Below are 71,882 nucleotides of genomic sequence, written 5' to 3'. Positions count from 1 at the left end.
AGAACTGCAACTATGAAAGCCCAGCGGTGGGAATTTTTCCTCGGTTAGATCGATCGAGAGAAACTGAAATGACAGAGATTCAAATGGAAGTGAAAGAGAGAGAGAGAGAGAGAAGAGTGGCGAAGTGGGGAGATGATGATGATTATATAGATTAGATTTATGGTCTGCAATATGACCGTTGGGTAATAACTGCGTCGAAAGTAAACAAAACTTATCTCTATTAATTAGCTGTATTAATTAAGTTTTTGGGCTCGTCCTATTTATTTCCTGTTTTTATTTATTCATTTATATCCTATTGACTTCGTTTAAATTTAACCCCACTTCCCTCAAAGAGGGGCAAAACCCAAAGCCACCGCCACACGCGCCAAGCGGGTCAAGGCCTCTCAGCAGCAGCCGGAACCCAAATCCCGCCGTCGAGGGAGCTTTGGAATCTTATAGCTGCTACAAAAGATTGCAATAGAGCTAAGTAGTGTCTTCAAAGGTGGAAGCTGGAACTCGATAGCTGGCATTCAGGCCATAATATGGGCAATATAAGTAGGCAAACAAGCATATCAGCATTTCCGACATAAAAACAAAACACAGCGTTCTTCACAACAAGGTTCCGGTGAACACTTTTCATCAAATAAGTCGCTGGCAGTCCCAAGAGAAAAATATTCCATACATGTTAATGAGAGAAAGAAGACCCCATCAAGAGAGAGAGCCCACGAGATCTTGCTTATGGTGAAAAAAAATGCAAGGGGAAATGCTTGGAGATTTGATATGTTCCAAAAAAGAAAACAAAAAGTTAAACTTACCGTGCCAAAGAGGCAAACACCGTAGTGGTTTTTAACAGTCAGTTGATCATCTTTTAAACTTTTGTTCATGTAAACCCATTGTTTTCAATAAAATAAAAAAACCATTCATCAAATTTTCCATTTTATGTACTTTTTTGCATAAATTTATGATTGACTCGACAAAAATTGGTCCTTATAGCCAAGCTACCTACATAAATAGTTTAACTGCAGATTTGCAATGGGCACATCTCAGCAACTACAGCAAGGGCAGTCTGTTGAATAAATCATGGCACTTTGAAATGATTCAAAGAAAATGTCAAGAATATCATCAGGAAGACTTTTTAGTGTCCATACTCAATATTCTCTCTGCAAGTAATAAATCATCTGGGGTTGTAACCTGCAAATTTGTAGTGCAATGAAATGAGACTTTTTTTGTTACAGATGGAACTTTGAAATACAACTCTAATTCAATGGGGTGCTGAGCATTGGTTCGCATTTGTGTTAGTTGCAAAAAGATAGAGAGGGTATGATATTTAACTACCTTGATGTTGGTGTAAGATCCTTCAGTGATGTAGACAGGATGTGGAAGGTGCTCAACAATAGACACGTCATCAGTCACCTCAAGGCCCTCTCTGTGAACATTACAATTATTAAGACATGAGAAAGATGGAATCACTTATTGGTGTCCAACATTGTTTTAATCGAAAATTACATTACAAAACTCAGACTTTTGTCTCACTAGATATATATCTAACAGCATTATGAGTCAACTCTCAAGATTAGTTTCTTGCTTTTATTTTTTTTGTAACATCCAAAACAAGGATCAGACTCGCAAGAGATAACTAGCTGATGAAAGGATTCTGATTTGGGCAGGTTCTGAATTACTCACATCCGTTATCATCATCAACTCATTACCTTTTTCTTTTCCTTTTTTAGTTTTACAGCAGTTTGCATTTAACATGGTACAAGTGTACGACAAATCAATATGAAATTCTATGTACCTGTTAACAAGCTCAAAGCCCTTTTTAAGCAACTCAGGTTTGATGACCTGTAAAAATTGATAGACTGATACTATTAGAATATTCGAAATTCATGAATTAAGAGATGTAAACTCTATAGTCAGTCAACCTGTGGTGTTTGCATTTCCCAAAGTGTTTTCCTGTCCAAAGTTTGGACTACAAAAGACTCATTGTTTGCCTGCATATAAATACAGGAATTTTTGTTACAAGGTCTATATGCAGAATTCAAGATCTGAAGATAGGTTTAAAGCCCCCTGATATGTGTTCAAGACAAAAACAGCAGACAGACGGACTTTACTGAGAACTACTCAAGTTTTTCTGGGAAGGGTACATAAATGTTAACACAACTAAGAGGAAACAGGAAAATGAGCAGCTACATGATATCCTAATAAACACACATAAAGGGAAAACAAGGAGAAACCAAACCAATTGCATCATTTAAATTGGCTGTATTTTAAGTATTCATCAAACGCAAGTAGTATAAATATGAAAGCAAGTCATTATGATTAATACATACCTCTTTGATGGTCGCTTTTACTGGAACCCCTAGTACAGCTGCTCCATTTAACCAACCATCTTGAATGACCTAAAAGCATTAAATTCTTGCTTGGATTATTCTCTTGAATAGTCATAGAACAAATCAGACATTCAAAAAAAAATTTCACAAAACCTCCACAGAGAAACCTATATAACTGGAACAACACCAGCCCATCCATTTTGCATTTGTTGTAACTTGGAAGTGTGTGTGCTTTGACTTACCCCTACTCAAGGAAAAACATATGTGCGCAAATACCTTTGATTTCTATGTTTATGTATTCCATATACATTCTTTTGACATATTGACTGACAGCAAAAATGTTAAACGAAACAACTTATTAGCAGAGGTAACGTATGATCTTTAAATGCTAACAAATAGTTACACAAACTTCGAGGTCATTTGGCAGCAATTCAATGATCAAGAGTGGATATTGGTACTATACCTAAATTGCTCTATCCTATACTATTCTTCTTTATTTTTGCCAACAATTAGCCTACTTAAACAGAAGAGCAGCAGATAAATCTTGACGGTGAAACTTTGATTATATTTTTATCATTTGTTGGATATACAGATATACACCACCTGACATCAAGGGATGACCAAGTTGATTTGGATAATTTTTACGGCTAAAGACTTCCAAATTCTCATCGTCTATGTCATGGCTAGAAATTACTTATATTACAACATTATCGAAAACTTTCATCCTCTTCTCCCTTTCTGGGAAGTCATTTTTCTCAAGCAATTTTAAACATGTCTGGTTCCATGCAAACACCTATAATTTGGTCTCTGCACCTAAAAATGTTCACTTCAACACTCAGGATGTGTAGAGAGAACAACATTTATGTAATAGCTTCATATTGTGATGGCTTCACTTAAAAGAAAAATGTATTGCTCTATACCTAAGACACAGTGCATGACTCTAATACGAAACATGGTGATCTATTTATATAATGTGAAAACTCAAAACAGAAAAACGTGAATATATTAGATCTAAAAGTCTGACCTTCTCAACATCTGCTGTTGATACCAGAGGTCTTGCAGAATCATGGATGCAAACAAGCTCAGAGGCCAAATCAATAGCCTGTACATGGAAGTTGAATATGATGATAAGTTATGCAATCATACTTACAGTAATACAGTTTGGAAAAATAAAATCAACAATTGAAGATACTATTTCTATTCCATACAAAAATTTAAGAACTTCAGTCGACTTGTGCCACTACTAGGTGAGCAGGGGCATGTGAAGATGCTTAGACATTATAGCAAGAAAGAAAAACTGTGATTTTCACACTAAATTTCAGTAATTTTCACACCCCCCCCCCCCCCCCACTCCCCTTTAATGTTTTAGAAAAGGAGTAAGCGTGTGTCATACAATGTGCTCATACATACGGAATTAAACTATTTTCGTTGTTTTTTCAACTGCTCAATAAGACAGGACAGATACCACCATCATACGGATGAGTAATTTTTAACAATAAAAAAAATAGTATAATCCAAGAAACAAAACCAGACAGCCATCTCATTTTCAAATATTGTGAAATTTTGAAACAAGACTTTGAGATAAAGCAGATGAAGGACTTCAGGCTAATACTAGGCTAAAACTGAAAGACCTTTCCTTGGAAGAATAACAAGTAGAATTCTTCCGGATCAAGGTGACTATTGTTTCTTAAATTATGGGAAAAAACAAGGATGTGCACACACCTGCAGTCCACTGTAAACAGAATCTTGTCTTTCCTTCCCAGGCAACGTGAATTTAAGTTCCTTCTGGATCTTATCCCTGGCATCTGAGAACACGACCAAAACCAAATCAGAATAAATGTAGTCCAACAGCGCTACACCCACCAGACAAACATCTCCAAAGAGACAAACTCACACTACAACAATAGCCATAAAAAAAGAAAAGACGGTAACAGAACCTTCAAACACATCCCTGTAGGAAGGATCACAAACTACAATGATTTCCTTCACTTCAGGCATCCGCGAGAAAGTATAGAAGCTGCACAGTAAAAAAAAAGGTTCCCTGTGATTAGGTCCTAAAACTAGACACGAAAAACTACCTAAATCAGCATTTCATTGAACTAAACAGCAGGATCCATGAGTTCAATCGACGCGATGTAAAATCAAACAAAAAGCATTTGTTGAATAAGTTAACCTGTACAATGCAATCGGCTGGCTCAACAGCGGTAGATATTGTTTCGGCATACTGGCCTAGTTGCACAAACACAGCATAAAGACATCATCACACAACAAATTGATCATCAATCGAAACACGAAAAATGGTGACAAATATGGAGGAACTTACGCCCATCCTTTTACCCTTGCCACCAGCCAAAAGAATCACCGAAACGCTCTTCTCCTTCACTATCACCGTCTCCGGTTTCTGCATCGTATAGCCACACACAAAACAAACTCAGATGATCAAATTGTACACAATTGAAATTTGAAACAAGAACAAGCGCCCTGTCCCTGATACATACATTTTGCCGTGCGGAGAAGCAAGTGAAGCGGGAGGTTGCGATTCCGGCGTCATGGTGCTTTTTCTCCCTGGAATTGAATCGATGACCTGAAAGACGATGAAGTATGAGATAACAGTAAGGGAGTAGAAGAAGAGAATTGAGAAAAGGAGGAGGAGTTTGCCTGTGAAGCTTAGGTTGGAGGACGGTGAGATTCTGCGGAGGTGAGTTTCGTTTGAGAAGAAGAGAGAAGAAGAAGAGGAGGAGGAGAGGGTGAAGTGAAGTCTGTGAACCAAGAGCGCCATGGCAGTGAAGAATAGTTGCCGGCCACTATCAATGTATTGGTCAACTTCAGACAGATAATAACATGGAATAATTACCTAACGTTGACGGTTGGAAAATTTACTCCAACAGTCAAAATGAGTTACTTCTCAATCCTAACATGTCACGTCATCAAGTCCCCTTACTTCTGCTTTTCTCTTAAAAAAGCCTGGGCTTTTATTAGTTTAATTTTTTGTTTCGAATATGTGGATTAGTTCTGATCCTCTTTTTTGATTATTTTTGTTTGTGTTTTCCCGGATTCAGATATCTCTAACTTTTATTGAGATACATCATTGGCCCTTGATGATGTAAGTTTCTATGGCGATGCACTTTGCAACTATACATGAGAGTGCTTTGATGCAATCTTCACACATGAAGCATAATTCCCCGTCTGTGGAAGAAAACAGAATTTTGCCCCAGCGTTCAAAGCGACAATCGACTTCCGAGTTCTCAAGGTCGTGCCCTCAGAAATGATCGTACCAAAGTTGTGGCCGAAATATCAAACAAAGAAAGCGAAGGAGCCGATGAGAAGCAATCATCCTTGAAAGTTGAATATACCAAGTGTAAAGAGAGTGTCGATTGGCTTTATGATGGGAACTGGGGCTTCTTTGGCTATCTCACAGTCTCACTCTGAGGAGTTGAGAAATCTGTAGAATGGGGTGGTGGAACTCTTTTCCTTTCAGAACATCAACAGAAGGTTTTAACATAGCCACTACTTGCCCCTCGATTTGTTAGTTTTCCAGTTCAGAGTTCTGATGAAAGTTTTTCCCCGACAATGAAGCAAGCCAAAAAGAATAACATAACTTGTCAACATTCAAAACTCTTTGGGGAAAACAGAAGATAACACATGCTTCAACTTATGCAACTTTCAAATGTAGCCATTCAGGGGAGAGTAGAAACATGACAAACCACTACATAATAAAATTCCCAGCCTTCAAGTTCTTTTAGGCTAAAGTTAACTGATTACTTTTTATTGAATTTCAAAACCAGAAAGAAGCACTGAAGGATGAAACTCCAGACTCGATTCCTCTTGCCGAGCAGCCGATCTGCACGAGAAGCCAACATCAAAAAGAGAACTTGCTAAACCAAAGATTTCAATAGAAAATTGACAAACCAAAGGAAACAACTATGTCACACTGGTAAAGTTGGAACCGAACTATGTCACATGCTTAAATTACATAAATGACTACAGTGAGACTATTGAACATTGCCACACTGGTAAAGTGAAAGAGGACTAAATAAAAATGAATAGATAAAAAGAAACAAACTGGAGCTAAACTGCAGTGGTAAAAATCATAAGATCAATACTACAATTAAGTCGCATGCAGTGATAAGTGTACCGTGCAGCTTTCTAGCAGACTTCTTGGCAGGACATACATTCCCAGATTTTTGAATTCAATGAAAAATACTAGTCTACAACCTATTAATTCAACTAATATTAATATTTATATTAATTCAACTAATATTAATTCTCTCTTTTTTCTTCGGCTTCGGACAGAAAATTTGCTATAACAAGTCCACACTCTTCTTTTACCATGTCAGTAATCATTCAAAGACTGCTATTTCAATTATTTTGCAAATCTAATTCCGTTCTATTATAGGCAAGTATTTAGGGTCAAACAACATCATTAGCGAACTTTGTACACAGGTGGCAGACTTGCTCTTCTTAAAGCCGACTGATCAGGTATAATAAAATCACATTTTCTCTTTCTTCAAGTGTCCAAATGAACTTGCTTCTGAATTCTTTTTGGGGCTCTGATTGTTCTAATCCCATTTCCTGGTCTGCTAGTTGCACTCTAAACATAAATGAAGACTCAGAGTTAGAGCTGCTGTTAATTTCAATAAGGCTGCTCTTGCAAAGTTTGGTTCAGAACTTATGAAACAACCTGATAACCTTCTGGTTTAATTCATCAGTTCAAATATAGGATAAGAAGTTAAATTTTTAATGTGTTGAACCTCTTAGTTCTCAACTGCTTGGTAATGGATCTTACAAACTACAATTTTCTACAGGGCGGGATGTGTTGGATTGTCAGAAAAGGTTCTGAAATTAACTTCTGGCTTTTCAATTGGAGCCATCCCAAACTGTAGACATTGAAAATAGTTCGTGGCATTTAGATTTTATGAATGGTTTACAACACCTTGATACAATTTCACAGATCTATGCCTTACCTTTGCCCCACTACCATTGTAATGGACTAACGATCAGCTTATTTGGGAATCCTACTGGTTATGGAATGCTTACAGTTGAGTCTGCCTGCGATTTGATTACTATAAAACTGCGGCACCCGATCCGTGTTACATATGAAAATGCAGACATTAAAAAATCAAACTTAAGTCAAGCTTTGTGCTTGGCAACTAATTTGAGGAAATCTTATACTCGTGACTATTTTTTGAAACTACTGTACATCTTCACGAATCAGCTACACAACCAGAAGTTGGTCTTTTGCTTAATTCTAAACTCTAAACTATATAAGTTATAGATTTCAGGTATGCTAACGATACAATTACTATTGTAGTGATTCAAACAAAAAATGTACCTCTTAATTCAAACATGAGTATATTAAGATAAAAATAAAACGCAAAGAACAAATCAAGGAATGAATTGAAACCGGGAAAGGGAGAGGAGGTTGGGGGATCTGAGTTACCTCAGTGAGAAGAGGAGGGAGGAGGAGAGATGACGCGGTTGTAGAACTGCTCGCCGACCAAGTAGACGCCGAAGGCGACGAGAGCGATGCCGAGGCCGGGAGTGGCGTGGCGGAGCTGATTCGAGAGCATCGGGTGCTTCCTCCACTCGTCCCTCCTCCTGAAAAACTCTCCGGTCGTTCCCAGCGGCTTGCTGCTTCCCATTTCTTTCTTTCTGTCTTTCTTCCTTCTCTTGATTTTGCACAAATACCTCACACTGTTTTTCAAACAGTAGGCATTTTTTCTATATAATTGAATGTATTAGCCTTTTTTGCACTGAAGTCCCCCCTAGTGGTTAAGTTTGTTTAATCTTCCCCTTCTTTTTATTTTTGTTGCACATTATCTCTTTTATTTTGGAAATCTTCAACAACAAAAAATGATATAACACCCTCATTCCCCCACAACTTAATACATAAGTAAATGCATTGTTAAATTGATTTTCTCTTATAAATGATCGGATTAAATAAATTTATTTTACAACGGTGACATACTAAAAAAAAAACTAAGACACGCATTGTCATATGATTAGTTTTCTCACAAATTCACCAATGTTAGGTTTCATTTCAAACCTAGAAGGTTGCATCCATTAAAGAATGACTTGCCGGCACGCTAGATTGGGCAAGGTACATTAAGGGTATAGATTGAAACAAAGTCACACTCACACGTAGTGTACCCTAACCAATTAGATAAAAACTCATTAACAATAGGAGCCATACCACATAATGTTGTTGACCCATCACGGACAAACCATCATCACATTATCGTACCACCTTCGTCAAAACACCAACGTCTGGTTAGACAGCCGCCATTGTACTATCCCACCATTGTTGTCAGGATAGCATTGTTGCGTAATTGCTCAACCTCCATCTCACTACCGTAAAATAGAGCAACAACTTTAGTGTCGCACTACCATGTACATAGATCTAATTAACTAACCAGCCAATGTGTAACTCAAAAATTAGGATACAAAACTAGAATACCTTGATCTCATTCTAATTTGATCTTTGAAATCACCTAATAGGCATTGGGTCACTTTTTATTCAAATTTATATGTCGACCACATCATAGAATTATGAAGAAACTATTGAAAAGGGCTACTTCAAGGTCAAAATGTTTAAAAAAGACTCTTGTTTATCATTGGATAAAAAGGTTCCTTACTAAAGGGTGTCAATAATAAAAGGTCCATATCTTTTTTACAAAATGATCAAATAGGGTTGTTTGTAATTTTTAGTTTGACTTTTATACCATTTCTTCTTATTTTACCTGCTTCACTCCTATCTAACAAGTTTTCTAAATCATCTCTCTCTCTCTCTCTCTTCCAAAACTAGATTCTGGTTCTGGTCTCTCGCCGCGGTCTTGATGTCGCGGTCAATGAGGCACACACCGAAAAGTAACATAGGACGCTGATGTTGGGTCGACGAGGACGACACCGACGTCAAATCTACAAGGATGATGCCAACGATGCCCTCTCTCCCTTTAACGCGGCGATCTCAAATCCTTTTATGTTGTTGTGTCTCTTCCGGTGTCGTCATTGACTATTACATCCACATCGACAAGCATGGTGGTGGTGAAGTGAGTGAACAATGTTCAGGTGGGAAGGTAGAATCGGTGGATGAGGTTATTGATAGTGAGAAAGTTGAATGTGAAAGGAAATCGATTTAAGGAAGTTTGGAGGAAGTGTTTGGGCGTGGGGTTATGGACAACGAGAAAAAAGAGAGAAGGGAGTTGTTAGTGAGGTTGATTTGAAGGTGCATAAAGTTAGTATTTCAAATGATAATGCAATAAAAAAAGTCAACTTTTAGTTACCTAATGAGTTACTTGAGTAGTTACATGTTACTTCAACAGCTACATTGCCAGTAACTTGAATAGTTTTTAGCTTTATGATCAGTTATTTTAGTAGTTACATCACGAGTTACTTGATTAGTCACATTGCGAGTTATTTTAGTAGTTACCATACTTGAAATAGTTACATGGTTGATTACATGATTGTTTAATTACGTAGTAACCGCATTAGTTTGAGTACTTGTATGACCAATTACTTTAGTAGTTATATAATAGTACTTCGGTAATTGTTCCAGTCTTCCAGACGTTATGAGTTGTAAGTTACTTGATTAGTCACATGGTCGATTATATAATTAGTTACTAACATAGTTATATGACCAGTTACTTGAGTAGTAACATAGTAGTTATTTTAGTAACTGTTCCGGTAACTATATTGGCATTAAGTAACTATCTTAGTAAATATATTGACATTAAGTAATTGTTCTGATAACTGTATGGGGATTGAGAAACTGTCTCAAACTAGTCATGATCAGTTATCTGAGTAGTTATGTGATTATTACTCTTGTATCTATATTGGCATTAAGTAACGGTCTCAGTACTTGTATTGACATTCAATCATTTGGTAACTTTCTATGTAACTATATAAGTAACTGTTTGGTAACTGTGTTACTAACTTTGCTGGTATTGAGTAATTGGCATGGTCTATTTGTGGCCTATGTAAATGGTCCATAGTATTATTGCGATGCTTAAATAAGCGTACTAAGGAGATCAGAAAAGGTGTCCGAGTTAAGGTTTTGAGATATTTTCCTATAATTCCAAGATTGAGATGGATGTTTAGGTCTTCAAAAATGGAAGAAGATTTAAGGTGGCATTTTAGTAACAAAAGCACTGATGGGAAGATGCGTCACCCAGTGGATTCTTTAGCTTGGGACATGGTAAATGATAAATGGCCATCATTTTCATCTGATCCACGCAATCTCAGACTTGGACTTGCTACTGATGGTTTTAACCCTTTTTCCATCTTAAGCACCAAGTATAGTTGTTGGCCGGTTATGCTTGTCAATTATAATTTGCCCCCAATGTTGTGCATGAAGAAGGAGAACTTAATGTTAACATTGTTGATTCCTGGCCCAAAGCAACCAGGAAACGACATAGATGTCTATCTGGAACCACTTGTAGAAGATTTGCAATTGTTGTGGGAGAATGGAGTGGAGGTTTATGATGCATTCATCAAATCAACTTTCAATGAAAGCAATGCTGATGTGGACCATAAATGACTTTCCAACTTATGGGAATCTAGCTAGATGTAGTAAGAAAGGAAAAAAGGTGTGTCCTATATGTGGAAAAAATACACATCACAGATGGTTACGGTTCAGCAAGAAGTTTTCGTACATGGGTCATAGAAGATTTCTCCACCCTCACATCCATATCGAAGAAAGAAGTCTTGGTTTGATAATAGTGTGGAGCATGGCAGCCAGCCTAGAGTCTTAACTGGACGCAATATTTCTCTTGTTCTAAAAGATTTTCCAAATGACTTTGGAAAAGGCGGAGACAAAAAGAGGAGAAGGAACAACAATGAGAATGGTAGTGATGATGAGGATGGCACAAGTGACATTGATAATCAGGATGAGCTTTCCAGCTGGAGGAAAAGATCGATTTTTTTTCTTTACCGTATTGGGAGGTTAGTGTTTTTTTTTTCATTTTCTTGATATATTTTCCTTTTAAATTTTTTGTTTTAACATTTTAATTACTTTCTATTATTCTGTATTTTTATGTGTGTAGGAGCTTTTATTACGTCATAATTTGGACGTAATGCACATAGAGAAAAACATTTGTGAAAGCATAATAAGCACGATGTTGCATTGTGGGAAATCAAAAGATGGGATCAATGCTCGTAAAGACATGGAAGATATTGGAATTAGGAAAGATTTGCATCCAGAACAGCGTGGAAACAGAATGTACCTTCGACCAGCACCCATACATTTTCAAGGTCTGAAAAAAAAATGATTTTGCAAGAGATTAAATGATTTCAAAGGGCCTGATGGTTATTGCTAAAATATTGAGAACTGCATATCAGTATGATTTCAAGGTTACAGGGCTCAAATCTCATGATTATCATGTTTTAATGCAACAGTTATTGGTTGTTGCTATCAGATGGTTGCTACCGAAAGGGCCTAGAAAAGCAATACTTCGGTTATGTAGATTTTTCAATATATTATGTCAGCGTGCTATTGATAGAGACAAGTCGCTGGTCCTTGAAAATTAGATCATCGAAACATTGTGTCAACTTGAACGGTTCTTTCCACCTTCATTCTTTGATATCATGGTACATTTACCGGTTCATCTAGCAAGAGAGGCACGCTTATGTAGTCCAGTTCATTTTCGTTGGATGTATCCGTTTGAGAGGTAAGAATAATGTTATTTTTTTGTTTCATACCGAATTTCGTTATGCAATTAGAGTTAGTTAATGTACTATTTTTTATTCTTTTATTCAGGTACATGAAGACATTAAAACAATGTGTGCGAAATCCTGCAAGACCTGAGGGGTGTATTGCAGAGGCATGCCTAGCTCAAGAGTGCATTGCTTTCTTCAGTGAGTTTATGAAACAGTCCATACATGTGAAGGAAAAAGACATTCGAAATGAAGATTTTGAAAGTGATATCAAAATTCTTGAAGGTCGTCCTATATCTAAGACTACATCGATCACACTGATTGATAAAGAGAGAGATATTGCACATCGTTCGGTGCTACTGAACATAGCAATAATGGATCCATTTTTATAGTAAGTACATTGATATTTGCTAACTTATGTAGTATACTTATATTTACTAGATGAATTTTATATTCATATGGTTATGTGTTACGTCAGTATGCATTTGGAGGAGTTGTAAGCAATGGACAAACGGCTTGGAAAAAATCAGACCTTACTTTGGAAACGGCATACTGAGAAAATTGCAGAATGGACAAAAATAAGGTTTCTTAAAATTGATCATCTCATACAGTCATATTTCCTTTCCTTCTATTTATTATTTAGCTGAGCAACACAGTATCATTTAACTATTAAATGTTTGACAGATTCCTATTGACTCGAAGAATCATTCAAAGACATTAAGATGGTTGGCATATGGTCCTAAAAAGAGTGCATTATCATGTAACAGATACATTATCAATGGGCAGCGGTTTCACACAAAGGATGTTGACAGGGAAACTCAAAATAGTGGGGTGACTTATGATGCAGTAACCATGTGCAGAGCAAGTGCAAAAGATACTTCACAAGTGGCTGATCTAGTTTCCTATTATGGGATACTGACAGATATTATTTTATTAGATTACCATCTATTTTATGTTCCAGTTTTTAAGTGTCATTGGGCCAATAAAGGAAATGGTGTCAAGGAAGAAGATGGATTTACACTTGTGAACTTACATCAGAGTCAAGTATCATTTGCTAGAGATCCATATATTCTAGCATCTCAAGCAAAACAAGTTTTTTATTCAAGAGAAGATGATTCGTCTAATTGGTATGTGACTGTTATGTGATTTTTGTCTTGTCAGTAAGGAGTTTTATTGTTTGTCACACTTTAAAGGTGTTTTATGTGTCTTGTCTTATTGTTCATGCTTTAGTCGTGTCTTATAGTACTTATATGTTATTTGGATACATGCATCTTTAGTTTCATATATTAAACCATGTTAAACTGTATATATGCTGATAAGGTTATTTTTTTCTAGGACAGATAAACAATAATGGTGGGTGATACTACAAAAGTATGTCGCCGTAAGAGGAAGAATGCAAATGCAAATGGTGGAATGTCACAAGACTTTGAGGATGCCAGGGTGCATGACATGGAAGGTCTTACACAAGTTGATCAAGAAGATCTTCAAGATAGTCCTGTTCCAAATATTTCTAGTCTTGATAAAGATTTGATCCAAGAAGATGCACCAACAGAAGACACAACTGGACATGCAAGAGGAATGAAAAAAGAAAAGAGGTCCAACAAAAATGAAGAAAGTTGCAAAGGACCCTGCAAACCAGATTCAGATTCAATTTACTGATTTTGGTGATCCATATGGACCGGGGTCAGTATGCTTTTCATCGTTTTTGGGCTCTCTTGTACGAGAGCATGTACCTGTAACTCTCGATGATTGGAGAAACCTTGGTGATGATTTGAAAGTTGCATTATGGGAAGAAGTTCAAGTAATTAATAACTTACTGTCAGTTTAAATATATCGTTCTTCAGTTATTAATACTTCCATATAAAAAGCAGGAAAGGTTCATACTGGAGGAAGAATGGCAAAAGGATGTCATCTTCAAACAAATGGGATGTCTTTGGCGGGCCTCAAAATCAAGATTAGTTGTTCAAATACGAGCAGCAAGGCAGAAAGAACAAAGGCTTCAACTGAAACCAGACAACATCCCATCTCTAGCAATTTGGAAGAAGTTTATCAAGGAAAAAACAAGTCCAGAGTTCAAGGTATGTATTTATGAAATAGTTGATTACAAGCTTCTATTAAGAGATATTATTGTGATAAATTAACAATGAATCCAGGCTAAAAGTGAAAAGTATCGGGTATTGAGGCGTAGACAATTGCCACACACATGCAGTCGTAAGGGTTTGGTTCGATTAACAGCTGAAATGGTAACGCGTTAGTTTTTAATTCTTTTATTTACATAAAGTAGTTAAATATAGGATTATTTCATCAATTTTTATTTTTATTTTTGTGTATATGATGATTATAGAAAGGAAGTAGTGCCAACCCATCTTCTGTGTCAAGGGTTAAAATTTGGGTTAAAGCTCACATAAAAAAAGATGGTACACCTGTGAATACAGTAGTTGGTGAAACAATTGTAAGGACACTAATTTTGTATATGATTGCATATTTATTAATGAACCTTTTTATAATAGACTGTATAAAATTTTTATACATGTATGTTGCTTCTTTCAGGATCAGATAAACAAAATTGAAAGTGTTACACCTTCATCCTCATCAACTAATGTGAGAGAAGATACTCTTTCTCGAGTCTTAGGAAAAAATAGACCTGGACGATTAAGAGGAATGGGAAGAGGAGTTACTATAAGCAAAGTTTCCTTCTTACAGTCTAGGGACAAGCATGTGCTTCAGCTGAAAGAAGAAAACTCTGAATTTCAAAATAGAATACTGGATTTGGAAACCGTAGTCCATAAATTAATTGCAAATAATCAGGTAAATAAGAATGTAGATTTATGTTTTAAAGTTAAAATGTGATACAACATTAAATAACTTTGCTGTAATTAACTTAGTTTTGTTTTTTTTGTTTTTGTCTATTGTCCTTAGACAATGCAGAGTGAGGAAGCTGAAAATGAGTAGAATAGGCCTCAAGCTAATAAGACCAGTCCTTTGGTAACCAAGTCAATTATATTGCATGTCATTATTATTATTATTATTTGGTTTGTTGTTATGTTTAGCACCTTTAAATTAAATGTGTTATGATCAAGATAGAGTTGTATCAGTAATTATGTTCTGATCCGTTGTAGAGTATGAGCCCTAAACCTCATGACAAGTGCAAGCTTTTAAATTGGTGTGGAAAAGATGAGATTGTAGCCGAAGGATGTTGGTGTTCCAGTGACCCAAATGAGCTTGTAAATGATATTCCTGTTGGACCTAATGCAGTGAAAGTGAGGGTAGACATTCCAAAGAAACCATAAGCTTTTCTTTGGAGGCCTGCAACTAATATGTTCTCCATGCAACAAGCTGAGGGTAAGACTATAGCGTGGCCAGCTGATAAGGTGGTCTTGCAAATCAATCAACAATCTAAGAATGAAGACAATATATCTATGCATTTGGTAATGAATTTTTCACAACTGATTTTTTACTTGTTGTGAGAGTTTTTACATGTCCTGAAGTCATTTTCTCTTGTTTTCATTAATTAGTAGATTAAGTGCAAAGTGTTCGATTGGACTGGAAAGAATGAAATAGTTGCTAAAGGTCGTTGGGTTTCTAATGATCCAAAAATACTTGTTAATGATATTTCTCTTGGACCTAATGCCATGATGATTTGGGTTGATATCCCAACAAGTCCTAAAACATTTTTATGGAGGCCTGCGCCTCACATGATATATATTGGAGATGTTGTTGGCTCTAAAGTAGCATGGCCTACTGACAAGGTTGTTTTGGAAAATATCTCAATTAATACTGAGGAAGCTGCAACCATATCATCTCCTTCGGTAATCCTTTTTGCTGATATTACTATCATTGTTTTGATATTTGATTGTATTTGGTTATTTTATGTAACTGATATCATTATGTTTATATTGTTGCTAGAGTGTGAACAACACAACGAAAAAGTGCAACTTGTTAGATTTGAGTGGCTCGGGAAAGGTAGTTGCTGAAGGTCGTTGGTCTTCAAGTGATCTGAACCAGCTTGTTCATTTCGTTCCTTTAGTTCCTAATGCTATACGAGTTTGGGTTGATATCGCTAAGATCCCTGATGCATCACTTTGGAGGCAAACATCTGAGTTAGAATATATCGAAGATGCTGTTGGTACTATAATTGCTTGGTCATTGGACAAAGTTGTTATGCTTTGAAAATATATTAACTGGTATGTTTTACATATTTGATCACAATTAGTGATAACTTTAAATGTTGTTGTTGTTGTGGTCAAGAAAGTGCCAAAACTCTCTTATGCATGACTTTATATTATCAAACTCTTTATTTCACATATTGCACTTGCACTTGATGTAGGATTACATGTAATGATTTTGTGTTGTTCATCTAACAAAAGTTAAGATGGTTGGGACTATTGTTTACATTATGATTGTTCAGTTTTGTTTTCAGTCCATATATTCATGTCTATAAATAGGATTTCCCATTATTGGTGTTGTTGTTTTCTGTATTATGTCATATATTCATGGTTCTAGGATTTGCTCTGATTATTGGTGCTGTTGTTTTCTGTTTTTGCAGCATACTGCACTAGTCTATAGTTGAAGATGATCAGCTCCTTCAAGTCATGTAATGCAGCAAAGTTGGGTTTTGTTGTTGTTGTTGTTGTTGTTGTTGTTGTTGTTGTTGTTGTTGTTGTTGTTGTGTACTATGTTTAATTTCTAGTTGTCCATGTTGGAATATATTAAAACTCTATTCTCAGGTGGAACATTTGTGTTGAATTGGTTATGTATCATTTTGAACCTTTAAATGAAGTATGTGCTTGTATGGGTGAAGCTGATTTTGGTTCAATCTTGAAGGTTTATATGACATAACTGAAAAGAGCTATAAGAAGTGAAGAATATATTGCTTAAAATTGACAGTTGAATGACGACATTTGTTGAAATGCTATTATAGGAATCAAAACGCTATCGAATGTAAGACAATATCACTGGTTAAACTCTATGAATAGAAACAAACTTACAGCGTTTTACGAATTGCTATGGAAGATATTTTTCATAGCTGTACACAAACGCTATTGTAGACTTTTTTATAGCAACATGAAAACGCTATTATTGGATGTCTTTTAATAGCGATTCCCGAAACGCTATGTAAAGCCGCAAACCTATTATAACGGGCGCTGACATAGCGCTTCTTAAAACGCTATGAGACTGTCTCATAGCGATTTTCAGCCGCTATGAATGATGTCTTATGGTGTAGTGAATTCTCTATTACTAGTTGATGTTATTGAAGGTGTATAAGGTGATTTTATTCACCCTTTGGATACAAGTTTACAAATTATATAGCAGCATTTGTGCTACCTCTATGCTACTGTGACAAAGAGAGATAAAGGGTATTTACAGCATATCAAAACTGATATGTACGTACACCAAATAAACATCGAATATTCAAATTCTTAACTCATGCTGCATCGAGACTTTTATTATGTACGTACACCAAATAACTGATGAATTATTGGCTTTAACAGAAAGGGGCTGCACTAGGTGGTGGACTTGAAATGGCTTTATCGTGTGATATTCAGATAGTTAAAATTATTCTACAAGTTGAAGCTTTAGTGAAAACGTACTTTCCATGTGTAGTTTTATATATCAGCTCAATCTATTAGCAATATATACGATGATGTTCATTTCTATGTCTTATAATTACTATCTTTCCCTTCATGTCATAGCAATTTTCTATTACCATCACGTTTACGTTCCAGCATCTTCAACTTAAAAAGATGATTAATTGACTGTACCAATAGACCTCATGTGATAATTCAAGCCTCAAATTACACTGTCCCTTTTGTGCTAGCTTGCAAGTTAAACATTTCCAAAAAAAAAAAAACTTGCAAGTTAAAGTTACTAAGCTGCATCCGCTTAGGCTATATATATGATTCTTTTGGAGTCAGGATAACAGGCCAGTTCTGTATCTTTGCTACTCGAAAATATTTCATTCATGTTCTTTGCTTTTACAAGGTTGACAGATGTTTAAGAGATCTGTAACATTCTGTCTCCGACTCCCATGGCATTTCGCTGCTCTTCATTAGTCAGACCTTCCATCAAAGCCCTAAACTAGTCTTCACCAACCATAGCGTCACTGAAGCCCCCTCCACTCACATCGACTTCCCATGACGCTTCAGCTTCTAATGGAGGTCCAGCTGGCTACAAGAAGTACTCTTCGTCGTTGAACAACTGTTCTAGTTCAGCCTCATCCAACATCGGTGGTATTGGCAATCCCACATTCTCATCCATCGCCAAAAGTGGTTCACCATCTTCTTGATCGCTTACCGCGAGTTGTTCTTGTTCGGCTTCCAATGACGATGTTGGCACATCAGGACATTGTCTCTTCTTTTGGGGCTCCTCAATAACCGATTCAGCAAGATCGATTTTACCTGCATCTTCGTCGATCTCGACAGTCTTCAAGAATCTCATCTTCTTATTGCCTTCTCCTCTCTTTTTTTCAGAAGCATGCACGTCATTCTTCCTAAGCATACAAAGAACGTAATCATTGTTTACTTGTTTTTTGCGCAGGATTTGAGACTCATCAGGTTCAAATTCGTACGATCCAGCGGCCATGATGGTTAGATCCTTTGTTCTTGTAGGTATAGATCTTGAAACCAAGAAGTAGATATTTTCTGCTGATTTTGATCAACAAGATACACCTCCTTTATAATGATTCTAGTGTCCTAGGCACATGACCAACCTATAGGGCCTTTATATAATATGATGTACTTGTTTTTTGCGCTGGATTTGAGACTCATCAAGTTCAAATTCTACGTGATCCAGTGGCCATGATGTTTAGATCCTTTGTTCTTATAGGTATAGATCTTCTTGAAACCAAGAAGAGTAGATGTTGGCTGTTCTAGTCAATAAGATACACCTCCTTTGTTATGATTCTAGTGTCATTTAGTCACGTGCTCGTCACATGACCAACTTATAATGCCTTTATATAATATGATGTATTCTTATTTCAATCTATCAAAGAAAATATTGAAGTTTTAGTTCATTTCCTTTCTCTTTTAACTATAGTCTTTAGCTTAGGGACAAAACTCTAACAACTGGTATCCAAAGCCATGAATCTGGTTGGGCAATCAACGTCTCTGTCAGCCGTATGGCGTTCATCTTTGGTACCCAGCGCTATAATCGGTTCGATTACTCGAGATCAATATTAACCCTGTAAGCATCGTTAGTAGTATAAAGTAAGAGGGTATCGTTTACAAATCGGGGATCCATCCAGGGTAAGAATCACAAATATTTAACAACGAATTCATAAGAGTTTGAGGATTTCGGGATGTATTTCGGATCAAACATAAAATAAACCTAAACTAACATATACATGTGATCAACCAACCAACACATAAGCAATTACCAAACAAATAACATAAGAACAAAGATAACGAAATCTACTGTCAATCATATTCATGCCGTAAGTATCATAGTTCATCTTAAATTCGATCATGCATCAAGTTCCTACTTGGTTCCTAATACATGGATATTAATTATCGAGCTCAACTACTTGTCTTGCTACGAAATCTAACATACCAATTAATCGTGCAATTATGTATCACAAAGAGAAATCAACATGTTTAAAGCACATATCCAATGTCGAACTTAAGATCATAATCGGTGGAGGAACAAAGGGGACAAACGATTAATCAACTACTTGTATCAAAATTGTTTTTAACTTCGAATGATTAACATATGCGACATCAACTACTTGTCTTAATCACACATGCAATATAAGAACACACGGAAAATTAATTAAGAACATAAATTGAAACTCATGGCATAAAACCTAAAATCATTGAATAAAAATCGAAAACCTTAATTCATCATGTCATTCGAAAATTACAAATATCTCATAAATAAGAATAAAAATAACTTTAACAAAACCTAAACATAAATCATCCAAGAATAAGAACATAAAAACCCGAAAACTAAACATGAAGATCATAGAGTTACACTTTATAATTTCCTCCAAGGTTCCTTATAGAGATAGCACGAGATCTTCAAGAGTATGGTATCCTAGGCTCCCAAGCTTTGGACAGAAAATATGGTGAAGGGTGGTGAATTCGGATTCTATGGTGCTTGGTAAATGAAAGTGTTTGAGCAGAGCTTTGACAAGTCTTGTGAGCAAGGTTGATGATGTTTTTTCTGTGAAACCCAAGGGAAGCTGACCACAAAGTCCACAAAGTTGAAACTAAATTGGTTGAAGTTTCCTAGATTCGGCAGATCTGACCTTTGTCCCTTGTTGTGGCCATAACTTTCTCTAGAAAATAGATATTGAGATGATTTAAACTGGAAATTTCAACTAGACTTCCGTGGCTTTGCATCCATAAATCATGCATTTTCTCAATCATTTTGAGCTGTCCAGGGGAGCCCGTCAAAGTTGGATGATCTACACTGCCAGAATTCTGATTTCTATAAGCATTGCATATCTTTTGCATTAATTGCATATCTTCTTCGTGCTTCAATGCTTATTTATTTTGCACAAATTTCTTCCTTTGAATGAGGGAGGCAGTAAAAGTCTTAATTGTTGCAGCCATGTTTGCTTTTTCTTACATTTCCTCATTTAATTTGCTGCATGTCTTCTTTGACTTTCTTACCTCTTCTCATTAATTTACTGCATGCCTTCTTTGACATTCTTTGGTGCAGGGATTTATGGAGATTATGATACATATTTTTGCTCTATATGCAGGAGAAACAAGGTCTCAAGTTTCTCTCATAGCCCTTGGATCAAAAGCAAATCAATGGCTGAGATAATTCCGCCGAGCTCACTGGACCTCCGAGTAATGATTCAGTCATATCTCCCTGTAGGAATAAGATATTGATTTGATTCCAAATCCTACAGAAACTAGACTCACTCAAATTTCTATCCATATAAGGTACATCTTGTAACTCGATCGGAGCTATCCAGGGGACCCCTTCGAAGTTGGACTATGAATCTTGACAGCATTTTAATTCTAGCATGGATTGGGCTTTTAAGTGTATCTTCTTCTCTTTCCTTGTGGAACTAGGATTTCTTTCCTTCTCCAACATGGATTTGTATTTCCTAATAATAATAAGTACGTTAGAAATAAAGAAATACGAAAGGATGAATCATACTCGAACAAGGAATCATATTTCAACAAGGATTTTTAACACTTAGCACGATTTCATCATCAATTCATTCATAATTGATATAAGCTCTACCTAGACACTTATTCATACAAAAGAAATTAAAATATAATACATAAGAGGCAACAAAGAGTAAGTATAGGGCATAAACACATTAAGAACGTCACACTTTGTGCTCCTATCACGCTACCGCAAAGTGGTTTCCATCTCTGTCGTATGGCATTGATATGGGGCACCCACAGCAGTTGCAACATTAGTATCAACCAATTTCCCCGATGAATTCTTATCCTCTGCCATTGCCAAATCATATTCCTCTGTCACATTCATCACCACTGTTGTGTCCACTAGATCCAAGTGATTTAAGGAGGAGACTCTTAATGGAGGAAAAAGAGGCTACACATTGCAAGAGAACAAGAAGCAGCGTTTCAACTTGCTTTGAACCATGCACTGGAGAATCCCTAGCATCCTTGTCATCGTTTGAGTTGAAAATGCAAAATGCAATGCAAAAATTTGAGCAATCCTGATTGAAGCGGACCTCTCAATTGACATCACCACCACCACAACCAGTAATTTCACAAAACCCTTCACATGAACCACAAATTCACTCTCATCTCTGGAAGGCTCATTGAAACAAATTTCTCTCAAGTTCACTGCAACTACGGGAGGAGTGAAAAAGTCACAACAAGTTCCTCATCTGCAGGAGAGCAGCAATTCAGGTCAGTCGAACCACACCTTTGCACCCTTTTGTTTAGTAACTAATGTTGCCACCAATGTCTCTAATCTTAGTTTCATAGACAATGTGTGTGTTGAAATTGATTTTGTGCTTGGTAGTGATGAAAATTTTGAGAGTGGAAATGGTAGAGAGATGATTAGGCTTGGGTGTCTTGGTGTTAAGCATGATATTCAAAGACCAAATTTTTGTCAAAAAGGGAGAGAAACTGATGCACTCTACCTGCTTGATGAAATGTCTAACTCAAATGGGTTGTGTAGGAAATACAGTTGCTACTGTAGGTGGGGGGCTCGCCCATAGCTTTTTAGAATTTGCAGGGGAAATTAATACATAAGAAGTGGATGAAGGTTTTGATGAATCTATTGGGTATGTGTATTATCATGAAATCGATGATGCTACTCATGTGAAGATAAAATTGGACTACAAGCCTTCTCGGTTTCTGAAGACTTGAGTTCCGAAGAAGAAATAGTTGAAGATGTTCTGGTGTTGAGTGAAGTTTTCACAAATACATTTGGAATTTTGAATTTCAGAGATAACACATTGGATGACTATATTGGGAAGACTGATACAGTTCTTACAAATATTCGAGACAAAGGTGGGGGAGTTGCTCACCAACCCTTGGATATTGTGTTTGGAATTAAACATGTGCAAGTTGAGGAAGTTGATCTGTCCAAAAAGGAGCATAGTGATAGATTTTATGATTCAAAGATAGATGTCAATGTCAACTCTATGAGTGAAGGACAAGAGTTTGTCTCTGAAAAATTGAAACAAGAGTGGAGTTTCATTCAAGCCAAACCATGGTCTGCATACAAGGTCGAAGTCAATGATTCAATTACACGTTACTTTGGGTCTTCCATGAATTCTGATAATGGATTCTTGAATGATGCTATTGGTGAAGTGAGTTGGGTTGTTGGAGAACAGTATAAAAAATATAGGTGGTTTCTAAGAGGTTGTTGGAGATAATACGAGAGAAGTAAAAATCTAAAGCCACTACTGAAACACAATATCAATCAAACTTAGTGCCATGGTTAATTGGTTGTTTGCAGCTTTATCAGTGTGTTACAAAGGAAAGAGAGATGAGACTTTTTCTCAAGAATGCATTCGACATAGTTGGTCTAATGGCTCAACCCTCATTGTCTCAGGTTTTCATTACTCTAAATTTAAATATCTAAGATGTTAGAGAAGCCTCTAGTAGTTTCTTGTCTGATGTGCATAAACTTTGAGATCATAGTCCATTGAACTGTAATGTTAGAGCAGAAAATTTGCTTCATGATGAGAAAAGTCAGAAAAGGAATGGTGATATCATTGTTTCATTTGACACAAGGTCAGCTAAAGAGATTGAGCTTGCTAATTTCCTAGAAACTGCTTGTTTGACAATCAGTATCATATCAATTCACAAACAGCTTCTTGATACTTTTGAAATGGTTAGGAGGTTCATGTCTTCATTGTCCTTGTTGGAAATAGTACTTTTCAAGATGTTGGGAATGAAAGATGATGAGAGAAATCAAGCACCTAGATGTCATAGGCTTGTCTTTTTTTGTTACTGAGTCATGGCAATAAATTGTAAAGTAAATAAATAGAGTAGCCGATGATGCACTCTTTGATATTCGGTGCTTGTGAGAATACATTGAGACATCCTGAACCAAATCACCTACTTATCAATTAATTTTTACCGAAGTGATAAATTTTATAGTTGTTGGAACTCGTTTTACAGTTTAGAAGAGCTTTTAATGTGCTCAAAAAAGGATGTTAAACCGACTTCGTGGACACGTGACACGCTTAAATCAGAGTTCGTATGAACAAGTTATAAGAGTTTGAAGTGAAGGGACATTTTAGCAACTTGATTCAAAACCCTACACCTATAAATAGAAACTTTCTATTTCGGGAAATATCTGAAAATGGTAACCTGCCATTTTTGGAAATTGTCCTAAAATTTCTCAAAATTGCTACCGGAACTTCTTGGCTTTGTGAGGCTCCTATGTTGTATGGTGATCGACTTGTATCTTCCCTATGTTATGTAGTCGCAAATCCCCATGTTATTTATTCGCAAACTAGCAAACTAAATGTTTTCCATGAGATTTTAAATTTCAGTTTCATGTTATACAATGTGCATGCATCAGGTTTTAAAAATATTAACTTGTGGGAAAGTATAATAATACTTTTTATTTAAAGTATGTTATTTGATTATTTTTGTCCACTCAGAGTCTCACACTAACGTATTAATTAAACTGTTTTTTCATATACCTTTCGTTTTCATATACCCAATGTGCATACTAGATAGTTGGAGGTTAAGGGTGTACATAGAGTTGAGGCATAATCGCTAACTCACTATTACTTCCACATGGTTGGATCTATCGATCCTTTACCTTTCTATTTCATATTCTTTTTCAAATCATTGTATTAGATTGCTTTGATTGCCTATGAGCCATTTAGTTCAGTTGAGAATTATGATGTGACGTGTTGAGGTGGTTGTCACCTTGGGGGAGCATATGGCTCCAAGAGTTGAGGTTAGTATTTGATATTAGGAGTGTATTAATTTTTGCAAAGTAGGAGTGTATTTATGACTCCTCAGGTTTAGGGTAGTCCACCTTAGGGTTAATTACTTAACCGATTTTTTGGTAGAGTCATTCTTAAGATGGTCCCCGCAAGGCTTCCTCAAAATTCATGATGAAATCCAAAATGGGTCTCGTCATACATTATATCCGTGGAGGGTCTCGTTGTATCTCGAGATGTTTTTTGTATGTGTTATTCTGTGATCTCATTAATGAAAAAGGCTTGAGGAGGCCTCGATTAACCCCTTTCAAAAAAAATTAAAGGTTTATCGAAAAAGGAAAGTGAGAATGATTGTAAAATTGGGAGTGCAATTTCAACTTTTAAAATAAATTTCACCTCTCTTCATATTTGAAAGATAATATGGTTTTTTTATTTAACATTTAGTTAAATACATACGATTAGGATTCCCAGCTTACTCAAACAAGTCAATGATAATCTATCTTGGTTTTCTTGTATTATAATCTAGGTAAAATTGCTAAAATACACCATGAATTTGGCTCAAATTATCAATTTACACCTAAAACTTGTAAATGCGAAAATTTGCCTCCTCAGCTTCGCAAAAACTGTTGGTTTGCACCCTCACCGTTAAAATTAACATTGTTTATCTAATTTGTGATCACATGTCATGCACATAATTACATTTTTGCTATTTGATATTATTTAATTTTAATAACAAAAAACACAAGGAATCTAATATTTGTACAATTATATTTGTTCACTCATTTACTTCATAATATTCATTCTTTCTTAATATATTTTTTTCCCTCTAATACACTAAATATTCATCATCAGGTAATTAAGTGACGACACAAGACAAAATTCAAATCTCTTAAACGACAAAACCTTGGAAGTAGACTTGACGATTGCTAGAGAGTATAGACATAATTAGTTTTAGTTCTTCACTTAGGGTCGTAATTTTGTATCGTTATTTTGGAAAAAAAATATTATCAAGAAAGAAAAAAGTTCGTGAAGTGAATGACTGAGTAAATATAATTCTCAAAAACTTAGATTCCTTGTACAATTTTATTATTAAAAAATAAAATAAATATTAAATGACAAAAATGTCCATCATGTGAATGGCATGTGACCACAAATTGAATGAAAAATGTGAAATTTAACGGTGAGGGGGAAAATCGACAATTTTTGCTATATTGAGGAGGCAAATTTTCGCATTTACAAGTATATGGTCTAAATTGAGAATTTGAGCCAAGTTCAGAGTGTATTTTGGCAATTTTGTCTATAATCTATGATATATGTTCAAAGATCTTTGATTATGCTAAAATTGGCTTAATTCGTATTCTAGGCCTTGAGATTGCCATGATTGAACGCAAAATAGTGTCGATTGCAATAAAAGGCATTAAGAACGATGTTGAAGGAAAACAATGACAAAGTTTCTAGAGTTGTCAAATCCACTTAGGCTGGTTGGTACTTTTAGCTAAAAACTTCTTCATCAAGGAAAGGAAAGTAGAGTCTTCGTGGTAGTAGCTTAGCTTCCGAGACGTAAATTCAAGAAGAAATGACAACTATCAAAGCAATTTCAGACATCAAAAAAGAAACTTCACACTCTCTAAATGGTATACGACTATGTACTACAAGAATTTGTGGGACAGTAAAATATTTTGGTTTTAAGGTCTTCATCTAGGTATACGCAGACAATTGTCTTTACTTGTATATCATTTTTTCTTCAAATTATTTAGTAATTACCTGGTTATTTAATTTATTTATAAATATAGTACACAACTTATAAATATAGTATAAATATAGTCTAAGGTCCTTGATGAATTTCAACTTCCATACAATGAATTATACTTGTTCATTCCCAATGAGTGTAATTTATGTATCAACAACATTCTGGAGACCTAGACGCTCTCAATAGTGAAACTATGAGAAACTCTTAGTAAAGAAGCTGGTTAAGCAAGCCCATCCGATAGTTATTTGGAGAGATGTCAAGATCAACAAATTTATCTCCAGACATGTCAAGGTTGAAGAAAGAAATGTGAACATGGGTGATGAGAATCAAGTTTGTGACATTTAAATTATTGGGTATAAAATAACAGATTATAGAAGAAAACATGCAGTTCTAGAATGGTATATGACAAGGGGAAAGCAAAGAGTTGTTTTAAAGCAACTTGTGAAGTCAACTATCTATTTTAACGCGTCTAGTTAAGGGATACAATAAACATAATAGTAGAATATTCATATTCTACGAGAGATATGAGTGTTTTTTAGCTGATTGGGAAAAATGAAATAACACCTAGCGGCAGTAAGCCATACAACAACAAATTGGGGCCAACAAATATTTGCATGTCAAAGATTTCATCCACACATGGCTTAGTAATCCAAGTAACAATGCAATTAAAGATAAAAAAATTAAAGATGATAGACACTACATTAACTCTGAAAGAATACCTAAATGCGCATCTAGACACTAATGGAGAGATAATCAAGAGGAACAATTTCAAAAGTCTTAGGGACTTAATGAGGATTAAATTTATGGAGAGAAAGGTTCAGACCTTACTTGTGATGAAGATGCATTTTTCAAGTTGTTAGACTGATAATATGGAATATGAGGTCTACGTCCACAAGTTAATCACTCATCCATATGACAAAAACTTTTAGGAAATGCATGAGTGAGTTTCATGACACATATATGTTGGATGAATAAGACGTTTTGGTTTCTTTCTCCTCTCAATGTGGTTATAAAGTGTCATTTATTAAAACAATATTGAGGTTGGATGAGAAGACTTAGGGACAACGATGCAAAGAATTTGAAGAAGTATTTACCTGGTGAGATAAGCTAAAGACAATGTCCAAATTTAGAGATTATGATGTAGAAACATATATTAAGTACTTGAGAAATTTTAATGAGCATAGAAGGCATGATATGGTGGTGGATTAATATTTCCAAGATGTATATAAGGAAGTTAAGAGAGAGCTCTAGAGTTGTTGAGTACAATAAATCAGAGTTGTTGTGGATTAATATTTCTAAGATATATGTCTATTACAACCTAATACATATAAGATGATTCGTAAAGGGTCGAATCTTATACAATAGAAGATGAACACATTCCACTAACCATGTAAATGTAGTGATGAACACCTGTTTAAATGGGTTAGATTCTTATGATATCAAAGAGCCAATAACTAGTATAAATGCATGATTTATTGATGATTGTACCAATAATGGTGACATGTACATATATTTCTAGGGTGTGTATGAAATTGATTAGTCCTAAGAATATACAATTTCACATAACATGTCGATGTAATGTCTTATACAATCTTGAAAAAAAAACTTTGATCAAAAATTGAGAAAAAAAAAAAGACATTTCCTCAAGAGCTTATGAAATTACCCTAATAAAATCAGCTTATTTATCCAATGGAGTGTTCATGTTCTTTTACAACTCTCAAGAACTAGATTTGATTTTGATAGGGTAATTCCATAAAGTACCTTTTTTCCAACATGTGTGTAATTATGACCGATTAATTGCATTGTATGAACTTCCAAAATACTCTATACCTAATGGTAGTATTTTCTGTTTGAATTCCTAAAACGTTGACAATGTTTATTTATGTTTCTATTACAAATAATAAAAGATTTTTAGTTGTGCCCATATGTAACATTTGTAGGATGTATGTGGCCGGTAAAATTTACATTCAATGCCTGCTAGGTAGTAGTTAGCAGATAAAAATGGAAGTTAAAATTATTTACAACAAAGACTATAAAAAGGGCATAGATACGGAACTTGCTAGTGCTATATTAGATTAGCTTGCTGCTATATTTTAACCAATATGAACACTAAGTTTAAACAATTAGAGGTATGTGTTTCCCCAATGAAGTTTATTAATTTTATAATTAACCTAACTAGCTCATTTCTCTTGGTTAATCAACATTATCCTAATTAATTACTAGGTTTTTCTACATTTTTATGTTAATTTGTTTGTTGTGTTCATAATTTTCAACTTAATAACTATTTATCTCACTATGTTTCTTTGATTGTATTATAGTGCAAACATGTCTACTGAGTTGAAATCCTTGTCTGTAGAGGGAGTAGCTTTATGCCCATAGGAGACAAGGTCTTCATCAGCAATCGGTTTCAGACTTACAGCCCTAAAGCACTGATCAACTTGCAAAACATATGACCGAAGATGACAAGATCTGTCCAATAATTGGTAGAGTACTTTGAAAAGGAAATTAAAACTATGTAAAGCACAATGTCGCACTAAGGTCTCGTTTGCTTCACGGAATTGAAAGGAAAGGAAATTAATTCCTTCCTCTTTCCATTGCCATGGGAAATTTGAATTCCCATCAACTTTCTTTACTTGTGTTTGTAAAGATTAAGGAATGTAAACAAAAATTCTATATTTTTTTCCATAATACCTTCATATTAATACAAAACGTAGGGTTAGTTTGGTTTAATAAGTTTTATGTTTGGATGGGAAAGTGATTCCATGGGGTGTGTGTGGAGGGAACCATTTTCCCACCAATTTTCCAATGCTATGAAAATTACTTTCCTTTCCCTCTTCTTTTCATTTGGTTTGCAAATAAGTGAAATGAATCCTTTCCCAATGTAATGATTCCATGAAACAAATATGGCCTAAAAGTGAGCACCTCTCTGACTGGTGTAAACCCCAAAACAAGTACACGCTGATCCCAATAAAACTAGAGTTGTCATGTCACAGCCCAAAAATTTCGAATGATAAAAATCAAAATCAAAGCCATGAAAACTCTAAAACGATCTCAAATACATTAAAATCATTTTATAGTAACAGTGTATCGAAACTGAGTTCATAGTACGACTTAGTCGTCTTGATTAATACATAACCAGTTTGCAATTCAAATATTATAACAAATGGAAATGTAAAATTCTCTCAATTCTCACCACAAATAAAAAAAATAAACTTCGACAATCTTCAGAGTAAGCCCTCCAATTCCGTTAATCCACACCTGCGAAATTATTCCCTACACCATCGAATATGTGCACCGGCCAAGGCTAGGTTCTGACATGCCAACACGTCCGAAGACAGAAAAACACGTCCGAAGACAGAAAACGTTTTAACAAAACTCAATATTAAAACCACGTACAATAACAATCCACTCATGTTATTGTACTACAACAAGCAACTCTTACTCAAATAAAATAAATATAGTTGCCACAATATAATTCATTTTAAAATAAGAACATAACAGTATATAATATAGCAACTCATATATATGTATCGTATTTACCATTTTATACACATACACAACTCACTATATTATATACATATCATAGTTCGATCTTTTAAAAAAAATGTTATTATGAATCTCTGATAGAGCGTTTTGTTAAGACGTCTATAAAATACCCTGAAAAACATCATCGTTAGTATAGAATAAGCAGGGATCGTTCAGTCCGGGGAATCAAAAGGGCCTCAACACTTATCATGTTATTGGGGGATTTGATTTGGATTCTAAATCTACAACTTAAAATAAATCCTAAATTACTTATATACAATTGATCAACCATTCATCACATAACCAAAACACGAATTTCACTCAAGAACCATATATGACACGTATAGAACAACATATAGGCAGCAAATTATTTCGATTCTTTCTAAGTCCATTTCAATTCCAATTCTAATTAGAGTCCGAAGCGGTTCATCTAATCGTTAAGACTTCTTATTTATCTAGAATCAACGAAGCGTTCAATCCTAAACATATGCTAAAAAGAGTTCAACATAACGAAGCGTACTAGTTAAACACAAAGTAGCACATAAGCACATTAAGTCGAATTGGAGACATGTAAGCAAGCATGGCGTCACTCATCTTGATTAAGCATGCAAATTCCTAGAACTATCACAGCCCTATATAAGTATCCATAATTGAAACACGAAGCGCATATTCAATCGAAGAACACTTTGGTGAATTAAATCGCAACCCTAGGAGAACCATGGCCTTGGCTTCCTCAAGCATTGATTTAGATGTACAAGTTCAAGGAACTAATTGAAATAAAACCTAAAATTATTTCGAAACCTACTGCCCCTATGTCATTATACACAGCAAACATACAAATCTCATGAATTCATACAATCAAAACATAAAACCAAAGAAGTCTGGATTTATGTTCTTCATATATAAAACCGAAAATCACATCCAAGAATTCATACAATGAAATCGAAAATTGCAGAAAACCAAAAGAAAAATTACAAGCCATGGATGAATCACACTTTAGAAACCTTCTAGGATTCGGCAAGAATGGATTCGATTTGGGAGAGGAGGAAGATGAGCACGGTTTGGTGATGATGGATGAAGGTTTTTGGCTTGAATTTTCTGGATGGATTTTGGCAGAATTTCGGCTGTGTTTATGAGAGAATGGAGATCAAAAATATGAAGGGAGGCCGAGCTATATATAGAGGAAGGAGGAGAGGAGGCTGCTAGGGTTTAGGATGGGCTGATCCATGTATGCACGGCTGGGATTTCTTCTCCTTAATTGGATCGAATGGCTCTCCTTGTTTTCCTTGTAGAACAAGCTCTTATCTCCTTGATTCTCTCATGGGCTGCACGGCATGGGCTCCTTTTTAGTTGCTGAATTGATAAGGCACGGCTGAACACCTCTTCCCCTTGTATAACTCGGATTTGAACTCCTTATTTATCTCTTTGAATTATCTCTTCAATTCTGAAATTAAGAAAAGAAAATCAATAGTAAGAGATAATGTATTTCGAAAATCATGTCCTAATCTAGACATTAGTTGTCTTAAAAAGACACATGTAATAGATGAGCTCAACTAGATTAGGAAAGTTTCTAATTTGCAAAAAGGAAACTTACTAGAATAAGTAAGTTACTAGAACAAGGAAGTTCATTTAGGAAAGTTTCGTAATAAGAGTTTGAGTTCAAGTAGGACTTTCCAAAATGGTACGTTTCCTAGTCTAACAAGGATTCCTAATGCAAACATGACTCTCAAGATATCGCCAATGCGACCAAAACGTAGAAAGATGAAGACTCCTAATTCAACTAGGTTTCCTAGTCCTATAAGGATTCCTACTCAAACTAGGACTCTAGACCAATTCTTCGTTTTAAACTCGTTTAAGCACAAAAACACATCCATAACCATCCAAGACTCCTATTGTGACTCGATGACTCGATATTACAACAATAAGGGTTAAGCAAAGTACAAATGGAGGTAAAAACATATTAAGAACGTAGCACAAAGTGCTCCTATCAATCTCCGCTAAGGGTAGACTCGTCACTGTGAGATTTTACTCACCTTATAATCCTGAGCGTAATTTCCACGATTCCGAAAGTGAATCATTTACTTGATGTATCGATCATCTAGAATAGATAAGAAGTGAATTTAGAATCGTTACGTAAAACCTTAAATGCCGAAACAGTAATAATTTTTTACAGTTCAGCAATTCCTGATTTTTACGAAATTATTGTTCATGTAGTTACTATTCACGTATTACTGTACAAATACATATCAATTACGTATTCATGTACGAGTACATACTATTTACGTATTTCTGTAGGAGTACATAGTATTTACGTATATATGTACATCCATGTACTATTCAATCGTATATATTGACTCAGTAAATAATAATTATTAATTTACCCTTCAGAAATTACTTATACAATTATTGTACGTAATTTATATTTACCGTACGTAAAATAAATTCACATTTACTATACGTAAATTACTTTTTACATTCACCGTACGTAAAAATAATTTTTACAAAAATTACTGTTTAAAATCAATGTTCACGCGCCACCTCCGGCGACAGCGCGTGGGCCCCACACGCCTCTCTTAAAATAGGCGCGTAGCTCGCCCACAGTCGCCCAAAACCTTCCTTTCCTCCTCCTCCTTCCTTCCACAGCCTCCTGCCGCCTCTCAGCTCCACCACAACCTCCCACACGCCGCCACATACGGCGACACGGGCCGTCCACCTCCTCCTCCAAAACCAACTCCGATTACAATAATTCCAACATCAAAATCGTAGCACGCAAGGAGAGGAATGTTTTCGTACCTAAATCGAGCCCTAGGGCTGCCGGGAAGTCGTCGAAGAAGCTCGAGAAGTCGCCGGCGTTCGATTTCGTGGTGGATTCGAATCGCGATGTGATTTGGCCCCAATTCGATTGCAGATGGTACCAAGGGTGAGGATCGGCGTCGAGATGCTCTCCTCTGAGCATTTGGGTCGCCGGAGACGGAGGGTTGGGCGGCGACGAGTTGCAGGAGCTTGGAATTGTCGGAGGAGCTTCGGTGCGGCGAACGGCGGCGTGTCACGTTCAAGGATGGAAGCTGGAGGTCGCGTTGCGCCTTTGGGATAGGCAGTGAGACCCACGGTGGCCGGTGAGGTGAGATCGCCGGCGTAGAGAGGGAAGGAGAGAGAACAGAGAGAGAGAGAGAGAGAGAGAGAGAGAGAGAGAGAGAAGAGAGAGGCGGGGTGAGGGTTTCCGAAAATGGAAACCCTAGCTCCAATTAATTCCCTTTTATACTCATTTCCAAAATCGGAAACTGACTTCCGTCGTTAATAACTTTCACGTACGACATCCGATTAGAACGCGTGACGTGTCCACGAACTTTCGTGAAGGAAGTTTTCGCAAACGAGCGACGGAGTAAAAGTCGATTCTCGCGTCACGGAAACGTAACATTTTTCTAATTAAGATTTCCGATAACAGTTCCGTTTCCGTTTTCCAATGTTGGAAAGCGAAACAAACGCGTTTAATAAATTTTACAGACTTAATAAATTCTAAAAACAATCCAATAATTGGTTTCCGAAAAAATCGGGTTATTACAAGAGTGTTCAAGTGTTTTGATATTTAAATACTGAGCTCATAATGTGAGCCTCTAAATCGTTGGAGAAGTACTACCGAAAGATATCGATTTTATTCAACCCCAAAGACTCAAATTTTCAATTTATAGCAACTGACCGAAGGGACGGTGAAAGTTTTAATTACCATGTCGAATCACCAGAAATTACTGATAAACTACCACCTGATCGATAGCTAGGATAGATTGAACTGGAGAACCTTGCAGATAAAAAAAACCTGTGAAGCAAGCACCAAGATAAAAAAATTTTAACCATGTAGTACGTACTCAAAGAACAAATCACAATGGAGATGTGATAGTAAGACGAAACTAAAGGACCATTAGTTCATTACAAGAGGTATGAACACGTATAGGAAAGAAACTAAACATCCATGACGGAATGGGAAAGAAGAGGAAGAGGAGGAGAATGAGAAGAGACTCACCGGGACTACGAGAATCGGAGAATGTGAAGCTGGTGCGTCGCTCGCATATATATAGATAATTAGAAATTCATGAGAGAAGAATATGATTGGTCGAATGGCATACTTGGTTTTGTCTTTTTATAAGCCAAAATCCGTTGATGAACGGCTAAGATTAAATTATTATTAGAGTCGTATAAAAAAAGATTATTATTAGAGATTAAAAAAGGCATATATACATGAATTGAGTTTAAAAAAAACAATTATTGGTAGGTCAGTACGGTGGCATAACCTCTCATTTGTATTTGCAAGTGAGAGTTAGGGTTTTATGTACCCGTATGAATAGCATATACCTTTCAATCTATTTGATCATATGGTACGTCATTATGTCCACGCTCGTATTTCTCTTCTTTTTGAGACAAGTAGGAGTATATGTGTAGTACACATTACACAAGGAACGTACACACTCATTTTCACATTTTCACATTCTAATATATATTCTCATCTTCCTTGAGTAGTCCCGGTGAGGAAATGGTGGACACAAAAATGGTGGTCGGCAAAAATTTGTTTCCTCCTCTCTTATATGCTCATCTTCCTTCCCATTCCATCATATATGGACATTTAGTTTCTTTGCTACGATCATCTTTACTTCTCTAACTAGTGTATGTGAAAATGCCAAAATGAAAGCCTGGTCAAATTATTAATGGATCCACACTTGACTCACTTGAGACAGATATTCAACCACAACAGTTTATCGGAATGAATTATATCTACTCCGATCTATCCACACTTGGTGATGCTTCTCGTATTATGCAGTAAACCGTATTTGCTTGAAAGGTTGAAGCAGGATTTCCGTTTGATTTTTGCTAGGAAATAAACTCAACTCTCATCACGAATTTCTAGTATCCTTTTTCTACTTGGACACAGATTATAAATTCTGAACAAGAATTTCACTCGTACGACTCTATATTCATAATTATAAAACAAAAAGTAGTCAATTAAACATGAGAAAAAAAAACTGAGTACAAGGGGTTGATGGATGACATAAATAAAACCTGAGTACAAGGGTTAGACCCAGAATTTCCCTGAAAAATAGTTTCCGGATTATCGGGGATCATTAAGATCATTGAGTTCACGAAAAGGGGCCGAGTTCATGTTTGCATTTACTAAGTGATGATGATCAAGTCCACCAGTTTTGCTGCTTTTCATCGATAGTGAATCAATCCTCTTTGTTGAAGCTTCTAGCTTTGCATCCAAAGAAGCCACCAGTTAAATCAGTTCTTCCTCAGAATAGCCGTCTAATCGATCCTCCCATGTCGGGTGCAACATCTCCTTCTGCAAATCAACAACATTCTCACAACTACCATCCGACTTTCGAGCCTTCGTTTTTCCAGAAGTGAGGGATGATGGACTGCTAGCATCTCTTGCTCGGCCTGCCTTGTACCCAGTGAGAATGTGATTGACTCGTTCAGGATCTTCCGGCCAAGTTTCTGCTATAGTGCTTTGACGTTGGTAGAGGATCAAACATACATCAATATCACAAAGTTTTGAAAGCTCCTCAGCTTTCTTCATGATATTCTTTTTTCGATCCCTCACCTTTTTACGATCACTCTTACTAGACGACAATGGTTGTATCTTTCGTTGAGGGTCCATATATACTTCCAAATTTGGTTGATTGAAACGCTAAATATATAACAAAAAAAAAAACAACGAAAGACACAGATTACTGCTTTGAAGAGGCTTGAACTACGAGAAAAATTGTTTTTCCGCACAAAAGCCGGCCCTAAACCAAAATCACTTCAGCCACAACCAATCTAGAACATAAACTGAATACATGTAATTATATTCTAAAAAAAGTATAGGGTTTAGCCCGCGGAGACCCGCAAGCTCGATGGACTTTTACCTGATCCGACTCGCGAGAAAGCGTGCTTCCGTGGGTAGAGGACCGGGCTTAGATTAGAGTTGTGAAACCCGGCCCGGCCGGTAAAAGCCCGTCAAATAATAAAATATTATACATACATATTTTATTAAGTTTAAAATAAAACTTCTCGCATTATGAAGCAATTATATGAAAGAAACTTCTCGGGATCGATCGACACCAGTCGATATGATCGGTATATATATTTAGTAACCCTGTAAAAAATTTATCCAATTCGAACCTCATTTCACTGTCGGAATTTCCGGTAAACCGAAAACAACACTAGTATGTCATAAGAGAAGACCCATTACTAAAATGCGAACACAGAAAGTTGTTTGCATATCTGAAATCACCTATTTTTTGTCAACGATTGTGTGCAGTCGCACCAAGGAAACCCATTTGGCAAAGCCCCGTTCAATGAGGATTTTAATATGTCAAAACGCCTCTTTTTTTGTTGACCGTAGGTACGAACGGTCAAACCATGTCCAAAACGAACAAAACGTTTACGGGGTCCCTAAATATATATACGGATCACATCTACTAGTGTCGATCGACCATATTTTGAACTAGAGTTGGCGATCGCCTAAGTGTCAACTAATGTATCATAACCTTTATATTAGATTTATAATAAAACTATCACATTATGAAGCGACTATATGAAGGGAACTTCTCGGAATCGATCGATACCATCCGATGTGATAAGTATATATATTTAGTGATCATTTTTAAATTTTATCCAATTTGGACCTCGTTTAACCGTCAGAGTTTCCGCTAAACCAAAAACAACACTAATATGCCCTAAAAGGGGACCTATTACCAAGATGCGAATGAGGTTTTTGTCACTAATCGTGCGTGGTCGCAACGAGAAAACTCATTTGGCAAAGCCTCGGTCAATGAGATTTTATTATGTGAAAACGTCTATTTTTTTGTTGACCGTAGGTATACGGATGGTCAAACCATGTTCTCAACATATGAAATTTTTACAGGGTCTCTAAATATATATATCGATCACATCTATTGGTGTCGATCGACAATATTTCGGAACTAGAATTCATATGTGACATTTTTTAAGAATGTTTTCTAATAATTATTTTATTATTTCAAACCCTTAAATTAGAGTATTATATATTTTTTCTAATACAAGCCCGCAAGGCCCGGCCCATAAAATCCCGCAAGGCCCGGTTCGGCCCGGCCCGCAAAATTTAGGTGGACGGCTCAACCCGACCCGTCACTTATTTAAATTTGCTAAGGCCCGGCCCGAGCCCTACAATAGTACAATACAACGAAAAAAAGGATCAGAATTCATATGGAAACATTTAGGTGTGTACCTTAGAGTTGGCGATCGCCTAAGTGTCAACTAATGTATCATAACCTTTATATTAGATTTAGAATAAAACTATCACATTATGAAGTGACTATATGAAGGGAAATTCTCGGAATCGATCGATACCATCCGATGTGATTAGTATATATATTTAGTGATCATTTTTTAATTTCATCCAATTTGGACCTCGTTTAACCGTCAGAATTTCCGGTAAACCAAAAACAACACTAATATGCCCTAAAGGGGGATCCATTACCAAGATGCGAATGAGGTTTTTGTCACCAATCGTGCGTGGTCGCAACGAGAAAACTCATTTAGCAAAACCCCGGTCAAAGAGGTTTTATTATATAAAAACGTCTCTTTTTTAGTTGACCGTAGGTATACGGATGGTCAAACCATGTTCTAAACAGATGAAATTTTTACAGGGTCTCTAAATATATATATATATATATATATATATATATATATATATATCGATCACATCTATTGGTGTCAATCGACAATATTTCGAAACTAAAATTTATTTGTGATTTTTTTTAAGAATTTTTTCTAATAATTATTTTATTATTTCAAACCCTTGAATTAGAGTATTATATATTTTTTTCTAATGCAAGCCCGCAAGGCCCGATTCGGCCCGGCCCGCAAAATTTAGGTGAACGGCTCAACCCGACCCGTCACTTATTTAAATTTACTAAGGTCGGTCACTCAGCCCGGCCCGTGCCCTACAATAGTACAATACAACGAAAAAAAGGATTAGAATTCAGATGGAAACATTAAGGTGTGTACCTTAGTCGACTTAGTCTGTAACCCCCCCCCCCCCCCCCATGTGGTGACGATTGGCTTTATAGAATAGAGATGGACTACTACTAGGAAAGTTATTATTAAGACGTTTTTTTTTTAATTCTCGTCCATGAAAAATTATTATATTAATCATTAATTTTCTTATATAAGAGTAGCCTTCGATTCCCAAATCACGATCTGAATTCCTAATTTCGTTCACCTGATATTGACATTTTATATCTACGGGCATAAAAAAAATTCACATATCCACGGTCGAAATTGAACATGCCTTACCATAGGCCTAAATTGTGCAAAAATATAATAACGTCAGTCGTCAGGGTTGCAAGTTGGAACAGAATGAGGCTGAGGTTTATTGTCCAAATGGATCAATGACTGGCAGTGAGCTTATACTAAATGTTAGCCAGTCGTTGAGTGATAGGCTATCGTCCATTACCTCATCGTCTACCAAAGACAAATATTTGGAGTAATAGTCCCCGCCCTACTCTCTTGCGCGTCTCTTAGATCGTCTAATCTGAGTCACTCCCAGCACCAGAGTTGCTCAGACCTTGCCAACTGTTGTTGTGAAACGAAGCAAGCAAGCATGGCTTCGGCTAATATTCTTTCCATGGCCAAACCATCTGCTCAGGTTCATGCAACCTCTTAATCATTTATGTACTAATAATAGTATGAATGCTAGCTCTTTCTCTAAATATAACCGACAAAGGTATTTACTTCCCAGGAAAACGGGAAGGGGTTTGCAGAATTCTCAGGTACTCTACGCTACACATCAGCTAATTGCCTTCAGTTTGGAAGGAAAAACTCGGATGATTGTATCTCGGTTGTTGCCTTCCAATCCTTCCATAGTTCCTCTGCTGTGAGTAGTACAAGTAACTCAAGTCATCCTTTTTTCTTTAAATCAGCTGCCAATACTCGATCCTGAAATGCCTTCTGAACTTCTTATTCTCACTAAACTCTTACATTCTACACCTTCCAATTTTATGAAGCTTAGCTATTGTTTTCTCTTATTCGGTTTTCATCTACATTAGCAGAATATGGTAAGTAAACCGGTAGCACCTAAGAGAACTATTGCCTGCTCTGCCCTTCAAGAATCATCCACTTCATCTACTTCTACTGGTAAGTTGCTCCGTTTTCACAATGCATCGCAGGGATTCATTGTCTTCTGGTTTATCTAACATTACGTAGCAGCAATGTTAAAACGTGAACTCTTCTGCCTCCTTCTGCATAATAGTTGCCGCTGAAACAAAAGAGGTAAAAGCAGCTCCAGCAAAACCTAAAGCTCCGGCGAAAGCTCCTGTCAAGCCGCTACCACAAATGATGGAAGAGGATATCATCCCATCACTGAAAGAAATACTCGGAACTCCTCAAAATGAGCTCTCGGATCTTGAACTCTTTTTTGAAGACGATAAGGTTGGTCTGCTCATCTTCATTTTTTCTTGATGCACACCTAATGCCGTTCAGTTCACTTACTACAAAACTATCTGATACTCCGGTCGATAGCTTGAAGGTTCGTTTCTGAAGGAAGGCAGTTCGTATACATTTTGGGCATTCTTTCCCAATGGAGTCCTAACAGGTACATGTGATATTCAGAATTAAAGTTCAGATCACAATCGGACAACCCAAAAATATGCCGTTGATGATTCCATGTCTGAATCGTTCAGGTCCAAAAGGATTTTCTCTATCCGTCTGCGGCTTAGGAGCAAGCACCGTTGAACCTTTTCTCGTTGACGAGAAGAAGATCACGGCAAGACACATTATCTTTTGGGTTGAAAAGCGTTTGGCAGCTCAAGGAATCATTCCTGTGTGGAAAGACTAAACTAAAGCTAATGCCATACAAGTTTTCCAAACTCAGTCCCAATGTTGTAAATCTACGGACGTTCATTTTTGTCTGTTGATTGAGGAAAACTTCTCCCGAGTCTGCTGCTCCATTACTAAACAGCAACACTTATTCTAACACAATTTTTATATGTACTTCATCTTGGACCCTGCATAACGTACTAATTGCTATATTTTTTTAAAATGGATCTAATAATATACATCCTTTCACCAAAAAGAATAAGGTGAAGAGACTGGAGATCATCTTCTGAATTGAGGAGAAGAAGAAACAAATATCATTGGAGAGTAGAAGAGAAATGCAAATTGGAACTTTTATTGAAGAAATCATTATAATTGATAGTATACATCAAAGTAAACCAAGTGGGGAAAGCAGAATCTTATATTACCCAGTGCTACCGGAAAAATCTCCAGAAAGTGCGCTTCCATAAGAAGCTGATCCTGTTTGAGAAGCTGTACGGCTAGCCGAAACAGAACGGCTTGCCTTCTGGATTTGCCGCATCCTGAAAGCATCTGTCGGGAGTGGCTGGCTCTGGACTGTGGTTTCATCATCGTCTTTCCCTATCATAATACGATATTAAATTTTTTAGCTTTTCAATATTTCCTCATAGATAAGCCAGGAACTGTATACACACATTAAGACAACTTCACTTTCAGTTGATCATAACTTGATCAAAACCAGAACTCAAAATACTGATTTCATTAACAGAGGTGTATGGTATCAATGTCCATGCAACTATCATACTAGGAAAATTCACAAAATTAAGGGACAAATGAAACCAGGGCCAAGCACTTCAAATTTTGGAAACCATAAACATATTCAACCAGGACAGTAACACAGTCAATAAAATCCAACAGCACTAACTGAAAGATTAGCTCAACTTCACTAATGAATGGCCAAAAGTATAAAAACTGTTTACAGTGTTCACCAGAACTTTATGGTATTACAAAAATACTCATATCTAGAAATAATGCAATATATTTTGAACTTATCTATCATGATAGTGAAGAGGAAACACGTACTGTCTATAATTTTCCGCTTCCCCCTGGCTGGCTTGAAAGATGACCCACTTGGGACGGGATGAGACTTGCTTGAAACAGAAAGGTCACTCGTAGAAGGTGCAGGTACTGATGGAAATTGCAGAGGGGCAGTCCCTGACTTTGCAGGCTGTGGTGTTGGTATGTCACTTTGCAAACAAATTGATAGCACAACATCCACATCTGGGATTGGACCTGAAAAATTCCAATCAAGAACAGCATAAATGACTAAACAGGTTGATATGGCAATAAAACTCCATCACCATTGACTTTCCATGAATGCATATTCTCAATTTTATAAACTTTCCATAGAAACACTTGAAGGAAAAAAGAACAAGAACCATCTCGGCTGCTGCACAAAGAAGATGAATACAACTTGAAAACTTAATAGGGCATTACATCACCACTGCATTCCCATCCAATGAAAGTGATGAAACAAAATGCTCCTTAGGAGGAAGGAAACACCGATAATATTCCATCAAGTAGACACTCAACTACCTCTCCCTTTACATAATCAAAGACCCTCCTGTTTCTCTTCATACATAAAATATTAAAATATTGTTATCATAGCACCACAGCACCATTCTTGGTTTAAACACCCAAGATGCTCAACACAACTAGACCTCTCAAGAATAACACCCCCTACAACATTAGATAAAGATGCCTCTCTAAACGAACTGAGCTACGAAGTTATTAAGATACACTACACTTGCATTTGTATGAAGCAACTCATATTTATTGAACTGAATAAACGATTTCAAAGTTTACCTTCAATGATCGGTAAACTTGCCAAGAAGGCTACCACAGCAGGTGGTGTCACCTTTAATATTTCATCAAAGGCACCCGTTGTTTGACCGCCTACTGCTGCAACAACTGGATTTGACAAGGTGCTAGAAGCAGCAAGAACACCAGCTGCTGTTGTGGTCTGAAAATTTACAACCCCTAAGGAAAGGAAAATGCAAAAATGAATCATCAAAGACGGAAAATCAACCATTGAGCAATTGAACTAAATCAACCTACAGTTAGCACAAAAAAAACTGTATAGCTTTGGACATTCCGGAAGCCTCATTGCTATGGACTTGTTAAAGAAAATGTATAGCAATTACTATAAACTGATCCACAGTACACACAAGAAACAATCATTAGTAATTTCCTTACGTACCATTTAAGGAAAATATGTCAATGGAATTCAAATTGCGAGAAAGAATGTAATGAGTTGATTTGTCAATTAAATTAAATTGAGATTGCCCATACTACTGGAGTCTGGAGGTCACAAATGGCCACTATCTAAATAATAATAATAATAATAATAATAATTAGACAAATAGCCAGAATTGATATTTATTTAACTTCATAATCAGTAAAAACAATGCACAGGAAAAACCATATTGAATAAGATAAGATCATCATGTTTGCACTCATTGTTACTACGAGTTCTATGCTGAGAACCTGCTCTTCAGAACAACTTATGATTTTAACAGAGATTGTTATTTATCAAACCAGTTCAACAAAGATCCCCCATGTTAGACATTGGAAGGTGTTTTAGATTCCTTCATGTCAAAGGCCACAAACAAAAACAAAATTTAGAGTGATGAAAAGAAACTAAAACCATCTTTTGTTGATCATCTCCAATTTTATTACCCTTTTTAGTGGCAAAACAGAATCGTTTTAAAAAAAGAAAAGGATAGCAGAGGGTGGTAACCATGTACAGAACTGTATACTAGATATTTTATGAAAAGTTAACAAACTGTAAATGTGAGCAAAAACAGCAAGACTAGTTAAACCCTCTCAACAGCTTTGACTTTTTAACTAAAAACTTGCTGAAATGCCTCCAAAACTCAAGTTCATTATTTAGTCAGAACTTATATTTATACTATAAAATGGAGATAAAATGGATTCTCTACCAGGTTTCTGCCTTGGATCATAGATAACCATTTGATTAGTATCTGGATAAACTACTTTCGCAGACACTGATGAATTGCTTGTCAGGCCAGTAGAACCCTTGTCTGCACAGAAAACCCACAAATTGCCAAGCAGTGAGTCACTCACCAAACAATACAAACAATGTTTTTAGGTCTGAGAGTCGTACCAAGACACCAATTAATGAATAAACATAACAATACTACCTGTACGTTCAGGTCCACTTAGCATAGCTGACTTCTCCCCTTTCTTATTAATATTTTTAGCAAGCCACTGAAAAAGAAGCAGAATGACATATAAGCAGAAAACTGAACTGGGATGCTTAGGAGAAAAACAAAATTGAAGCTTCAGTAAAACTACATGTTTAAAGAGGCCGTGTTCATGTACTGTAACATGTTAATTATTGGGTAACCTAAGTAAACCCGTTTCCCGTTCATGTCTCAGATAGTCAGATCTAACCCCCAAGAATTTAGAATTATGTTCTGTTTGGTTGACCCAATTATTTTTACTATATATTTTTAAATTGTCTTTCCTTTTGTTTTATACACCAAAGATGTCTAGAAACATAGAATGCATACAGTTGTACAAATTCATAGGGTGAAAACAAAACAAGCTGAATTACACATGACCTTCTGCACGCGGACAAAAACGAATTATACACTATACTTTGTGTTAAAATTTAGCTAAACTTTTACTAGTAAAATGCAGGGTCCAAATTGCTAACTTCATTACTTACTTTTTCCCCCAACCCTTGAACATAAAATACTTGGATACATGTGTACCAACATCAAACAGGGTAATTGCTTTTTCCTCTTAAAAATACTATTCACACTCCAATTGTGACACAATGATGTTTTAAAGTGAAAGTGGAGTGTGAATATCACCTCCCTATCAAAAAATCAAGGAGACATCATCTTAAACCTGAACCACCATAACACCAATAACCTCCAAGTTTGTGAAAATAAATTTATCAACTGGAGTAATACACAACCACGATTATGCTTAAAAGTTTATGACAATATTAATACATATGTAGTAACACTTTGTCCAACTTTGACTTCAAATTTTCAATAAATGGTAAAAGTGTGGGTGATAAAATGTGGTGATAGAAGCATACAAACATATGAAAATAATGCACAGCAATTATAATTTCGCTAAATATACCTCTTGCCGGGCTAAATGGTCCAAATCCTTTGTAGAGCAGGGCCAAAGATCCATGAAACTATATCGAGATGCAACCTCTTGTAAAGAACTTTCTAAAGATGAGGGTCCTTCATCATCAGTTGTAGAAAGTGCTTCTTTCTTTCTTTGCTCAACCTACATATATTAGAAATCCAGAAATCAGTGCTTCTTGTAGAAGATGGTGATAAAAGTTTGTGAAATAATCTAAAAGAAACTTTTCTAAGAGATCAATTTACAAAGACATGTAAATATGTAATATAATAAGATTCAGGATTACGACAGAGTAAGTAACACATTATTGTAATTTAGAAATTACTATTGACTTCCATTTGGAGTTTTTATCAACCTTTTTTGGAGATTTCTCCGTATGTAATAAAGAAAGTTCACAAGATGCCACATAAATGATATAATGTTATATAGAGATATGTATCAACTAGGGTGCCGCTCAAAACTCAAGAATTGAGAAGCTAATTATATATATAGGGTATTTATATTTGAAGTGGTCAAACCAGTTTTATTGTCATCTTATATTCACTTAAGAAAGTATAAATAGATTTTAAAAAAACAATAATAATAATAACTCCTGACTTCAGTCACAGAGAATGTAGAAATTCATCACCAGACATTCACAATTACTTTTTGTTTAACAATCCAAGGACTAATGAAATTGCAGATGCATGTAACACAATTGTTAGGTATTATGGTGTCTAAAATGAAAAGTACTGCTAAGAAGAAACACTCGCTGCTTTTACCAGTTTAGATGAGCCTCCCATAAGAAAATTTCCAGTTTCTGTCTCTCACTCTATATATTACAGTTATGCTCTCTTCCTCCAGAATAGCTTAAACAAAGATAATTTTTCTATATATCATCTTGACCTTCAAAAGTTCATTACTCTTTCTCTTTCTATCCCTCTTCTCTTTTTTTTTTTTAAGGAAACAAATGTTGGAGATGACTCTTCTCTTTTTCATGCTCAGAATATTCTAAGGCAAGTCCATCAGAAACCCAAACTACCCACCCGTGAAAGGCACCACCTTTCATCATCTCTTCCTTCAACAAACTATGATAAAGAAATCATTTTCGTAATGTTTACAAGACAGTCTGGTGGTGTAGTTGGTATCGTGTTAGTCTCGCACATTAAAGGTCCCTGGTTTGAAACTGGGGCACACATTCTTTTTAGTTATTACCAATTATTGGTTCAAAAGATTACACAGTTCTGAGTGAAACTTAGGACGGAAATGGATACTACAATTGAAACTCAATAAATGAATGTTCGATAAATTAATAACCTCGATTAAATAATAATTTTCTCCGGTCCCGACTCGGGACCAGTGTATATTATTAGGAACCTCGCTAAATGCATAAGATATTAATTTTTTGAAATCTCTTTAGGTCTCATTCAATATACAACATAATAATTAATATAATAAAATTTAAAAAATTAGTTAAAATGCTTAATAATTGTTCAAATATTAAAAGAAATAGTGAATAAAATTCATAATATAAATTAAGGAAAGTAATTATTTAAACTTATCATTTTACAGTTACTTTTAGGCATTGAATTATACCAAATTTAAAAGTGAATAAATATAGAATATTAGCTAGTAATAGACATAGTCAAACTAAACAATTATTATCATTCAGCTGAACTAACAACACTCCCCATAAAAAAAAACAACAAAACTCTCTATAAAATAATAATTTATTAATTTATCAATAAATGAATAAATTACTCATCGATAATATAATGATCACACTAAAATAATAATTTTTTCCGGTCCTGACATTATTCATTTATAGAGGTTTTATTGTATATTGGAAACCAAACAAAAAAAGTCTCCGGTTATTTATTACCTTCAACATGCTAGCCAAATCTCCATAAGTTTGCTCAAATTTGGCGAATTGCTTCCATACCTGAGAAGGAAGATCCATCACAGCTCAGAAGGGAAGTTGAACACGTGGATAATATAAGAGGAGAATGTAGCATAACAAATGTTATACAAGACACCAGTTTGAGGTATATAAATCTTAAGCTTTAGAGTAATGAAGGCCGTAGGATTCAGTTGTATAACTTTCCTAAACAAAAGAAGCCCTGAAGATCCATATTCCAATCCCGTCATATCTGTATTTTGTTTTGTCCATATTTTAAACAACTGAAATAAGTTCATGAAAGAACACCAAAGGGGGATATTCCAAGTAACCATAAATTGCATAAGGAAAATAATGTAAACAGAACATGAAATCATTGAGATGTAAAAAAAATATTTAAAAAAATTAAAAATAAAAAAAAAACAAGGATTCTACTTCGACCACCCCACCACCACTTAGAAGTTACTAAAAGGAAGAAGACATACAGTGGACAAAGGGGTCCACAAAGCATAGTTGGATCTATAACTCACACAAAAGCAACATAATCCAAAGACTCCTCAATGAAACTCCGAACATAGAAACATAGTATCCTTTATTTAGGGTTTCCCAATCCCTCAAAATAAAAGTATTTCAATAATCTCTAACAGACTCAGATGCCGAAGTCCAGAGACCAGCCAAAATCTTACTCTCTCCTGAAAAACCTCAGCCCCTAAAAAATCATCTATTTCTCTTCAACCACGGCACCCAGAAAAGATAGCACTTTGGAGGTCTTCCCTTGGAACAGTTATAACCAAACAGAGCAGAAATATGTGCCACAGATTCTATACAACTTCTACCAAAGGTAGGACGCCATCTTCTCACAAAGCAGAAAAATATTATTTGCAATTTCTCCCTACTTTTTGCATAAGAGACACCAGCAAGGTGATGGAAGTAAGGAAGATTCTAAAAAACTTTCATATATTCATTCGTATCAGTAATACACACAGCTGCACAAGAGCACAGTATCCTTATTTAATACTATAGGCAAAACAAAATAAGAATGAGTGGAGAGTTCATTTCGTGGAGAGGTCCCAGATACTATAGAATGTGGAAACTTCCCAAGGTGGGATGGTAATGCGTCTGGCAGACTGAGTCAAACATGTAATATTGGGCAAAACGGAGCATGTGAAAAAATTGGGTCAGACACATTCAAAGAATTTCCCGCTGATACCATGTTCAAATTAAAGCATGCATCAAATTAAAAGTTATAAAAAACCAATGGAGAAGCTCAAAATATTATGATGCCTTTCGTAATATAAGATTTTATATCAAGTATGTGTCTACCTCAACAGATTTTTCTGGTGGTAGCGAGCTTAATGCCCTCTCAAACAGGGCCCGGATATTTCTATCATCATTCAAACGAGTTAGAAAATCTGCATATCTGCAACATTAAGGACATGGAAATAAGAATACAACAATAATCTTTCAATAGGACAGATTGGTTCTAAGCCAAAAAGTATTAAGTATAGATATCATATCAAAATGTCACAATATGAAAAGGATAGTTTGGTGCTTTTAAAAAACCATAGTAGAGACAAAGAGATTCTCCAGATGGCTATTCACAACTCAAACAGTGGAGCCACATCCCACAAGCATGAATACAGCTGTGTTAGACCTATGGACTTCCTATGTTGTTCGACATTTTTGAACTTTGGCACGCATGTGATCATTGGAGAACATATCTTCTCCAATATATGCTGTTTCTTATATAAGAAAACAAATAATTATAAAAAATATGATCGCGTAGTCTGCTATAATTTTAATACGTTGCTATGGGGGACATTATTGTGCAAATGGGATGGAAGACATATTGGGTGAAATTGTATCAAACAAGACCCTTCAGCTTCTGAGAAAACGTTTGGGGGATTGTTACTCTTGGATATGTCCTAGAGGATCATCTTACAGCATTTCACTTGCGATAAACATCACTAAACCAATATAGTATTCATGACTTTTAACCAGAACATCAACTCACTCAAGAATGTATACAGGCTCATGCATAAAGTGTTTCAGCCCAGCTTCGAAAACATTGTGCGCCATCTGCATAATTGAAAGAAAAAGGTAATCAGACGTCTTTATGGCTATAATATTTTTTCCAGCCCTCAAGATAGTTATATCAAGTGTTTCACACTTGACATCAGACGTTGATCAGTGACACCCATAGTGGCCTTCTTTTACAGAGGTGATGGATTTTTATTGATCATATAATCCAAGCACCAACAAGTACTATTGAACAACCAGCACTGAGTTTTGAGCTAATCATGAAAAACCTTGGGATCTTTGTCAAGACATAACGCCACCATTGCATAGGCAACATATACATGATATGTGCAGTTTGGAGATTTGCGCGCTTCTAAAAAATACTTGCGAGCTGCTTCAAGTCCTTCAGTTCTCCTCAAAAAGCGAATAAACTGCACTAAAATGTACTAACATGAGAATCTATCAGAATGGGACTAGGTTTGATTAAGCAGCTGAAATATCAATCCAATTATATTTCATGGTGCAGTAATTAGTTGGAAATTATATTCGCTGACCAAGAAATTATGTAGTTTGTAATGTAGAGATAACTTGCATGAAAAAACCCCAGATACAGAAATCGATTGGAAAAATATATTAACAAACAATCCGAAAGAACAAGGGAAAATAAATACCTGTATATGAGCAAGGGCTGTTGTGTTAACACCATCTCCCAAAAGGTTCTCATAAATTTTCTTTGTAGGCTGCAAAAGGCATAATGGTTATAAAAAATGCAACAGAAATATATCCTGCTCTAAACAAATCAACTGAACATTAAGAGCTAATAATTCATAATCTATCAAAAAAGAAATAAAAAATAAAAAATAAAAACAAACACAAAAACAAAAAAGAGTTGTCACCATAATACCTGAATTGCTCCACGGGATTCTTCCAGCTCTGCATAAGCATACCTAAGCATTTCTGAGTCTGAGAGAGAGAGAGAGAGAGAGAGAGATCAGGGAGACTTCGAGCTATGACATAGAAAAATGCTGAAGAACTCCAAGCTCATGGTGTAAGACAATCAGGCAATGTAGAACTACCTAAGAATTTTGAAGACAAAGAGACGAGAAAGTATAATGATTACCAGGAAGAGCCTTCAATGCTCTTTGAAATACTTTAATTGCAGCATCTATTGATCCACTGTTCGCATGCCACATCGCATAATCGTACCATATATCAGGATAATGGTATAGATACATTAGACACTGGCAAAAAAATCAGATAGGAGTTCAGGAAAGTACAGAATTTTATAACCCAAAAAAGATAACTGTATACAGTCCTACAACAAACTCCCAGTATATGTTTTATCCTGAAGGTCCCAGTGAATTTCCAAAATCGAGAAGCACCAACATCAGATCTAGAAGAGGACTCAATAAATTCCCAGATACCATTTGAGTCCTTACGTAAGCACATAATGATAAAGCCTAATTAAATGAAAAGGTATAGATACAACACACATAATGCCCCTAAAGCTAATTGCAATATTGACAACAATACTATACAGATCATTACATCTTAATAAATGGGTAAAGTTTAAAACTATAATTATCATTAGAAACACATAGTCTGCATTAGTTCATCATCAAAAAAAGTTTGCATTAGTTCATGCATGCAAGAAACATATCCAAGGACATACTAAAGATATTCTTCAATGATCATAGACTGACAAGATTCAAACAATCTATTTATCCAACAAACTCAGAGGCAAATATATATTTACATAGTCTGCATTAGTTCATCATCGAAAAAAGTTTGCATTAGTCCATGCATGCAAGAAACATATCCAAGGACATACTAAAGATATTCTTCAATGATCATAGACTGACAAGATTCAAACAATCTATTTATCCAACAAACTCAGAGGCAAATATATATTTACTACTTTTATAAATTGAAATGAGAAAAGGAATAAAATGAAAACATTATATTTTTGTATATTCAACCACCTGCTCATATGTGAATATTATTCGCTTGTTGGATGATCCATTGTCTATCCTTTGTGGATTTCCTCTGAAATGCAATTACAAGAAATTAGGACACAATATGCAACACTGTCAAATGCATGGTAAAATAAACACAGCATGACAGGAAAGAAACGAAAACTATTATAACAACGCAATAATACTAATTATAATAAGTACACAAGGAATTGTTTTTGAATCCGAAACAGAAATTTAAAGGTGCAACATCACATTAATACAAAGATAGCTGCCAAGAACTTTGTTTGTCAGTCATCTACTCTGAACTTTCTATCTCATGGGTCTTCAACCATTTTCACTTTTAGATATTGATGGGTACGTTCTCAAACTTACATATAAAGGTTAATATGCAGAAAATGCATAAGACAACAGTTAAAGAAAATAAACTAGCAGATTCCAGAGGAGAATTAAAGAGTAGAAAAGAGAGAGACTTAAGTGATCTTCCAATTTCAAATTAGTCTATCATGTCTGATACTATCAAGATGCACCCCTGAGAGGTACAAAAAAGTATTTCAATTATTCTTACTTTTCAAAACCGAGCAACTTTTTCCACGCTATCCACTGCAATTCTTCCTGTGAGAGCAAAACATAAAATTTTATTTTCCATAGAACATATATAAGTAACAATTAATCTATCAACAGAACAAAGGCATGACTCTCATAAATGGACCACCTAACTGGAAGACAGACAAGTGTCACACAGAGGTTAAGACTACCTCACTACCATGTCTGTTAAGACTACTGATATTACAGGTAGATACAGGAAATTTCTAACATGGGCTGACAGTCATTTCAAATTAGATTTAGGAATATGTCAGCGGCAGAAGAACACTTGGCTACAACTTAAAATTTTTGGTTGCCAAAGAACGGAGCAAGACAGACTATAAAAGCACGCTAACTGCATGCTAGTGTAAGAGGAAACCAGCTCAGAAATAAACATCTGTGAGACAATCATTGACACATCAGAGCACAAAAGGCAGAAAGTTGCCTTGTAAGAGCCAGTTGGTGGTACAGCAAGCATATTCAAGTCAATTTCGTCCACATACTTCTTCCGCTCCCTATAAACGGCCCTGGCACTGTTAAATTTTGGTTGATATTCAGATAACAGTCCTTTTGCCTGCTTAATGCAATATCATCAGATTAAAAACATTGTAAAATAATTTCTTGCAACACCCACAGGCACACAGAGATAGGCAATATATATTTTCACTAATTCAGATTTCATTTGCAATCCCAAACTAAAATATTACCAGATGGCGGCTGACAGAATTTTCAAAACTTTCATAATCCTTCCATAGTTGTTCAATGTGATGGATGGGAGTGATAATGGCTCTCTGGTATGCTTTCCGTACAGCAGTCATCCGTTGTGACTCTTCCTGTGTGCTTAGAGCCTGCAAGCACCACATTCAACCATAAGAATAACAGAACATCCAGACGATTACAGTTTTTTGAAACGGGAAGATATATGAGAATCATTATTATGACCCCATGCTTTTATTCATAATCGAATAAGTCTGTCAAGTAGTCCTAAACCCTTGCAGCCATGTCCATGGAAGCAATGCTAGGCCTCTAGGCCATGTGCCGTCATGGAGTGGCTTCTGCGGAAAGATTTTGTTGGGGAGGCAGCAAATAATTGTTTCAGGAAACTAGATAGGTTATAGATACGGATAGCATTAGACCACTTCTGAATACAGTTAGTTTTCTTTAAAAAGAAACAAATTCTGATACAAGGGAAAATAATATATAAAATGTGGACAAGGAGTCCACTAAACAGAGAAGCAGTAGAAGCTAAAAAGAAACACACCAAAAACCGAAAACCCCTGAACAGGCTCCCAAGAATCAAAAGGTCCTGAACTACTTTTGCTCTTTAATCCTGAAAATACAAGAAAACTATTATTTTACTAATATCCTAATTTTTAGTAATATCCTGAATTTGGGAACCTCCTAATTACTTATTTTTCCCACATTTTACCTTAAGAAGGTCAAAACTATAAGAGAAACCCTAATCCATGAAATAACCTTCTTCTGCTAAATCACTGTTCACCGCTTTAATAGCCAATCAATGTAGGAAGAAAATGAGAGACCTGCAAAGACTTTAAGAATGCGATGTACTCCATCCATACAGGGCCAGATGCTATATCTGCTCCTGGTAGCAAACGCAAAAGGATTAAGCACTTTCAATTTTGACAGGATAAGGTACATACTTTCATTCAATAGTTGATCCATATGTTATACAATGCATGTACAAGCAGTTAATAGTTCAGATCACAAAACAGTATAAAATTAATATGTATGATGAATGTATATCCTGGGGGATTCTCAGACAATGTGGTTTGAAACTCAAGTCCTTCCTTCTGTATAGGATTCATAATCCTACTCATTTGGGTGTGTGTACCCCTTATTTTATTATTATTACAGAGTAGCTATAAAGGCTCGGGTTTAAAGAGGTAACTACCCCAAAATCATGAAGCAGAAGCCAGAAATCTAGGCCTCGAAGGAGGAATCCCGATATTAATCTATCATTCAATCAGTAAAGTAAGAGCCATCTGAATGGGAGGGGATGCAGTTTAACAATCAGCTTACAGATGTATTTTGAGTTAACCTTATTCTTATAGACATGTTATTTTACTACCAAACATATTGAAGAATACACAGAACAGTTACGTAAGCAAATTTAGAACAACTTCATAACCTAATCCGCTTCCTACATATAATTTAAGCTCAACAAACTAATAACATTTATAACTCAAAAGTGGCAAAATGAAAAAACATTAGCAAGCATCCCCAAACGGGCTCAGGTGAAAGGACATACCAACATAACTGAGCATAAAATCAAAAGCTTTTCTAGTCTCTTCTTGACCCTCTACCCCCCTCTTGTCATTGACCTTTCTGATGAAACGAATGTAGCATCGCCTGCAATTCCAATGTGATCAACAAAGTTGAGCATTTTTCAAACTCAAAAGCAAGAGAAAAACATGTTTGTACAAAAGACTAAGTAATACAAAGTTCAAAAATCGTATGAAGCAATAAAGATTTAGTGGAATATGGAGATTCTTCAATTAAGGACAAGCGAATATTCAGACAGTCTGCCCATCATCCTCCATCATGATTTCTGTTCTTTTCAGTTACTGATTAACGAAAAGTATTGTTCCATAAGATAATGAAAAGAAAAAGGTGTCTTTTTCTTATGATAAGATAAAGTTTATCATGCTTTAGAGGGTAAAGTCACTGTTATTCTATTGGTTGAAGCTATTCAACTCTTGTAGCATTGTAGAAAGGAACACGTTTATAGACACAAGGTCCACCCGTACCAAAAAAAATCTTGATATCCACGAGAATTATAACCACAGCTAATTCACTTTAATCATGGAAAGTTTGAATCAAACTTCGTGAAATGTTCAACAAAACATGATGCATCAATTAAACATGTAAATTTTATTTAACGAATATTCAGCTTAAGCGTACCACAAGACCTACACCATATAAACCTCTAGAGCTTTTACAAGTTCAACTGCAATGGACTTGATTCTAGTTTGGTCTAACCAACGAAATTTGAACATGTGAACAAGGTGCCAGAAAGAAAACTAGCTACTTCATAAACTATCTAACTCTGCCATTCATTTAGATGAGAGAGCACCTTGCTGATTGTTAAAGCCAACAAACTTTACAGTTAACTCAATTTGTAGTTTGAAACTTCAGATCATTTGAGCGGGAAGGTATAAATTTCAGAATATGCCGAGTCAAAGGGGCTATGAATTTTTCCATAGTTTTAAGTGTTTCCCATATTTGTTCATGAAGTCAACTCAAATAAATGATGTAAATTTTAGGATAAATGATTCTAGAGGTTGATTCTAGAGGTAATTTGTGGCACCATTCTGATGACTAGACAACTATGAAAAAGTTTCATCAAAGTCCCTACACCTTTAAGAGAACCAAACCATTTGACAACACAAAAGACATTTGCAAAGAAACAAAAGTAAAACCAAGAAAAGCTTTACGACATATCAATAGATGATGATAATATAGCAACTCCACAATAAAAACATTGTAAGATTTTGCTGACAAGTTTTGGCTGCAGAAGAATATACCAAAGTGGAACCTGAAGACAAATCAACAAACACCGGCTAAATATCTGTTTTGTAGCATCATCATTATTAACAGCAATCTGGGCCTCCACATATTGCTTCCAATACTTTGCCTGGAGAGAAGAGAATAACTAATCAGGTTAACATAAACAGTGATTATACAATGGAAATACTGGCACAATCATGTGAATCTCTGTCCAGTGCTCCTTGAAATGCTAAAGATAAGTCTCATTATTATTTATTAAGTTGATAAGTTGAAATTGGTTGCAGCTTATTTAGATTCCTATACAATTTTGCAGAAGTTTTCAAGTGATTTTCCTTAGTGTTTTGCCTTTTTGCCCTTCTCTTTTTTACTTAAATTTTAGAGTAGAAACTGCAGCTTTCCAATAATGGCCTGCAGTCTTTCGACTAACAGCAAATTCTCTAGTAAAGCCAAGGCAACAACGACTCCCAATTGAACTCAAATTCTTCACTGCAGCTCTCCAATGTAGATAATAGCGACTATTACCTAAAATGTACAGTAACTGATAGTACACCACAAAAACTATTTCATGTTAAAAGCTCGCACACGCCCACCACGAAGTACAATCTCAAAGAACAATGGCAGAAACTCTTTTAAGGCTAAGGGACACATGTTTTTCTATTCCCAGAAATGCCCTACATCCACTTTTTGCAGACCCAGGCTCTAAACTGAGCCTCCTGCCAAACCAATTTTTAGAAGGCAGCAAACTCTAGAAAACAGCTAGGTTTGTACCATGAGAGGGTTCGAACTCCAGATCACATCAAAGCAAACCATGGGGCCGACACCATTACTACTAACCCCATGTTGGTAACGCTAAGGGATACATTACTAGAGGGAGCATACTTCCAATCTAACACCACTTCAACTCACTGCAGGTCTCATATTTCAATAAGGGTGGCAGAGAATGACGCAACATCCCAACTCCAGACAAGAACTATCTTGTTCCCAAAAGCTCATCGACAAATACCCGCCGAATACTGTTCGAAAATCCTTCTGCACAACAAACCCAAAGGGTTTTAGCTTGCCTCTACCTGGTGCCCTCAACCACATAATGAGTCTAAACATGGGATTGAAATGACTCATAATGCTCACCAAAAAACCTTTAGAAGAACAGAGTTTTACTTGGATGTCACAAAATTCCAACTTTAGAACATCCACACACTCCCAACTCACAACCAAATGCACCCACCACTAACACCATCGTAGCCAACTTGTCACTAGCAAGGAATCAAAACCCAGCAGCCACCACCTCAAACTACATTAATAAACAAAACCATAACACTCCATCTAGCAATAGACCGTTTGAATATTCATTCAACATCGTAAGGCAACAAATATCTCTAATCAAATTAAACACAACAGCCCTAAACACTGCTCTAGAATTTATGAAACAGAATTGGGTGAAAATAGATGTGTGTGTGTGTGTGTGTGTGCATATATATAGTATATATCAGTTAGAAGGCACTCACAGCAGTGGGAAACACCGTCAGAATCTGCTCATATATGGCTGCTGCCTCTGTGATAGGCAAACGCTGTTTCGGAACATATATACAATCAAGAGTTAACTTTTAGCTTTGGACTCAAAACTACAACAAGGCAGAATTAGAAGAGCAGCACACCAATGCTTCATTGGCTTGGTTTTCAGTGGCTTCAACATTGTATTTGTCCTCCATGGCCTTGGGACCTGAGAATCAATAAGAAAGCGATAAAGCAAGGTTAATTAGACATGAAACGCAATGCTGAGAATTGGGAATTGAAGAGTGCGAAAAACCCAGATTACGGCTATAGAAGTAGTAGAGCCTTGAAAGGGTCGGTCTTACTCACCTAGATCATCGACTCGTTTTTCGATTTCCATATGGAATAAGTGAAGAAGGGTAAGTAGGAAGAAGGACAGAACTCAGTTCACACTTCAGTTCTGGAAGAACGAAAGATATGTTTTCAAGTCGAAAGATGCAAGTGGGGTGGTCGGAGAGGTAAAAATATCATACACGCTTTTACAGTTATTTTTTACACGGCTAATTACTGCCCAAGTGAAGAAAAAAAACTTTTTTAAACTACTTTACCCAGAAAGGAAAGTGTACCTTTAGAATTCTCATGAGAATGGAATTTAAGTGGGAAGTGAATTCTTCTTTCCCCAGAGTTTGGTAACACAAGCGAAGTTAGGAGGAAACTTGTTTAAAATTGTGTAATTATGTAATAAAATAATATATAGTGAGTTATAAATGCAAGGAATTGAGGAAAGAAGTTAGTTCCATAGGTTCATGAAAGGAAGTGTTTTCCCCCACATTTTCTCTTCATGTAGGAATGTAGTTCATTTCCTTGTGCATACCAAACATTGGAAATGAATGAATGAATGAACTTCCTTTCCCAAGTCCTCAATTTCCTGAAACAAACGAGGCTTTTAGGAAAGTTTTCCTAAAAGCATCTGTAACAGCTCCTCTTAAAATTCTCTATTATAGATGATGAAAACGCTAAATCTCAAAACAAAAAAGGCAACAACTCCAACAACTCATCTATTATATTGTATAGAATTAAATGTAAATGTGTATAATTAAATGAAAATCAAATTGAATCTCATAATGTCATAATTTATACCAAGACAAGGGTGTCACAGACCGGAAATTTGAATGCTAAAAAATCAAATTTGAAGCCATGAAAAACTCTAAAAGAATCTCAAATATATTGAAATCATCTTACAGCAACAATGTATCGAAACTGAGTTCAAAGTACGACTCAGTCGACTTGAATAATATATCACTAATTTATATACACACGTATCAAAATAATTGGAAAATGTAATATTCACTCGATCTTCACCAAAAAAACGGAAGAGGGGAACCCTCAGTAATCCTCCGTGTAAGCTCTCCGAGCCTGCTAATCCCCACCTGTAAAACTATCTTCTACACCATCGACTTGGTGCATCGGGATTGCAAACACAAACCCGGTAAGTTTTTCAGCCCATATGAGTAAACCAACATTTAAACATACATCACATACAAAGGAAATGTAACAAATAACATTTTTAAAACATGTGTACTAATGAGACCCGGGCATCCCATCTGGTTACCCCTCATGCCGTACAACGGCAAACAAACTAGAGTTTTAACTGATCGTAACCAACACTCGCCCAAAGGCTTGATTCCCGATTTAAATGTCATCACCAAGTCTGAAGATCAGAAAACGTTTTAACAAGACTCAATGTTAAAACAACATATAATATAACAATCCACACATGTTCATGTACTAAAACCAAGCAACTCTTACACATCAACATATAACAAGTCACACCAATAATCTATTATACCGGAAGGTACATTTTCTTTCCTTCCGCCCCATCCGCCACAATAATCCTCCAATTTACCGGAAGGTACATTTTCTTCCCTTCTGGTCTCATCTGCCACATTTAATCGAACACGCATAATTTAAATAAAACCGTAACATATATAATATAGCAAACCATATATATGTATTGTATTTACCATTTTGTACACATACACAACTCAGTATATTATATCAACGTCACAATTCACTCATTTCATTAACTTAAATGCATCTTAACAAAAATGCAAGTCACCGCCAATGGTAGACTTATCATAGTGAGATTTACTCACCTTATATCCTATGTGCAACTTCTACAACACTAAGTGAGATTCTCTCACTCGTTTCGTCGGTCACCTAGTGACATAACACGTGCTTAAAAACTGTCACGCCCCCAAATCCGAGACCACTATTATATGGAAATATGGTTCCCGAATTAGAGGTGTGACCTTAAAAAACCAATAAAATTTCATCAATAAAACTGATAGAAATATGTTTGAATAACTTTTATTATGGAACAAAATCAGAGTTATTTTTCAATACAGCGGATTTAGAAATACTAAAATTTAGCGAAAATACATGAGTCTCGCATTTATTGTCTTGAAATAATAAGTGAAGAAAAACTATCATTTTATTTAGTAGATTCATCTCATTCCCCAAGCATCTACACATTACCTGAAAATAAGATTATGTAGCATCATGAGTAACACAGACCCAGTAAGTACATAATACATTTTTATAATAATTTGGCTAATGAAAAATTCAAATATGAGCAATCAAGTAAAATGTATCAAGAACCAAGTGTATTTGGTCACACGAATTCTTACTTATGTATATAGATATACATATCAGCATCAATATATTTAATCAATTGTGTGAATTTTCAAGAAAACTGGTAATTAATCACAATGTCACATGTTAGCTTAGGGTTCACGTTTACCCAAAACACAGATAAGTCTCAGCATATCGAGGCTAACACCAAAGTATGTATACTCAAGGTCAATTTTCCTATAAGTATAATAGTGCACTATCTGTAGGGACTAGGGCCCAAGGCTAACTCACAAAGCACAAAACAATTTTACCACCAATTCACTTAAGCACGCGGTAGTACTAATCACCCGGCTTCACACCTCCAACTCAATAACGTCAATAGAATATTACAAAGTTTAGTGATTAAGATAATATTTAAATACTAAAAAAATAATCTTACACCAAGATAAAAATACTTATCAATAACTCAATGTATGCATGAAATAAATAAGTTAATTACCTTGAAAGTAAATGTGCAAATAAAGTAAATGTACTTTAAATTAAAATTAATTAGATAATATTAGTTAGTAGTCAAAGGATTAGTAGTCATTTTTCTCATAATAAGGAAAATCTTTATCCAAAGTAGCAATTATCATTCAAATAATAGTGTCAAAGTCCGTCAACTTTCTGTATCGATAACTCAATCAATAAACGTCCAAATTAGACAAGTGAAGAGTCTAAATTCAAGAATTTTTAGTAAAGAATCCAATAGGATAAGTCATATAGACCAGTTCAAAGTAATTGAGTCCAAAAAGTTCAAACACAATAGCAGTGCAGAAACCGATCATCAAGTTATCATCTTAGTTGTCTACATATTCTACTTGTAACAAATTTTTTATTATTTCTTCTTAAACTTTCCAGATTAAAAGTAGAGGACTTATACTTTAATTTGATATAAAGTTTGTGGAAAATGGTTAAGAAATGAGTGAGATATGAGTTTTTAAAGTTGTGAATGCTACAACAGATTTTGAGTGAGTTTATTAACTCTAACTTTGATTAGTCATAACTTCTCAATTTCTAAACATTTTTGAGTGATTCAAAAGCCAAAATTAAAGCATTTTTTATGATTCATTTAATGCTATTGTTACCTTGGACAAACGCAGATGGTATAAAATACGAAAATATATCTCGTACCAAAACATGGTCTTTTCCATTTTATCCTTAGTTATGCACTTTGATAAATCTAAAGAGGCAAAAGATTATAAGAATGTAAGATGTACTTACCTTGAAGTTTCAGGGGTAAAATAAAAGGTTTTAATGTGGATCGAAAGTTAGATTACTTTAGTAAAGAATAAACTTATTTAAGAGAGAAAGAGTAAATGCTAGAATTTTAGCTTGAGAAACATTGGATGGTTGAGTTTTCTATCAACTAAGGGAACTCTAGACTTGCATAATTTCTGATTTTGAAGTGTGAAGAAAACTTGAGGCAGCTCACAACTATAAATAGGCCAAGAAGGAACACAAACGTTCAATTCTCACATACCATTCTCAATAATTAATATTGAGTGATAGTCTAGCTAGTTAGTGTGGTTGTTGGCAAAGAAAAAAAATAGTGTGATGTGGTAAAACATAAAAATAAATCAGCTAGGTTCAAAATATATTAGCATAAGGATTATATATATATATATATATAGATATAACAAACACATTTATATGTGTTATTCTAAAAAGTAAAGGAATTTAGTATATTCCTTTCATAAGGTTTTCAATATATTTGCACTGTCTAATACTAATATAATGCATAAAAGATAATACTATTAATATTAGTCTTAAACTCGATTACAAAGTATCGAGTATACGCAAGAATATGAGCTAATGTACTCAAATTGTGGTCGAATACTTACAAAAAAGATATTTTCTATCTTTGAAAGTATGACCTTAGCATCATTGGTTTCTAAAGAGAAATATTAGAAGAAAAATTGAATTAATTCTGAGTTAATATAACCTTAGAGTATTAAATAGTAAATACTAAATTTCAGAATATTACAGAAACGACCTGCATAAAATACAGGAGGATATTAATTACAGTTAAAACATTGTTCACTAAACACTGTTCATGCGCCGTCCTAGATGGCCGCATGTGATGCTCACGCGCCGCCCAAGGCAGCCACACGTGACCTCACTTGCAGCCATTAAAACCATCTAATTTTCTACCTACAACACACCTAGGGCCTAATACTCAGTTACTTACTCTCTGCCGCCCCACTTCCTCCCACACGCACCACAATCTCTTCTACCCAAAACTTCCAACATCAAAAATATATATCACAAGGAGTAGTACATGCTCATACCTGCGTCAAGACCCAGATTGTCGGGAAGTGGTCGGAATGTCGCTGAAAAGTTCTGGCAGATCCAAGCGTCATCTCCGTCAATTAAACCTTCGATTTGAGTTCTAAATCAGTGATAAACAAACCGGAAGGTCGAAATCAAGAGACTTTAAACTTAGAACTCATCGACGACGGAGATGGCGACGACAACGAAACTTGCTGAAATCACTGCGGCGGATCGGTGTCCATGTGCGCTGCGGTTCTAATGACACCGGTCGATACGGCCTGGCCATGCTGTTCTAATGACATTGGCGGTGTCGAACACGGCGGCCGGAGGAAGGAGATTGCAAGAGGAGAAAAATCGGAGCTGAGATGGGGTTGTGCGAAGTCACACGGCTTTGTTTCTAATTTTCTGAATTTTGATTTTTGGTTTTCAAAAATGTCATTTTATACCCTTTCAAAAATGGAAACTAAACTTCTGTTACTAATAACTTTTACATACGACATTCGATTAAGGCATACCGCGTGTCTATGACTCGTATTGACGAGCTCTACGACTTTTGTGAATATAAGTTTTCAGAGAGAAGCGATGGATTAAAAGTCAACTCTTGAGCCACTGGAAACATAACGTTTTTCAACATTTAATTCCCGAAATCACTTTCAATTCGTAAAGATATCAACGAGAAGGTGTAGAATGTGAATTTACTCGAATTACCAAGCATAATAATTTACAATAAATTAAAAGAAATTAAACTCGAAAATTCGGGTTATTTCAAAGGGAATAAATGATAAATCATTCCTTTCTTTTTTGGTTATTTTTTAGGATAAAAATTGAATTTGTTTTAGTAAGAAATAAAGTTTAGAGATTGTTTTGAAAATTCTACGAATCTAGAGATTTTATTTCTGTCTTCCCACTTTTTATATTATAGAGAACGGTTTAGATGAGCTATTGAAGATAAAAATTTATGTTTTTCCTCTATGATATAGATTATTTGAATTTTAGAGGAGCTGTTAGAAATGTTCTAACGAAACATAAAGTTATTGGAGGCTTGTTCTTACAAGCCTGTCATCAATGATTCTCCAAGTCATAGAAACTATATATACTCGTTGTTGTCTTTCTCAATCCAGAGCTCACTACTCGATCTCAATCATCACGTACTAGGGGGATGGACTCCATTAGTGCTCTGACTACTCTCAAATAGTTCGTTCAGTCTCGTTTTAGTAATTCAGATCAAAGTCCTTAGTGACATAAATATATTTAGAGATAGCATAGAGATAATAGGCTTTCAAAGAAAGGGATTTACATATATACAAACTAAAACACCTTGGAAATTGTCTAAGATATATAGTGGTTATTTGGGTGCTAAGCATAGTGAATTTCCTATGGAAATTAAAATGCAAGCTTTGGAACGATGGAGAACTGCAAAGATCCGACTACATATCAGCGTTTAGTTCGTCGATTAATACACACACCTAACAATCGCCATACATGATATTACATACTTCGTAGTTTGTTCTTAGCCGGCTACTTGGCTTATGCATAACCATGTCAACCTCGCATGGCATCCTCTTCGAGTTGCTCATTATTTAAACTATTCTCATAATGTAATGTTCAAAGCTTTTTTCTGACTCTGATTGGGCGGATTATGATTTTTGTTACTTGGCTTATGCATAACCAAGGTTCTAAAAAATGCTAGGCGTTAATCGGGCGGACAGCTAAAAACCAGCGCCCAGATGATTAATCGGGGATTAATCGGCCCAAAATTGAGGACACTCTATGTGTCTAATTTTGTGGAGGACACATAGGGGTGTAAATGAGCCGAGTTGAGCCGAATACTAGGTTGTTCATGTTTGGCTCATTTTCATTCGATCAAGCTCGAGCCGGGTCAAAATTTGATTTTTGTGTTTCATGTTCAAGCTCAGCTCGGCTTGAAAAAGCTCGAACTGAGCTCGGGCCGGCTCATTTTATTAAATGAGATCAAACTTGAATCGAGTTGGTTTAATTCATACGAAAATAAAATTTTAAAATTTAGAAATTAAAAAGAAAATTCAAAATCTAATGTCATTGCATCACACAAAATCCATTTTATTTGTAATAAACTAAAAATAACAAATCAAACTCGTTATAGAACTTAAAGTTTTAACTAATTATTCTAGAAATAAACATTTCAGCTATTTCGAACTAATATTATATTTTTAATATTATTTTTCATGTAAAATTTTTACTTTATATATACTATAAAAGTCAATAAGTCAATCTTAATTAATAAACGAGTCTAACTTTTAACAAGTCCGAACTAGCTCGCGAGCTTAACGAGTCGAACGAGCCGAATATTTGTTGTTCAAGCTCGGCTTATTTTCAAGGTCGGGCTAAATATTGAGTTTAAACTCGGCTCATTTAATTTTATGAGTTCGAGCCGAATGAGCTAAAAACGAGTCAAACACGAGTCAAACACGAGCGGCTCGAGCCTATTTATAGCCCTAAGGACACAGAGCCAAAAGACATTTCACGACTTATTTGGTAACGACAAGAAGTCAATAACACATGCATTTGAACTTATTTGCTTACGACATCGATCTATTTGCAGATCTACATATTTTATATGGTGAACGACAATCAAGCAATCTGCTTGCATATTGTGGCAGATCCTTTCATGAAATACAAGAGTGATTGAAATTATGGACACGACATGTCATTATTTCACTAAAATAGTAGATGCATGTGTACGTTCACAGAAGCGGGTTCATCTGCTGTACAATTGTTGTATGCCATATAGCAGGATCTGAAAGTGGATAGAGGGGGAAGATGTTTATGCACGTGGGGTGGTAGTGTGAATATGTGGTGGATGCAGTTGTTGTATAGCATATAGCAGCGCACTCTAGAATTTTCCCGCAAAAACTAACCTTGGGAAAAAAATACATTTCACTGCTGTGCAAGTTGCGAGTTCCTGACATTCACTCAAGCTGGATATTCAACTAGGATATTCAACTTGGATATTGGTATGAATAAATTATTTCTTTTAACGAAAAACTAGTAGATCAATATGATGAATGGTATTTCAATAGATTGATAGAGAAGACAAGAGTAAGAAGCAATAGCATCTGTTGGGCATGCACTCAAACTACAATTCAACAAAATTAAGCAATCAAGTGATGACCAACTAGTTGATTAAACATATATAGTGGTACGGTAAAAATCAATCAATAACAATATATAGAAGGTTCGTAATTGTTGATTGAGAAGACGAACTCATGACAACAAGCAGCATTTAGCAGGAGGACATCGATGATTACGTGCAACCATGCTCGTAGTGATCGATGCAATCTCCATGCTTGATAATAGAATGATCAGGGCATCCGAGTAACAACAAGTTCGATTGCAAACTCCTTCCACAATATAGCGCACACGGGCATTTGTTCAATCATGCCAGCATCTTCATATCATTGGCAGATTGAGTTGTAGGAGACGACGGGGGGTTGGAGGTGGGTGGATCTCATCATCACTAGCTCTCTCTGGCCGATAAGCCGATAAGCTTTAGTCACCTCATAGGTGCTGAAAGAGAAATTTTGATCATCCCCTAAGAGTATGACTCGCGAGGCCATTTTCTACTAGTTCAAATCATTATAGACTGTATATGAGATCGAACGTTGCGCATGCAGATCTGTTTCTAACTCCGGACTCGCCGCGGGACGATAACACTAGGTTGCTTAGCTATACAACCAAGTCTCATCCACGGCTCGACCAGAGACATGCTTGATCTTAACCTAGAGTGATCGGAGGCGGCCTAATTATACAAGTTGAGCTAGCAACCCTAACCCTAACTGCTCGCGTAAATAGTATCATACTATCACGTTTCAATTACGTAATTACCTTCTTTGTCTCGTAATTTGTTGGACACTGTAGTTTGTACGATAAGTAAGCTCTCTATATATTTGCTACTTATCAATACGATCGATCGGCATCCTAAACCTAAATTAATCTCCTTCAATTGAGGAATCTCATCCAAACCGCATCAACCATCTAGTCGTCAATAATGGACCAAACCAATAACGAAGAGACCAAGGAGTCACCACCCGAGTCTGAGTCCAGCTGGGCCAAGTTGACCCACGATTGCCTCGCCAACATCATCCTCCGCCTCATCTTCGAGCACCGATGGCGTGCGATGCTCTTCTGCAAGCCATGACTGCTCGCCTGCAAAGACCCTCATCTCAACTCAGCCTTCGTCCTCGAGCTCAATTCCGTGGCCGAGTCGACTCGGTGGTGCACCCCCGAAGTCGGGAGAAAGATCGATTCCATTCTCCAATCGGTTGCCGAATGGAGCTAGGGGTCGCTGAGGGAGATCCGCACCAGCAACTGCTCCAATGCATCTCTCTCTTTCGTCGCTGATAGGTGCCCTAACCTTGAGGTTGTTTTGATCAAGAGCTCCCCAAATGTGATCGGTGCGTCCATGGCTGACATAGTATTCTGGTGCCCCATGATCAACGAACCTGACATCAGTTATTGCTGTGGAATATCTCATCAATCTCTTTTGTTGATTGGGAGGAGTTGCCCTAATCTAACGATTCTTAAACGGAACACGTCGGAATTTCATTATTTTTATTAAGAAGCTGGAGATGGGATTCCTTTTGGTTATCTACTAACATGCCCTCAAGAAGCTGATGCAATTGGGATATCCATGCCGAATCTGAAGCACCTTGAACTAAGGTTCTCCCGGGTGACAGCTAAAGGCCTTGGTTTGATATGTGCAAGGTGTCTGAAACTTGAGTACTTGGATGTGTATGGGTCTACATACTTGCCTAGTGATGATATCGACGAGGCAACATCTGGGCTGAAGAACTTGAAAGAGATTAAGAGGTCATATTTCCTATACAATGATGGAACTTACGTCCCTGGATATCATTCATCTTATTTAACGTTCTAATATGCTACATTGCTACCTATGCTTAGAACTAAAACATCTTAGGGGCTGCACCATGCATCTATCCGTATTGCCCTTCTTTTATTAAAATTTGCTTCATACCTGCATATATTTATATATGGTGTGCATCAATACTGGTGTACAAGCGCTGCACCATGCATCTATCCGTATTGCCCTTCTTTTATTAAAATTTGCTTCATACCTCATATATTTATATATGGTGTGCATCAATACTGGTGTACAAGCTAGCATCATGTTTCCAATATATACAAGCTTATAAGGTTAACAAATGTTAGACCATGAAAACAAAAAAGGAGATGAAACCACCAACAGCCAACAAGTCAGTTACTTGTGTTCATATGCTATGTAATATATGAATGAACTGATGGACTTCTAGGATTTATGTCACTTGTATAAAACATTTGAAGCAACAGTAATATATACACTGTAAAAGTTAGTTTCAGAAGCTTCTATACGACCCTACAGATTGAACTGTCGGTTCTATGCATGTTTTGACACACACAGGCACACGTACATTTCTTCCAAACCAAGTGATGGAGACAAAAATGGTAAAACGGTTCAAGTATTATTCTTGATCTTTCCCTGTTTTCTTCAACTTGAAAGTATCATTACAACAAATATTTGCTTTACCCGAGTGTCTTCAATCTACTGGTCACAAAAACGAGGCAGGAACTGGTGGTGGCACACGAAGAACTTGTTGCAACAACCGTGCCGCAAGTCGTTGTGTTATCCCACCAATAACTTGGCCCCCAAGGCTGCGCGCTTCAGGTTGTTGAAGGACCTGGTGATAAATGATACTTTACTTGTTAAGCGATTAAAACAGAAGTTGAGACTTTTTGCTAGTTGAACAACACAATCTGTTGTCCGAAGAATAAAAAAGACTGCAAAAGGATACCAGCTAAAAGCGAAGAATGACCTGGCGTGAAAAATGCCATGAAGAATTCTAACAATTCACAAGCACATAATGTGACCAATCATGTTGCTAAAAGTACAGAAAATATAAACACCAATAATTGTTTCCATTTGAAAGATACAATGAATTAAAATATTTGGGATTCATTCTAGCCCATCCAAATTTGTCAACAAAATTGAACAGCTGTGTAAACAGAAGGAAACGCTAGAAAGAAAAATTGAATAGTTGTTTGAAAAAAATCCGTAATTTAATAATTCAACCAATAATCCTTTAGGTTGAGCTAATAGTTCACTCAAAACAAGACAGCTTGGTCTCACGGAAATAGAAACACATTTGGAAAGGTAATGCAGAAATGTTCTAACATAGTGAAGGAAGGATGCCGAAAGCAAACAAGGTTCTTACTTGTACAATGGGCAGTAAAATGGCAGGATCAAAGCTTTCAGAGGTCCTTAAAAGTCCCCAAATCCTGATTACTTGATCTCGGAGTGCTATCATGCTTTCTTGTTCAGCAACACTCATTGCGAGAGGTCCGGTAACATTGCCATTAACAATCAAACCCTTCATAAAATCCGGCATTATACTGTATGTGTCAATAGCTGTGCCCCAAATAAAGGCTTCAGTTACACGCACAGCCTCCTTTACAACTAAAGTCCGCAGTTCTTCACCATCCGGACCCAATAATAACTTCAAAACAGGCTGTAAAGCATCGTTTGCAGAGAAATCGCTATCTTTGCTTCCTTGATCGAGCAAGTTTTCTAGTCGGTTCCACCTGCAATGAACCGCAAAAAAGGATTAACAGGTAGTTCTGTCATCGAGATCAACCAACAACATATAGAAGTAGAAAGAGAGACAGTGTCCATGCCTGAACTTCCCATCCTGGAAAAGCAACTCAATCAAAGCATCTCTGAGATATGGATTTGGATCTGTCAGAAGCCGTTTAGCAAAGTACGGGTATGAAGCAGCCAGCACCTTGAAATTAGGATCAGCATAAAGTGCTAGACCTTCTAGGACTGTGAGTGACCTTAATATCAATGCATAATAAGCAGGAACTGCAAGAGCAAAATGAAATGTCAAATCATTAGACTCTAATCACAGAATACTTTTATAAACCACATCAGTTTTACAGTTGTATGACAACAACATATATTAAGAAATTTCAGAAATCTAAAGGACTCAATTGTTTTTCTTCACCGTTAATAGTTCAATAGTACTTGTGCTTATCCAGAGGAAATGCCAAAAACCAAAAAATGAAGAAAAAACAAAGAATGCCGATGAAAACTATATAACTAAATCACTAACAAAACACAATCTAACACTTAAGATGGAACTACACAAGACAGGTAAGAATAACTAGTTGTACAGAGGTATTGCAGAACATAGAATTGGCCAAAGTTCACAACATAATTGTAGTACGACTCACCATTGAATGGATACTCATACAACACAGCACCTAGACCATCCACCAGTGTTTTAAAATTAAGTTCACTAACAGTGGAATTCAGTGCATCATCAAAGAAGTTCCGGAGTGCTGGTACAATTGGAGAAACATCTACATCAGGCGATAAGAAATCTAAAGCATAGTAGTCATTAGCCATAGCTTCATAATCCCGATTAACCATGTGAACAACATGACCAATAATAGCAAATCTAGCTTCTTCAGGTGTTTCACTCATCATTCCAAAATCAAGAAAGGCAAGCTTTCCTTCAGGTGTTGCCAACAGATTCCCAGGATGAGGATCTGCATGAAAATATCCATACTCAAGTAGCTGTCTGAGGCTGCACTGTATGCCAGTGTTCACTAGATCTAATACTTTCAATCCTTGACTCTCAATGGCTGCTTGCTCATTCAATTTGACTCCTTCTACCCACTCCATTGTCAACACTTTCGTGCTGGTATAATCCCAGAAAATGTCGGGGACGAAAACATCTTTCTTGTCAGCATACAATTTCTTAAATCTCCTTGCATTTTGTCCCTCCTGCAGGCACCTGTAAAAATTAACATTCAAACCCAAAAGACTCTTATACAAATTATGTAACAACTTCTATATTTGGCACAGGTCTTCCTTTTTTAGTAGCACAGTGGATAGTTAATTAGTTATACACCTTATAATAGCAGCATGTTTTTTAAAATGACTAGTGATTATCAAGCATGCCTGACATTTGTCATTTGTATACAAATATGTGGGTAAGAACACTAACGTACCTGCACATAGTTGAGCTCCTGATAAACTCTGCGTGCAAATTCGTCAATAAGGGCCACAACATCCGTGGTCACGATGTCAACATATTTGTTAATGAAAAATCCAAGATTCCTTATGAGAAAGAAGTCTAGTCCTATAGCCTCCTCAATACCAGGGCGCTGGACCTTAACAGCAACAACCTGCCCAGTGGACTTCAGTCGAGCTTTGTAGACTTGACCTAAACTAGCTGCTGCAATTGGAGATGGAGATATGGACGAGTAAATAGAGTCAAGCGGTACTCCCAACTCCCTCTCAATGCACGCAAATGCTTCTGCATCGGGAAATGTCGGCAAAGAATCCTGTCCAGATATGAAGCATGTAAAATTTGGATCAATATCATACCGATACATAATATCATAGAAAACGAGCCAATTTTTTGTCTATCGTTTTCAATTGTCAATTGTCAGCGAGCATGAAAAAAATCAGAATGTACCTGAAGCTCAGAGAGCTCCTCCAGATACTCCGACGGACAGACGTCAGGCCTTGTCGACAAGCCCTGGCCTAATTTGACAAAGGTAGGTCCCAAACGAGTGAAGATTTGCCGGAGCTCCACAGCTCGCCGTCTTTTGTTCTGATCAAGCACGCCTTTCTGTTGATCAATAAACAAATTCAATCCAAACGAACCTAACGCTGTCAAAATCTTCAGAGTCCTCCGAACCACCTACATACAAATTCAGCCATAAAATCTCAAAACTACGCAAATCTTGAATCTTCAGAACTAATCACGACACAAAGCCAAGCAAGTCGAGAATGAAACAAATGGAGGTTACCTTGACCGGCTTGGACCCGTACTTGTCGACCAGAAGCTGCGGGCTGTAAACGGAGGCGTTCGCCGCACGTGCGAAGGCCCTCGCCTCCGCCTGAATATCCTCCGCACGGTCTACGGCGTTGCCGGCTCGATAGATCTGCACCTTCACCGACCTATCACCTCCGTCGCCACCGTCTCTAACTGTTATAGCCGCAGGTCTCGCCTCCACTAGAGCCGCCCTCGCCGGCCTCACCCTCACTCCGACGCCGCTCTTTCTCTTATTCGGCCTCGGCAAATTCGTCGCCGGAGTCCACCCGCGCGGCCGGGAAAGCGTTAAAGGCTGGAGAACGGCGGCGGCGACGCCTCCCATGGCTAGGTAGCGAGCTCTGTTTGCTCTGCAATTGTGCCTACTGCTGTGTGGTGCCTACCCTCCTCGTTTCTTGGTCTGAAATTAGCAGTAGAAATTTGTCAGGAAGAGTCAAACTGGAAAGCTTTGAAAAGAATGGGGGAATGTGATTGGGTGGGTGTATATATGTGACGTGTCGGGTCGGGTTTTGAATTAGGCGGGTAAAAATTTGTCTGGTCGTGGCCGTGGAGTCGTGGCGTGTTACTCAACTGGTGTATAGACTTGGGTGGGTTGAGGAATCCACCACACAAATGGGTGAGGGTTTCAATCAAGTCTTTGTACGAACTCGAGTACTATATGGATAGAATTTTGGGGTTGTCGAGTTTTATTTTTCCAGTGCTTGGTGTGATATGGAACTAGGAAAAAGGCTAATGCCAAACAAAACGAACCAAATAATGAAAAATAGAAACATATAAAAGACGATAGGAAAACAATGCGGAAATGGTGATCGGGTCAGCTTTACTCATCTATCACTTGGATGTGTCCTCCTAAGGAATGGAGGAGAGAATCCAGACATGCACCTATAGTATGTAAGATTGTAAGTCATGTGTTGTTAATCACGTACGTGTGCTGATAATTTTTCAACTCTAATATTGTTCGTTAACGAGTTAGTGAGGCTGCGCTTTGCTGCTGCTTTGTACTCAAACTAAAAGTTTGAAGCAAAAATTTGATGAGTGAATAGTACTAATTATTGAACACAAAGCTAATAGTTGGCAGGCTGCTACATAATTAAGCACTGAGATTAAAACGTCAGATAAGAAACCCTGTTTTGATGGTATATTAAAAGTGGTATTACATTTCTTAACAGTAGCAGCATATATTGTTTTCCAATTCATTCAATAATAGCAGAATATTTGAAGCATTTTTAACTGATCGCTTTAATGTAAAGTTGAATGGTCTCAAAAATGAATTAAGATTTTTATTACAACCACACTCAGAATGAATATTTCACCATAAGCACTTAGAAAAGCTAAATCATTTTTCCAAAAGATTCGATCTAACATCAAGGAAGAAAAGACAATTCCAACTAATTATATGAGATCCAAACTCAATCTATGACCCCAAATAGACACGAAATAGGTGATAAAAAATTAGACATGAAATAACTAATTGTAAATGGCTGTGTTCTAACACCAAATCAAAAGGTGATAGATTGAAGGAGTGCTTAGGTTCATTCTTCTTCACTTTTCACTTATCTACCTCTTATTTCTTATCCACTTTGTTCTTTTTCACTCCTTAATACATACATCTGGGAAGATTGGTGAATTATGATCTGTGCAAGAGCAAATTTCCCAATTTATGAATTATCAATCTACTATCTTCAACCAAGAAATAAACAAACAAAATAATTTTCTCTTTCATATCACAAAACAAATATAAACATAAAAATATTGCTTGTAGAAAGATTGCTCCAGAACAAAACCAAGGTTGTCATAAATTGATTGGTAAATAGAGAACATATGTTCCACAACTAAAAAATTCAAAATTGCAAGAATGTCTTTGAGAATATACCTGCAATAGTTGCTTGTTAGCATCCTCCTTTTTTCAGGGGAGTTCCTTTCATGCATGTATCAACTTTCTCCTCATTGTTCCTTGCTTACTTCTTCTTTAGAAGCACTCTCATGCCATTCCTTATGAAACAAAAGCCTTGGTTGTGGCATGATTCCTCAACCTATGTTACATTATTGTTATTGAACTCTCAACACACAAAACGACATTTATTCAAACTACATAAAGTCAAACTTAATGATTTAGAATTTGATAGTCCTAAACTACCAGATGACCAAACCAAATTTCTTATCATACTGTTTTGATGTAAGCATAACACTTTTGAACATTCCAGAGAGAAGACCAAAGAAAATACATGGTTATTTCTTATCTTTCCTTAAACCTGAGAGGGATGCTTGAAAAAGATTGATCGTGGTAAATATAAAATGATTTACATTCAGAGAAAGACAAACATAATACATATGCACTTATGGAATAATTTCAAGTTCCAAATTGTTGTCTTTTTTTTAAGGATTAAACTACCATGTTCTGCATAGAGTACGGAGTGAGAAGTTGTGCGGCCTAGTAATTGAAATAAGTAACAAAATCTGACAACATAAGCCTTGTTTTTGAGAAAAAAAAAACCCAAAGCCCAAAAATTGAGCCCCCAACCTGGCCCATCCCAGCATTGTAGTAATTTTCAGCTATTGTTGCTAATCTGACCTGCATATAATATATAGTAAATTTTGCCATTCGGTCTTATTTAGGTTTTAACAACGATACACACAATCAGTAAGGAACACAGGTGGAGGCCCAAATACCCAGCCCGTACAAGTAGCCGCACTGTTGAAAATGCTACTCTCTATGAACAGTAAATATTGTTCATCACGGAAGTATTGTAGCTACTGTTGCTAAACTGACTCACCTATAATATATAGTAAATGCAGCTATTGTTGCCGATGCCCAAATACGCCCGTACTATAGCCGCACTGTTGAAAATGCTGCTCTATATGAACAACAAATATTGTTCACCGTGGGTACTGTTGCTAAACTAACTCACTTATAATAATAGTAAATGTCTATGTAGCTAGGTGTTGTGGATGAATGGACGCCCATTTTGTGGTCTTGTTCTTACCATATCTATTGTTGTTGTTCT

At 36.2% G+C, this 71,882-nt stretch overlaps 6 protein-coding genes and 1 pseudogene across 7 annotated transcripts; 2 read left to right on the top strand and 5 right to left on the bottom strand.

Moving 5' to 3' along the window:
- Positions 1-859: 859 nt before the first annotated feature.
- LOC126796312 (2-C-methyl-D-erythritol 4-phosphate cytidylyltransferase, chloroplastic) lies at positions 860-5,100 on the bottom strand. The gene is made up of 12 exons (XM_050523109.1): positions 4,968-5,100; positions 4,808-4,893; positions 4,633-4,710; positions 4,483-4,538; positions 4,247-4,326; positions 4,032-4,114; positions 3,334-3,411; positions 2,310-2,378; positions 1,902-1,970; positions 1,775-1,821; positions 1,315-1,405; positions 860-1,170 (listed from the first exon to the last, which is right to left on the bottom strand). The coding sequence occupies exons 1-12, from the start codon at positions 5,086-5,088 to the stop codon at positions 1,102-1,104; spliced, it is 927 nt and encodes a 308-aa protein (XP_050379066.1). The 5' UTR covers positions 5,089-5,100; the 3' UTR covers positions 860-1,101.
- An 833-nt stretch (positions 5,101-5,933) lies between these two features.
- LOC126796318 (NADH dehydrogenase [ubiquinone] 1 beta subcomplex subunit 3-B-like) lies at positions 5,934-8,015 on the bottom strand. Its single transcript, XM_050523117.1, has 2 exons — positions 7,750-8,015; positions 5,934-6,150 (listed from the first exon to the last, which is right to left on the bottom strand). The coding sequence occupies exon 1, from the start codon at positions 7,949-7,951 to the stop codon at positions 7,751-7,753; it is 201 nt and encodes a 66-aa protein (XP_050379074.1). The 5' UTR covers positions 7,952-8,015; the 3' UTR covers positions 5,934-6,150; position 7,750.
- A 26,664-nt stretch (positions 8,016-34,679) lies between these two features.
- LOC126795621 (agamous-like MADS-box protein AGL103) lies at positions 34,680-35,228 on the bottom strand. The gene is given in 1 exon segment (XM_050522425.1): positions 34,680-35,228. A coding segment is annotated over 1 exon segment (549 nt).
- Positions 35,229-38,649: 3,421 nt separating this feature from the next.
- LOC126795620 (uncharacterized) lies at positions 38,650-39,558 on the top strand. The gene is made up of 4 exons (XM_050522424.1): positions 38,650-38,731; positions 38,847-39,025; positions 39,116-39,188; positions 39,277-39,558. Exons 1-4 carry the CDS (start codon positions 38,650-38,652, stop codon positions 39,429-39,431), a joined length of 489 nt encoding a protein of 162 aa, XP_050378381.1. The 3' UTR covers positions 39,432-39,558.
- A 182-nt stretch (positions 39,559-39,740) lies between these two features.
- LOC126796299 (cleavage stimulation factor subunit 77) lies at positions 39,741-55,509 on the bottom strand. Of its 2 annotated transcripts, none has more exons than XM_050523093.1 (23): positions 55,421-55,509; positions 55,216-55,280; positions 55,066-55,128; positions 53,578-53,687; positions 52,302-52,402; positions 51,574-51,635; positions 50,740-50,880; positions 50,478-50,606; positions 50,016-50,062; positions 49,457-49,520; positions 48,595-48,715; positions 48,379-48,437; positions 48,146-48,214; positions 47,765-47,905; positions 47,470-47,534; positions 46,779-46,875; positions 45,441-45,500; positions 43,571-43,723; positions 42,613-42,679; positions 42,391-42,492; positions 41,255-41,428; positions 40,472-40,681; positions 39,741-40,009 (listed from the first exon to the last, which is right to left on the bottom strand). In XM_050523093.1, exons 1-23 carry the CDS (start codon positions 55,449-55,451, stop codon positions 39,834-39,836), a joined length of 2,307 nt encoding a protein of 768 aa, XP_050379050.1. In that variant the 5' UTR covers positions 55,452-55,509; the 3' UTR covers positions 39,741-39,833. The 2 variants fall into 2 exon arrangements, with proteins under 2 accessions (XP_050379050.1, XP_050379051.1); XM_050523094.1 differs by having other exon boundaries at positions 51,574-51,629.
- An 8,516-nt stretch (positions 55,510-64,025) lies between these two features.
- On the top strand, positions 64,026-64,913 carry LOC126795619 (F-box protein SKIP1-like; annotated as a pseudogene).
- Positions 64,914-65,229: 316 nt separating this feature from the next.
- Positions 65,230-69,340, bottom strand: LOC126796303 (protein ACTIVITY OF BC1 COMPLEX KINASE 3, chloroplastic). The gene is made up of 7 exons (XM_050523097.1): positions 68,855-69,340; positions 68,518-68,745; positions 68,048-68,383; positions 67,265-67,820; positions 66,707-66,893; positions 66,247-66,613; positions 65,230-65,712 (listed from the first exon to the last, which is right to left on the bottom strand). Exons 1-7 carry the CDS (start codon positions 69,200-69,202, stop codon positions 65,584-65,586), a joined length of 2,151 nt encoding a protein of 716 aa, XP_050379054.1. The 5' UTR covers positions 69,203-69,340; the 3' UTR covers positions 65,230-65,583.
- Between the last annotated feature and the right edge of the window lie 2,542 nt (positions 69,341-71,882).

Source organism: Argentina anserina, chromosome 5 (assembly GCF_933775445.1).
Source record: "Argentina anserina chromosome 5, drPotAnse1.1, whole genome shotgun sequence".
NCBI classification, from domain to species: Eukaryota; Viridiplantae; Streptophyta; class Magnoliopsida; order Rosales; family Rosaceae; genus Argentina; species Argentina anserina.
Note: the sequence above shows the minus strand (reverse complement) of the source record. Positions and strands in the feature narration are given on the sequence as shown.

What these genes read in the sequence shown, in the direction of transcription:
- LOC126796312 (XM_050523109.1), bottom strand. Translation starts at nt 5,088, where the DNA reads ATGGCGCTCTTGGTTCACAGACTTCACTTCACCCTCTCCTCCTCCTCT. An exon ending in CTCCAACCTAAGCTTCACAG is followed by an intron (nt 4,894 to 4,967) that starts GCAAACTCCTCC and finishes ATCGTCTTTCAG; the next exon opens with GTCATCGATTCAATTCCAGG. An exon ending in GGCTTTGAGCTTGTTAACAG is followed by an intron (nt 1,406 to 1,774) that starts GTACATAGAATT and finishes TAATGTTCACAG; the next exon opens with AGAGGGCCTTGAGGTGACTG.
- LOC126796299 (XM_050523093.1), bottom strand. Translation starts at nt 55,451, where the DNA reads ATGGAAATCGAAAAACGAGTCGATGATCTAG. An exon ending in TGTCTTCAGGTTCCACTTTG is followed by an intron (nt 52,403 to 53,577) that starts GTATATTCTTCT and finishes TTGGAATTGCAG; the next exon opens with GCGATGCTACATTCGTTTCA. An exon ending in AAGTGGACCTGAACGTACAG is followed by an intron (nt 42,493 to 42,612) that starts GTAGTATTGTTA and finishes TTTTCTGTGCAG; the next exon opens with ACAAGGGTTCTACTGGCCTG.
- LOC126795620 (XM_050522424.1), top strand. Translation starts at nt 38,650, where the DNA reads ATGGTAAGTAAACCGGTAGCACCTAAGAGAACTATTGCCTGCTCTGCC. An exon ending in TCTTTTTTGAAGACGATAAG is followed by an intron (nt 39,026 to 39,115) that starts GTTGGTCTGCTC and finishes TCCGGTCGATAG; the next exon opens with CTTGAAGGTTCGTTTCTGAA. An exon ending in TCCCAATGGAGTCCTAACAG is followed by an intron (nt 39,189 to 39,276) that starts GTACATGTGATA and finishes TGAATCGTTCAG; the next exon opens with GTCCAAAAGGATTTTCTCTA.
- LOC126796303 (XM_050523097.1), bottom strand. Translation starts at nt 69,202, where the DNA reads ATGGGAGGCGTCGCCGCCGCCGTTCTCCAGCCTTTAACGCTTTCCCGG. An exon ending in AGGAGCTCTCTGAGCTTCAG is followed by an intron (nt 68,384 to 68,517) that starts GTACATTCTGAT and finishes ATATCTGGACAG; the next exon opens with GATTCTTTGCCGACATTTCC. An exon ending in GTATGAGTATCCATTCAATG is followed by an intron (nt 66,894 to 67,264) that starts GTGAGTCGTACT and finishes TTGCTCTTGCAG; the next exon opens with TTCCTGCTTATTATGCATTG.
- LOC126796318 (XM_050523117.1), bottom strand. Translation starts at nt 7,951, where the DNA reads ATGGGAAGCAGCAAGCCGCTGGGAACGACCGGAGAGTTTTTCAGGAGG.